The sequence below is a fragment of the Cricetulus griseus genome, chromosome 5, assembly GCF_003668045.3.
Source record: "Cricetulus griseus strain 17A/GY chromosome 5, alternate assembly CriGri-PICRH-1.0, whole genome shotgun sequence".
Lineage (NCBI taxonomy): Eukaryota > Metazoa > Chordata > Mammalia > Rodentia > Cricetidae > Cricetulus > Cricetulus griseus.
This window is the reverse complement of record NC_048598.1, coordinates 89,771,586-89,843,674: the sequence shown is the minus strand read 5'-3', so window position 1 is coordinate 89,843,674 and position 72,089 is coordinate 89,771,586. Positions and strand designations below refer to the sequence as shown.

At 44.5% G+C, this 72,089-nt stretch overlaps 2 long non-coding RNA genes across 8 annotated transcripts; one reads left to right on the top strand and one right to left on the bottom strand.

Annotated features, from left to right (window-relative positions):
• Positions 1–35,469: 35,469 nt before the first annotated feature.
• On the bottom strand, positions 35,470–62,382 carry LOC103162079. 7 transcript variants are annotated; one of them, XR_004770228.1, is made up of 9 exons: positions 57,924–62,382; positions 54,628–54,658; positions 49,315–53,845; positions 48,813–48,944; positions 47,725–47,910; positions 46,996–47,083; positions 46,654–46,780; positions 44,733–45,255; positions 35,470–36,334 (listed from the first exon to the last, which is right to left on the bottom strand). It is a non-coding gene; the product is annotated as an uncharacterized LOC103162079 (long non-coding RNA). The 7 variants fall into 7 exon arrangements; XR_004770224.1 differs by having other exon boundaries at positions 49,315–54,658; XR_004770227.1 differs by lacking the exon at positions 54,628–54,658.
• On the top strand, positions 49,036–69,717 carry LOC103162078. Its single transcript, XR_003485830.2, has 5 exons — positions 49,036–49,379; positions 50,306–50,469; positions 50,722–51,010; positions 56,324–56,497; positions 68,006–69,717. It is a non-coding gene; the product is annotated as an uncharacterized LOC103162078 (long non-coding RNA).
• The last annotated feature ends 2,372 nt before the right edge of the window (positions 69,718–72,089 follow it).

Genomic DNA, 72,089 nt, shown 5'->3' with positions numbered 1-72,089 from the left:
AGACACGTACAAACAGCTTGGTACCACGGAGATCCCTGGCCTAGAACGTTCGGGAGATCCGGGCTCTGATCCAAATCTCACTTAAATTGGCTGGGCTAGTCCCTCTGCGTTTGGCGTCTGTTTCCCCATCTAAAAACCAAGCAAGCGGGGCAGACTGAAGGCCCACCTGGAAACCTTGGTCTCACTGAGTAAAGCGGTTTTAAGCGATCACACATGAAACAGAGCGCACCCCAGGGCAGAGCGTGACTAAAGGCTGAGTTGTGCGGATTTGGCGGCACCCAGGGCACCGGCTCTGCAAGCCGCGTGCAAGCATCCTGAGTTTGGAAGGAAAGAAAAAGCCTCCTCCGGGTACTCCCGAAGCCCCCCTGTGGAGGGCGCGCAGGCTGGAGTTTCTCCCTTGGCCGTTAGGTGTCGCTGCCTTGATGTGAAATATAAGGTTGATAGGGACGCTTTCGGAGAAACCTTGGGAATCCCTGTGGGTAAATGGACTCTGCTGGTGTCCAGATCTAGACCCCCAACTGGAAAGCTCAGGAAGGGTCGCCTTGGATCTAAGCAGAAACCAGTGCATACACTCCCCCTGCTCAGGCTGGCACAAATGACGTAAAGGGCCAACAAGAATGTAAGCCCAGAGCACACGGGCAGCACTCCAGCACACACACACACACACACACACACACACACACACACACACACACACACACACACACACACACACAACACACACCACACACACACACACACACACACACACACACACACACACACACACACACACACACACACACACACACACACACACACACACACACACGGTCCCTAGCCCACGTTTTTATCTCCTCTGCTTCTCACTTACTCTAAGAATGGTCAGCAAGGAATTCGGACCCAAACCAGAAAGAAGCCTGCCTTACATGCTTCTCATCCTACTCCAAGGTGCTTTGCTCCCGCGGTGGAGACAGCAAGGCTGTGGCTGTTGCCTGGTCACTCTGACTAGGGGTTGGCAGTACATGTGGCTGACTCACCAGTGTCGCCCTTAACATTTCCATCCATGCCATTTACCTGTAACAAAGGAAAAGAGTATTATGAAGGCCCCGCCACGTGTTGGGTCCTGGACCCAGGCTCCAGGCATCCATCCACTGCAGCTTTGCTCCTGAGCAGACCTTCTCAACCTTTGGGTCCCAAACAACACTGTCACAGGGGTCACATATCACATAGCCTGCACATCAGATATTTATATTACAATTCGTAACAGTAACAAAATTACAGTTATGAAGGAACAACGAAACAATTTTATGGTTGGGGGTCACCACAACATGAGGAACTTTATTAAAGGGTCGTGGCATTGAGAGACTGCTCTTGAGAGACACATAGACAAACAGAAACCCTTGTGAATCTGCCTAACAAAACAGCCAGTTACTGGCAAGAGAATTGAAGCTCACACACACCCTGACTGTTCTCAGTTCTGTTTCTTGACAACCATGAGACAATGTGTTGTTTAATTTGGGGAGGGGGGCTCCATTTCCATACCCGTGGGACTGAGAGGTTGAGCGTAAATATTTCTAAGTCACTTGAGCATGCTTTATGAGTCATAGATTGCTAGACAAGAACAAGTTAGCATATAAATCTGATCCCATTTAAAAATTTCTCATAGTGTTAATGTCTCATAGTTTTATTTTATTTAACAGTTTTATTACCCCCAAGCTTTACTGAAGTATTGTTTACACCCTGAAAAGCACATGAGTCTGCACTATGTTGAGTTTTCACACTAAACAAAGTAGCAGGCAGGCAGAGGTGAGATCTCTGTTTCTTCCAGGCTCTTGCTATACCCTAGGTTTCACACCATCTTGACTGTAAGAGCACAATTAATTTAAACTTTTACACATGCTTTAAATGGAATCAGGTACTACATCCTCTTTTGTCCTTGGCTTCTGTCACTGAACAGTCATGTTTTACATATGGCTTACAGCGTTCCATCAAGTCCTTTCGCGAAAATTTTTATGTATGCTACAGTTGATGGACTCTTGGGAACTTGCCTGTTGAGAGACTGTAACAAATAGTGCCTCTCTTGTCATTTTTGTGTTCATCCTTCATTCATTTTCATGTGTGCTAGACTGAAGATAATGTTTACCATCTCCTTTTTTGTCCCTTTCTCGTAAATCCGGATTTGTACACATGCTTGTGCTTGAGTGGGGCAGTCACATTCCCTTCCGGGTTAGAGTGGGTGTGCTGGATGGTTTATGTCAACTTGATGCAAGCTAGAGCCATCAGAGAGGAAGGAGCCTCAGTTGAAGAATGTCTCCATGAGATCGAGCTGTAGGCAAGTCTGCAGGGCATTTTCTTATTTGGTTTTTAATGGGGGCAGTCCAAACACAGTGGGTGGGGCCATCCCTAGGCTTGTGGACCTGGGTTCTGTAAGAAAGCAGGCTAGACAAGCTATGAGGAGCAAGCCAGTAAGCAGCACTCCTCCACGGCCTCTGCATCAGCTCCTCCATTCAAGTTCCTACCCTGTTTGAGTTTCCGTCTTGATTTCCCATAAACTAAATAAACCCTTTCCTGGTATTATGGTCATGGTGTCTCATCACAGCAGTAGTAACCCCAGCTAAGACAGTGGATGTGAAGATACTTGGGAAAGTTAGGGTTATCAGAATTTTACCAGGCTCTGAATGGGTTTCCTCTAGCAGGTGTGTACCTATCTTTTGTTCCCGACCAGAAACGGGAACCTTGTTCACATGGATTAGTTCTACTTCCAAAATCAATCTGGCAAATCACTGAATTAAAATAAACGTGTCTTTTCTTTGCCTTGTTAGTGCCACATCTTGTGGCAATATATTTGAGAAAAGCAACTATAATTGGTTTATTTTGGTTTATGGTTTGAGAGGTTTCAGTCCATTGCTTTGGGCCTGAGGTGTGATACTATGACAGGGTGGGACAGTATGGTGCCACAATGCTCCTCACCACATCATCACATGCTGTCAGACAGTAGAGGCTGGGGCTGAGGAGAGGTGCATCCTTCCAAGAACAGCTTTGGAGTGAACAGGGTAGCTTAGAGACAAGCATTGCTGCAGTCCGACCTCCCCACACTTAAGAATGGAAATTGGTAGGAAGTAGCTTCCCAGAGAGGCAGGTAACGACAAACACTGAAGTTCACTATTGGATGGAGACCCCAGAAAACCCAGAAACTCTGGTTATCAGGCCTGATGGGGGCTCAGCTCACCATAGCATAGCAGTAGGGAGTTTAAACTAAAGGGAAGAGAGTCATGTATCGGGCAAAATCAAGACAGAGACAGATGCAGAACAGAAAGACCCTCTGGACTTGGGGGAACGTAGAAATTGGGGTCAGTGAGCTGGCTGAGATAGTTCAATGGATAAAGGTACTTGTAGCCGAGTATAGTTTGTGGACTCACCTTCTAGGTGGGTATCCCAGAAAATACAGGAAAAAAATGATTGAGTGAAGGAACACAGTACAGAGTAGGAGTAGGATGCTCAATAAAGAGATAGGGATTTTGAAAGAGAATCCAAAGAGAAATCTCAGAAATGAAAAAACAAAAAAAAAAACAAAACAGCTTCTCCAGCAACTGAGAGAATTTAGGGACTTGAAGACAAAGCTGATGAACTGGACCCTTCAGACGGTAACAAAGAATAAATAAATAAATATAAACAGAACATCAACATAGAGTTGTGACACTGGAGAGGTGGCTCAACCAGTGAAAGCATTGGCTGTTCTTGCAGAGGATCTGGGTTTGATCCCCAGTACCCACACGGTGGCTCAAACCATCCAGTTCCAGGGGGTCCAATGCCCTCTTCTGACCTCTGTGGGCACCAAACACACACATGGCTCACATACATACCCACAGGCAAAACACTCTGGCACATAGAAGAAAATAAATAATTACTTAGGCACACTTGGAGTATGTGTGTGTGTGTGTGTGTGTGTGTGTGCATGCATACTTACCATGGTGCAAATGAGGAGGTCAGAAAACAACCTGGGGGAGTCAGTTCCTTCCTTCCACCGTGCAGGGCCTGGGGATTGAACTTGGGTTGTCAGGCTTGGTGGTAAGCATATTCACACACTCACTGAGCCATCTTCCTGGCCCCAAACTTACTTTTTAAAAAAGTACAAGAACAAATCAAGGTACAGACTTAAGGCATTGAAAGCCAGTTTAATAAATAGCAGACAGAAATCCTCAAACCTTGGTGAAAATGCAGATATCCCAGTATATGTTTCTAGAACCCTGAACAAACATGGCAGAAAAGAATGTCTTCACAGTGCAGCATAGCTAAAACACCAAGAATAAGCCAGGCGATAGTGCAGGCCTTTAATCCCAGTACTCAGAAGGCAGAGGTAGGCAGATCTCTATGCGTTCATAACCAGCCGGGTCTACAAAGTCAGTTCTGGGACATCTGAGGCTACACAAAGAAACTCTGTCTTAAAACAAAAAGAACAACAACAACAAAACCCACCGGGAGTATAGAACAAATAATTTAACTGTGAGAGAAAACTGCCAACTCCTTCACAAGGACAGCCTCATTAGAATAACAGTTTCTTTCCCAACAGAAAGCCTAAATGTCAGGAGAATGTAGATGATGTGTTTCAAGGCTTGAAAGAAAAACATGCCAATCAACATTATTATACCCAGCAAAATTACTTTATCTTCTGAAATTAAAGAGGAAACAAAATCCTTCCAGGATAAGCATAAAAGAACTAGACAACATTGCAGAAGATACTTACAGGAATACACATACACATAGGAGAGGAAGATAAATACAATCCTGGAAGAACAGATGTATTTTAGAAGAGCAGATAAGTAAATGATAATTAGGGAAGAATCAAAGGTTAGAAAACAGCAGAATGACAAGAATTAGTTCCTACTTTTCAATGATAATACTTAATGTTCACCAATTAAAAGACACAAACTAGCTGATTTTACTTTTAAAATCAGAGTGCCACTATTTGCTGCCTACAAGCCACACATCTGTTGTGCTACAGAGATAACTCAGCAATTCAGAGCTTGTACTCTGCTTCTGAGTTCACACCCATCAAGGCAAACTTCAAGTAAAAGTGAGTCAGAAGAGACAAAGAAAGTTTGGATGTACTGAAAAGCAAAGCAATCAATCAAGAATATATAATGGTTGCTTGTTGTTTAGCCAGGCAGTGATTGTGCACACCTTTAATCCCAGCACTCAGGAGGCAGAGGCAGGCAGATCTCTGTAAATTCAAGGCCAACCTGACCTACAGAGTGATTTCCAAGACAGCCAGGGCTACACAGAGGAGAAGCCCTATTTCAAAAAATCATGTGTGTGTGTGTGTATATGTTGCAAATGTATATGCATCCAATTAGAAAAATTAAAAGCCTCAAAACAGTAGTGAACATAAAGGGACAAATAGATCCATTACAATAATGGAGAGTGACACTATTACCTCACTCTCACCAACAGACAAATCATTAGATACAAAAATTCAAGAGGAAATTTAGAGTTAAATTGCAGTGTAGATCAAAGTCAAGTGGATTGAACGTTACGTTTCACCCAACAACTGTAGAATAGATTTTTTTTTTAGCCGTTTGTGGAACTCTCTATAAAACAGATCATATTCTAGGTCTTAACAAATGCAAAAAAAAAAGACCTAAATATAATCTTGGCTTTATCAGATTATAATGAAGTGAAACTAGAAACTAATAGCCAGAAAAACTATACAAATAGAAACTGAATAATGAACATCTGAATGAGTTGTTGAAGGAATCAGTAGAGAAATCTAAAAATCCTAGAATCAGGGACTGGAGGTATAACATGGTACAGTGCTTACCTAGTGCATATGAAACCTTGGGTTCAGTCTCCAGCACCACAGAACCTGGGCCTGATAGTGCATGCCTGTAATCACAGCACTCAGGGAATGGAGTAGGATGATCAATATTCAAAGTCATCTATGGCTATCTAGAGAGCTGAAGGTCAGATGAGATACATGAACTGCTGTCTCAAAAAACAACCAGCCAAACAAACAAACAAACAAAAGCCAACTAGAATAAAATGAAAATGGAAAACAGCATATCAGAATCTGTGAGACACATCAAAGGCAGTTCTAGGGAAAATTAAAACTTTGAATGCCACCACTACAAGATTAGCAAGGTTTGTCAGCCCTTAGCCAAACTAACCAAATAATGAGAACAAACTTAGGGATTAAAAAAAAGGAGATGTTATAACAGGTACTAGGAAATTCAATGGGTCCATAAGAATTACTTTGAAAATATATACTCCAATAAGTTGAAAATCTAGAAGAAATGAATACATTTTTGGACTACATGCACTACTAAAATTGACCTAGGAGGATATAGAAAACCAAAACATAAATTACAAGGCCTAGTGAAACAGCTAAACTGATAGGGACCCTTGTCATCCAGCCTGATGACCTGAGTTTGATCCCCAGGACCCAAAATGTATGAGACAAATCCTACAAGTTGTCCTCTGACCTCCATATATTATGCATGTACACACACACACACACACACACACACACACAGAGAGAGAGAGAGAGAGAGAGAGAGAGAGAGAGAGAGAGAGAGAGAGAGAGAATATACACACATAAATGTGGAGTGAGGAACAAACAGCCTTAGCTGCATATTGAGTTCAAGGCCAGCCTAAGCTACAGAAAGAAAGGAAGGGAGGGGAGGGAGGAGAGGGAGGGAGGGGGAGGGAGGGGGAGGGAGGGAGGGAGGAAGGAAGGAACTAGATCTAGAAGTCTCCTACATCAATATAGGAAAGACTATATACAATAACAGGACAAATCCAGAGATAATGGCATACTGAATTGGGGAAAATGAAAAACTCTTCCTCTAAAATTAGAATGAGGCAAGGATGTCCACTCTCACTGCTTTTACTCAACATGGTACTTGAAATGTTAGCTAAGGTGAAGTAGTGGGGGGTAGAGCTAGGAATTAACAGAATAACAAATAAGAAAGGAAGACATTCTGATTTGCTGAGATCATAGTCCTATACTCAGAAAACGCTAAGACTCCACCAAAATACTGACGTCAAAACTTCAGCAAAGTAGCGGAATACAAAAGCAATACATCAGTATAACTGTGGACATGCTGAGAAAGGAACTCAGGGGGGAATCCTTTTTACAATAGTGTCTAAAAAATAGAACAGATAGGAAGAAACCTAACCAAGAAAGTGAAAAACTTCTAAGGTGAAAGCTATGACTCATAGAAGAGGTGCTTGATGGGACACTGGAAGATTATCCGTGTGTTCATGGATAATCAGCATCTAGACTATTGAGATGGCCATACTGCTCACTACTCTAGAGGGGTGGGACCTGGGAGAACGGGGCTGACAAATGCGGTGGAAGAGAGTCTCATGCAATAGACAACTTTATTCAGAGCATCAGCCAATTTATACTCTGAGGGTCAAGAAGAGTCATGAGCAAAGCGTACAATCACAAAGACAAGCTTTGTGTGACAGACAAACGCCACCTGGCAAAAACATGTTTTTCCACAGAGGTGCATGAATGACAGCCGTGTTTCAACACCAGACTACTGAAAAGGATTTCAGAACCAGTGCAGTTCCCATCACAACACCAATAACATTCTTTACAGAACTAGAAAAAAAAAAGTCTTATAACTCCTAAGGGAGCATAGGGACCTTAAAACAGGGCTGAAGGTACCACACAATTCCTGGCTTCAACCCACCACAAGCCATAGTCAAAAAAGTGCTGCTCAGTCACAGACAGACATGCAGACAAAAGAAACAGAGTAGCTGACCCAGACACAAGCCCACACAGCTACATCCATCTGATTCTTGATAAGGGCGCCAAAAACAAACCTTGAGGAAATTACAGCCTCTTACCAGTCAGGTGCCGGGAAAAGTGACTACTCAAAATATCGGAACCAGAACCCTCTGACCCGCACAAAAATCAACTCAAAATGGGTCGAGATGCAAAGCTCTGAAAATACTACAGGAAAACATGGGGAAGAGCTTCAAGATATAGCTATCAGCAATGATTCCTGCATGACTCTGATAACTCAGGAAATAATAGCAAGAATTGACTATTAAGATCAAATGAAACTGAAAAGCTTCAGGACACAAAGAAAACAAAACGAAAACACAAAACCAGAGTGAAGAGACACTATTCATCCAGCTGGAGACAAATACAAAACTAAACATAAAATAAAAATATAGAACTAAATTTAAAGTTCTTAAAAACATAGAACTAAAAAAAAATGTACCTAAAAATGACAATACTCTAATAAACAAATAGCAAATGAATGAACAGAAACATTTCAAATGAATCTCAGATTACCAATAATTTGTGAAAGAATGGTCAACACCTTCAGCTATTGAGAAACACAAATCCACACCATTTAGACTGGGAGACTCCATTTCACCGCATCAGAACAGGCAACATTAGGAAACTACAATGTGAGCTTGAGGGAGAGCTCAGCAGTTAAAAGCACCTGCTGGTCTTCTAGGGGAACTGAATTTAGTTCCCAGCACCCTTGTCAGTTGGTTCATAACCACCTGTAATTCCAGCTCCTGGAGATCTGACACCCTCTTCTGCACTCACATTTGCATACCCACTTGTAGACAAACAAAAATACATATAATTAAAAATAAAATCTTCAAAGCCAGTGGTGGCTCACGCCTTTAATCCCAGCACTCAGGAGGCACAGCCAAGCGGATCTCTGTGATTCAAGACCAGCCTACAAGTTCTAAGACAGCAAGGGAAGAAACCCAGTCTCAAAAAACAAAACAACAAAAAGTAAAATCTTGGTCACTGCTCAGAGTCATCTGACACCAGCGATCTGCACGCCAGATCCGAATTCGGCAGCGGGATCCGGGATCCGACACACCGAGGCTCAGTGGCAGTTCTGTCTACATCCTCCAGCCCAGCGGGACCCAACACACCTGAACACTGCCTACACCCCGGTAACAGTGACACCTCCATCCACGAGAAGAGGACAGACATCAGAGTATTGGATCTGTTTGCATCTACCAGAAGAGAACCTTGGTCCCATACCCACCAGGAGAGCAAGAAACTCTTGCTACACCCACCAGAAGAAAAGATGAGAAGAGGACAAGGTAAAGGCACATTCAACAACAGAAAACTCAATATGACACCACCGGAGACTAGGAACCATACAACAGCAAGACCTGAACATCACAATGCAGATGAACCAGAAGAGAATGACTTTAAAAACATCTTCAGAAAAATGATAGAGGACCTCAAAGAGGACATGAGAAAATCCCTTAAAGAAATGGAAGAAAAAACAAAAACTACAAGATATCAAAAAATCTCTCAAGGAAACAGTTCCAGACCTAAAATCTGAAATAGAGACAATAAAGAAAGCACAATCTGAGGCAATGCTGGAAATAGAAAAGCTGGGTAAACGATCAGGAACTACATATGTAAGCATAACCAACAGAATACAAGAGATGGAAGAGAGACTCTCAGGAGTTGAAGATACACTAGGAGAAATAGATTCATCAACCAAAGAAAATGTTAAGTCCAACAAATCCCTAACACAAAATATCCAGGAAATATGGGGTACCGTGAAAAGACCAAACCTAAGAATAATAGGTATAGAAGAAGGTGAAGAAATCCAACTCAAAGGCGCAGAAAACATTCAACAAAATCATAGAAGAAAACTTACCCAACCTAAAGAAAGACATGCCAATGAAAATACAAGAAGCCTACAGAACACCAAATAGACTGAACCAAAAAAAAGGTCTCCTTGCCACATAATAATCAAAACACCAAACATACAGAACAAAGAGAAAATATTAAGAGCAGCAAAGGAAAACGGTCAAGTAACCTATAAAGGCAAACCTATCAGAATCACTCCTGACTTTTCCATGGAAACTCTGAAAGCCAGAAGGTCCTGGATAGATATTCTACCTACACAAAGAGACCATGGATGCCAGCCCAGACTACTATACCCAGCAAGGCTTTCAATCATTATAGATGGAGAAAACAAGATATTCCATGACAAAACCATATCCACCAATCCAGCCCTACAGAAAGTTCTGGAAGGAAAACTGCAACCCAGGGAAGTTAACTACAACCAAAAAAATATAGGCAATAGATAACCCCACTTTACCAACAGTCAAAAGGAAAAAGGGATAGAATCCCACACATCTCACCACCATCACCAAATCAAAAACAAACAAGAATGAACAATCAATGGTCATTAATATCCATCAACATTAATGGTCTTACCTCCCCTATAAAAAGACACAGATTAGCAGAATGGATAAGAAGACAGAATCCTTCCTTCTGCTGCATACAAGAAACTCACCTCAACCTCAAAGACAGACGGTAACTAAGAATTAAAGGTTGGGGAAAGATCTTCCAATCAAATGGACCCAAGAAACAAGCGGGGGTAGCAATCCTAATATCCAACAAATTGGACTTTAAACTAAAATCAATCAAAAGAGATGAAGAAGGTCACTTCCTACTCATCAAAGGAGAAATAAATCCATCAGGATGAAGTCTCAATTCTGAACATTTATGCCCCAAATACAAAGGCATCCACATTTGTAAAAGAAACATTACTAAAACTCAAATCACACATAAAACTGCACACACATATAGTGGGAGACTTCAACACCCGACTCTCACCACTGGACAGAAACACCAGACAGAAACTTAACAAAGAAACAAAAGAACTAAAAGAAGTTATGGCGCAATTGGACTTAATAGATATCTATAGAACATTCCATCCAAATACAAAACAATTTACCTTCTTCTCAGCGCTACATGGAACCTTCTCTAAAATCGACCACATACTTGGCAACATAGCAAACCTCAACAGGTACAAAAAAATTGAAATAACCCCCTGTGTCTTATCAGACCACCATGCTTTAAAATTAGAATTCAACAACAACACGAACTACAGAAAAACTACAAACTCATGGAAATTAAGTAACACCCAATTACACAATTCATGGGTCCAGGAAGAAATAAAAAAAGAAATGAAAGATTTCCTAGAATTCAATGAGAATGTGGATACAACATATCCAAACCTATGGGATACTTTGAAAGCAGTGCTAAGAGGAAAGTTCATAGCGCTAAGTGCCCACATGAAGAAACAGGAGAATAATCACACTAGAGAATTAACAGCACAACTGAAAGCTTTAGAAAACAAAGAAGCCAATACACCCGGAAGGAGCAGATGCCAGGAAATAATCAAATTGAGGGCTGAAATCAGTAAAATGGAAACTAGGAGAACAATACAAAGAATCAATATAACAAAGAGTTGGTTCTTCGAGAAAATCAACAAGATAGACAAACCTTTATCCAAACTTACCAAACAACAAAGAGTGAACATGCAAATTAATAAAATCAGGAATGAAAAGGGGGACATACCAACAGACACAGAAGAAATCCAGAGAATCATCAGGTCATAACTTTGAAAACCTATATCCCTCAAAATTTGAAAATCTAAAGGAAATGGACAATTTTCTGGACAGATTTCACTTACTAGAATTAAATCAAGAACAGATAAGCAACTTAAATAGACCTATAACCCCTAATGAAATTGAAGCAGTCATCAGAAGTCTCCCAACCAAAAAAAAAGCCCAGGGTCAGATGGCTTCAGTGCAGTATTCTATCAGAAATTCAAAGTACAGTACAAATAACAATTCTCCTCAAAGTATTCCACACAATAGAAGCAGAAGGGTCATTACCAAACTCTGTTTTTGAGGCTTCAATAACCTTGATACCCAAGCCACACAAAGACACAACTAAGAAAGAGAACTACAGGCCAATATCCCTCATGAACATTGAGGCAAAAATTCTCAATAAAATACTGGCAAATTGAATCCAAGAACACATCAGAGAAATCATCCACCACGATCAAGTAGGCTTCATCCCAGGGATGCAAGGATGGTTCAACTTATGGAAATCCATCAATGTAATCCACCATATAAACAGGTTGAGGAAAAAAATACCACATGATCATCTCACTAGATGCCAAAAAAGCCTTTGACAAAATCTAACACCCCTTCATGATAAAGGTCTTGGAGAAATCAGGGATAACAGGAACATACCTCAACATAATAAAAGCAATATACAGCAAGCCAACAGCCAACATCAAATTAAATGGAGAGAAACTCAATGCAATTCCTCTAAAATCAGGAACAAGACAAGGCTGTCCACTCTCTCCATACCTCTTCAATATTGTCCTTGAAGTTCTAGCTAGAGCAATAAGACAACAAAAGGAGATCAAGGGAATACAAATCAGAAAGGAAGAAGTCAAACTCTCACTATTTGCAGATGATATGATACTCTACATAAGTGACCTGAAAAATTCTACCAGGGAACTCCTACAGCTGATAAACACCTTCAGCAAAGTGGCAGGATACAAGATTAACTCAAAAAAATCTGTATGCCTACTATATACCGATGACACATTGGTGGAGAAAGAAATCAGAGAAACATCACACTTTACAATTTCCACAAACAACATAAAATACCTTGGGGTAACACTAACCAAAAAAGTGAAAGACCTGTACTGTAAGAATTTTGAGTCTCTAAAGAAAGAAATAAAAGAAGATACCAGAAAATGGAAAGATCTCCCATGCTCTTGGATAGGCAGGATCAACGTAGTAAAAATGGCAATCTTGCCAAAAGCAATCTACAGATTCAATGCAATCCCCATCAAAATCCCAACACAATTCTTCACTGACCTTGAAAGAACAATTCTCAACTTTATATGGAGAAACAAAAGACTCAGAATAGCCAAAACAACCCTGTACAATAGAGGAACTTCTGGAGGCATCACAATCCCTGACTTCAAGCTCTATTACAGAGCTATAGTTCTGAAAACAGCTTGGTATTGGAACAAAAATAGACAGGTAGACCAATGGAATAGAGTTGAAAACGCTGATATTAACCCACACACCTACGAACACTTGATTTTTGACAAACAATCCAAATATATACGCTGGAACAAAGAGAACATCTTCAACAAATGGTGCTAGCATAACTGGATGCAAATATGAAGAAGACTACAGATAGACCCAAGCCTTTCGCCCAGCACAAAACTTAAGTCAAAATGGATCAAAGACCTCAACATAAACCCAGCCACACTGAACCTGTTAGAAAATAAAGTGGGAAATACCCTTGAATTAATTGGCACAGGAGACTGCTTCCTGAACATAACACCAGTAGCACAGACACTCAGATCAACAATTAATAAATGGGACCTCCTGAAACTGAGAAGCTTCTTTAAGGCAAAAGACACAGACAGCAAGACAAAACGCAGCCCACAGACTGGGAAAAGATATTCACCAACTCCACATCTGACAGAGGGCTGATCTCCAAAATATACAAAGAACTCAAGAAGCTAGTCTCCAAAACACCAAACAATCCAATTAAAAAGTGGGGTATAGAACTAAATAGACAATTCTCAATAGAGGAATCTAAAATGGCTGAAAGACCCATAAGAAAGTCTTCAACATCCTTAGCCATCAGGGAAATGCAAATCAAAACAACTCTGAGATACCATCTTACTCCTGTCAGAATGGCTAAAATCAAAAACACCAATGACGGTTTATGCTGGAGAGGATGTGGAGAAAGGGGAACACTCCTCCACTGCTGGTGGGAGTGCCAACTTGTACAGCCACTTTGGAAATCAGTATGGCGACTCCTCAAGAAAATGGAAATCAGTCTACCATAAGATCCAGCAATTCCACTCCTAGGCATATACCCAAAAAGAAGCACATTCATACAACAAAGACAACTGTCCAATGATGTTCACAGCAGCACTATTTGTAATAGCCAGAAACTGGAAGTAGCCTAGATGCCCCTTAACCGAAGAATGGTTAGAGAAAATGTGGTACATTTACATAATGGAGTACTACTCAGCAGAAAAAAAAACATGGAATCTTGAAATTTGTAGGCAAATAGATGCAACTCAAAGAAACCATTCTGAACGAGGTAACCCAATCACAAAAAAGACAAAGATGATATGTACTCACTCATATGTGGATTTTAGACATAGAGTAAGGGATTACCAGCCTAGAATCCACACTGCCAGAGAAACTAGTAAACAAGGAGGACCCTAAAAGAGACAAAGTTTGTCCCCTGGAGAAGGAGAAAGGGTCACCATCCTCTGAGCAAATTGAGAACATGGGAAGATGGGGGAGGGAGCTACGAGAATGAGTAGGGAAGAAAAGGAAGGATGCAGAGGTCATGAGGGAGCAGAAAGGTTGAGTCAGGTGTATATTAGAAGAAAGGATATGTGATAGGTAGGGTTTTAGTTGGGGGTGGTGGTGGGGAGGAAGGGAGGGAGAAGGGAACTGGGATTGTCATATAATTCAATCTTGTTTGTAATTCAAATAAAAAAGTAAAAAAAAATTATGAAATATCAACTAAAAAAAATAAGTAAAATCTTTAGGGGCTGGAGAGATTGCTCAGTGATTACGAGCACTGACTGCTCTTCCAGAGGACCTGGGTGGCTCACAATTGTCTGGAACTCCAGTTCCAGGGGATCTGACAACCTTACACAGACACACTTGTGGGCAAAACACCCATGCACATAAAATCTAAAAATAAATATAAATAAAACCTTAAATAAAAACTCCAACAGTGCCGGGCGTTGGTGGCACATGCCTTTAATCCCAGCACTCGGGAGGCAGAGGCAGGCAGATCTCTATGAGTTCAAGGCCAGCCTGGTCTCTAGAGCGAGTGCCAGGACAGGCACCAAAGCTACACAGAGAAACCCTGTCTCGAAAAAGCAAAAAAACAAAAAAACAAAAAAAAAAAAACTCCAACAGTGATGAGGGTGAAGGGACATAAGAACCCTGTAATGTCATCAGTGATGGTGCAAGATAATACAATCTCTCTCATTCTCTCGCATTCCATTTTTTCAGGAAGTTTCATCAGTTTTTTATTTTAAATGTCTTCAGGATAGATTCTCACCAATACTGCTTTAGATTGGACCCTACCATACCTACCCCCTGGAAACCTCCTGGGGGGTTATCTTTCTTCACTCCTAGTCCTCTTCTACCATTATTTTGTATGTGACTACATGGCTATATTGTTATTTTGGTTTCTGTTTTCAGTCACTCACTATATATCTGAAGATGGTAGTGGGGGGCATTTGAAGACAGTAGTTTCTGTCTCACCTGGTCCCACAGACACTTTGTCCCAAATAAACACACAAAGACTTACAATGAGTTTAAAATTGTTTGGCTGATGGCTCAGGCTTCTCATTTGCTAGTTCTGTCTTAATTATTAACCCATTTTTATTAATCTATGTACTGCCACGAGGCTGTGGCTTACCCATAACCAGCATGTTAACCCTTAGGCAGCATGGTGTCTCTTGGCAGCCTCTCTCTGCCTTCCTCTCCCCAGCCTTCTCCTTGTCTGGTAGCCCTGCCTGTGCTTCCTGCCTGGCTACTGGCAAATCAGTGTTTTATTCATCAACCATGAAGATATATATAGAAGGATATCCTCATCATGTATCCATGGCTGGCCTGGAACTCACTCACATAGATCTCTGCTTCCCGAGGTGTGTGCCACCACACACAGACTTCTTATCACAATGGAAAGGACGTCCATCCCTGTGACAGCAGGGTGCCATAGACAGAACTGATTCAAATCTTTTCGAGGCAGCTGCAGTGTCTGTTATACACAGCTGCTATGCTATAAATCTGATCTTAATCCCAAAAATGGAAGGAGAAAGACCACCAAATCAAATCATCATGAGCAAGTTAATTAAAGCAAGCAATTAGTTAAAGCAAGCTCTTTTTATTCACTTAACACATGCTGGCCTCCCCCTAAGGAGGTCAGTGGTGCCAGTGGTCAGCCTTGGATGTGAGGAACACAAGGCTTTTATAGCTCAGGGGTAGAAGTTTCCAAATGGGGGGGGGTTGATGGGTAAAGTAGGCGGGGTTACAGGAGCAGGACACAAGCATAACAAGTTAGTCCCTCCTGAAACAAAAAGATGATAACAAGGTGGGCATCACAAGGCATTCCTAACAGTAGGTATTCTTAATAGCAGGTGGTCATATAACCTTTTGAAACAAAGGTAGGGTTGCAAGATGGTTATAACACCTTTTCGAAACAAATGTTTCTCCCCCTCCCCCAATCCAGTAAGCCAGATCAAGCCACATTGAAAAAAATACTGTTATTCTTTTGCTTAAATTTAAAAAAAAAACGTGCAAGATGAAACATGAGAACAGGAGATACATTAACGATAGTTTATTACATCACAGGAGAGCGAGTGAGAGAGAAATAGAAGAACAGAGCAGGATAGAGAGTAAGAGAGAAGAGAGACAGAGTTAATGGCTGACTGCCATGGTTGGTCTCCAGAGAAAGAGAAAGTAAGAGAGACAGGTACTGAAGGACCCCGAGCTAAAATACCAGAACTTGTGACTTTTACCTGAATGCACGGTTGAGTCTTTACATCTCTATTGTCGGTAACTGTTCCACCCGCAAACAGGGAAGTCACCACCCTGAACATTCTGTGATCCCATGGGCCCCAAGATTATGGTCGGCCACCTGGAACGAGCTAATCAGAACTGTTTACCCTTGCATTCCCCCGGCCCCACTTGGTTGTGGTTTTTGCCTGTTAGAAGACCTTAGACCTTTGTTCGGGGGTCCGACTCTTTGACTCCTGCATGAGCTTGAGTCCGGACCCCAACCCGCTGGTTTAATAAAACCTCTTGCTGTTTGCATCAAGTCTTTACCTCCTCCTGGTGATTGGGGTAGCTGAGGTCCCAGTCAAAGATCCTGGGGACCTGAGCCTCTGGGGGTCTTTCATTTGGTTCCCTAACAGGGAATCGAGACCACCCCTCCCCAGAGTGGAGTTGATCTTGGAGGTAAGCGGGTACCCTGTCTTGTCTAGTCTCTCGTCTACTGCCTGCCGGCTCTGTTTGTTCTGTAAGAGCACTTTCGGGTTTTCGGTTTGCAGTTGTCCTGGTGGTCGTGAGACCACCTGGACTGCGATCAGTAGACATGCCCAGAGGATCACAGACTGCTGCTCTAAGGAGATGCCCTAAGAGAATCAGAGGCCCAGGGACTCTTGGGATCTCTTCTGATAGTGGTGATTACAGCCTCCTGTTTCTGCCACCTGTTCGCTTGGTACCGTTGCCATTTGGGATATTTTCGTCTTTGCGGCACAAATGAATTGGGTTGGCCTCTGTTCTTCTCTGTCTACTCTGTTTCTGTGTGTTCACATTGTTGACTTTCAATATGGGACAGACTGTGACCACCCCCCTTAGTTTGACTCTCGACCACTGAACCGACGTTTAGGGACAGAGCTCACAATCAGTCAGTTGAAATTAAGAAAAGTAAATGGCAGACTTTCTGCACTTCAGAATGGCCTACCTTTAATGTGGAATGGCGTCTGGAAGGGGCTTTTAACCTAACCTTGATCAAGGCCATTAAGGTTGTTTTCCAGAATCTGCCCACAGGACACCCAGATCAACAGCCCAACATCATTGTCTGGCAGGACCTGGTGCAGAATTCACCACCATGGATAAAACCTTGGGTGGTCCATGCATCAGATTCACCCACCACCCGGGTCCTGGCCTTACAGAACAAAGATTCCTCATCCGACAGAGTCGTCTCCCCCAAGAAGATCTACCTGATGTACCAAATGATCTCCTCCTGTTGGATCCCCCTCCACCTTACCCCCCTTCCTTAACCCCTCTCCAACCCCCCTTACTGGTTCCACAGGAACCTTTTGCCACACCCCCGCAGGAATTAGCCCCTGGGATAGCACAAGGAACTCGAAGCCATTGCAGGGGCCACTCCAAAAACCTCAGTTGCCCTTCCTTTGAGAGCCTATGGCCCTCCTCCTCCACCAGGGGAGGATGGGCAGGTTCCATTACAGCCCCTCCAATACTGGCCTTTTTCCTCTGCAGATTTGTATAACTGGAAAACTAAACACCCTCCCTTTTCAGAAGATCCCACCAAACTCTCCAACTTGGTTGAGTCTCTGATGTTTTCCTACCAAACAACTTGGGATGATTGTCAGCAGCTCCTCCAAACCCTTTTTACTACTGAGGAAAGTGAGAGAATTCTTCTAGAGGCCCGAAAGAACATCCCAGGAGCAGAACCCCCTCTAGACTGGACAATGTCATCAACCCGGGATTCCCCCTAGACCACCCAAACTGGGACTTCAACACGGCAGTAGGTAGGGAGCGACTGACAGTCTACCTCCGGGCTCTAGTAGCAGGTCTCCGTTGGCTGCTCGAAGCCCCACCAATTTGGCCAAAGTAAGAGAGGTAACTCAGGGGCCCACTGAAGCCCCCTCCCTCTTCCTAGAGAGACTTACGGAAGCCTATTGCCGCTATACCCCTTTCAATCCTACTTCCGAGGATCAAAGGGCATCCTTAGCCATCATCTTCATAGGACAAGCAGCCCCAGACATCAAACAAAAACTACAAAGGCTTGAGGGGTTACAGGACTTAACACTGCAGGACCTAGTAAAGGAGGCAGAAAACAGTATATTACAAAAGGGAAACAGAAGAAGAAAAGGAGGAGAGGAAACAGAGAGAGCAGGAAGAACGTGTAAATAAGAAAGAAAAAAGACAGGAGAAAAACCTAACTAGGATCTTGGCCGCAGTGGTAGGGAATAGCCAGGAATAAGGGAGAGCTAGATCAGGAAAGGTGAGACGGGCAGGAAACCTGGGCAACTGACCCCCACCAGAGAAAGACCAATGTGCATATTGCAAAGAAAAAGGACACTGGGCTCGAGAATGCCCCAAGAAAAAGGGATCTTCCAGAAAGGTCCTCGCCTTAGAGGAGGAAAACTAGGGCAGATGGGGCTCGGACCCCCTCCCCGAACCTAGGGTAACTCTCAAGGTAGAGGGGAACCCTGTTGAGTTCCTGGTAGACACCGGGGCTCAACATTCAGTATTGCTTAACACTAGTGGACCCCGGCCCGTAAAAAGTCATGGGTTATTGGGGCCACTGGACAGAAGCAGTACTCATGGTCTACCCGAAGAACGGTTGACTTGGGAACGGGCCAGGTAACCCACTCATTTCTAGTCATCCCCGAGTGCTCCACCCCATTACTGGGGAGGGACTTATTAACTAAACTAGGGGCCCAGATTGAGTTCAACCTATTCAAAGGGCATCACCACTCTGACACTCAGAATTGATGAACACAGAATATTTGAGACCGCCCCAGGATAGCCGCTGGATATCCAGCAGTGGTTACAAGAATTCCCTGAAGCCTGGGCAGAGACTGCAGGAAAGGAACTGGCCCTAAGCCAACCATCGGTTGTCATAGAACTTAAAGCCACCGCAACTCCTATACAGGTATGGCAATATCCCATGAGTCAGGAGGCACTACAAGGAATTAGGCCACATATCCAACACCTCCTCCAACAGGGCATCCTTTGCCAGTTGCCATGGAACACTACCTTATTACCTGTTAAGAAGCCAGGAATGGGAGATTATCGGCCAGTCCAGGACCTCCAAGAGGTCAATAAGAGGGTGCTGGACAACCATCCCACAGTGCCCAGCCCATATAACCTCTTAAGCTCTCTCCCTCCAAGCTGGATCTCGTATCCTGTCTTGGACCTGAAGGACGCCTTTTTCTGCCTAAAGCTACATCCATCCAGTCAGCCCCTTTTCGCCTTTGAATGGAAGGATCCAGACCACGGAATATATGGACAATTGACCTGGACTCAGGGTTTCAAAAATTCACCAACCTTATTTGATGAAGCCCTACACAGAGACTTGGCTCACTTCAGGACGAGTCACCCAGAGACTACCCTCCTTCAATATGTGGACAACCTCCTATTGACGGGAGGTTCCGAGGACAACTGTCTACACAGCACAGGAGAGCTAATCCAAGAATTGGCTCGCCTGGGTTACCGCACCTTGGCAAAAAAGGCTCAAATCCATCAACATCAGGTAACCTGCTTAGGATAGCTAATAAAAGGGGGCCAGAAGTGGCTAACGGAGGCTCGAAAGCAAGCAGCGACGCAGATTCCTCCTCCAAAAACTTCCAGGGAGGTGAGAGAGTTCCTGGGATCTGCCAGGTACTGCTGCCTCTGGTTCCCGGGTTTTGCCTCATTGGCCGCCCCCCATATCCCCTTACAAAAGAAGGCTCCCCTTTTCAATGGGGAGACAAACAGCAACGGGCATTCAATGAACTCAAGAAAGCCTTACTGACCGCTCCGGCCCTAGCCTTGCCAGATGTAAGTAAGCCATTTTACTTATATATGGACGAGAGAGGAGGGGTCGAGAAGGGGGTGCTGGCTCACGCACTAGGGCCCCTGGAAGAGACCAGTGGCTTACCTATCCAAAAAGTTGGACCCAGTGGCAGCTGGATAGCCAGGCTGCTTGAGGGCTGTTGCCGCAGTGGCCTTGTTAGTCAAGGACTCAGACAAACTGACTATGGGTCAAACGCTGACCATCATAGTGTCCTATGCTTTGGAAAGCATCATTAGACAGCCCCCGGACTGTTGGCTGTCCAGTGCAAGGATGACCCAATACCAAAGCCTTCTACTAAACCCAGACCACATCCAGTTTGGGCCCCGTGCTGTCCTCAACCCTGCCACCCTGATGCCTGACTCCGTAGAAACTGAAATAGTCAGGACATCCTGGCACAGGAAACGAACCAGACGTGATCTCCAAGACCTCCAGCTCCCAGATGCCCAATTGACCTGGTATACGGATGGCAGCAGTTACATGGTTGGAGGGAAGCGGATGGCAGGGGTGGCAGTGGTAGATGAAAACTTCACCATCTGGGCTGGCAGCCTACCTGAAGGGACATCCGCCCAAAAAGCCAAAATGATAGCATTGACCCAAGCCCTGAAGTTAGCGGAGGGGAAAACGGTCAACATCTACACAACAGCGGTACACTTTTGCCACATTCACGGGTCCATTTACCAACATCGTGAACTGTTGGCCTCTATGGGCAGAGAGATCAAAAACAAACAAGAAATCATACTATTAGATGCCCTCCACCTACCTTGAAAGGTGGCCATCATTCACTGCCCAGGACACCAAAAAGCCCTCACCAGGGAAGCAAGAGGTAACCAAAGGGCTGGCCAAGAATCGGAAAGAAGCAGCTCAAGATCTAAACATCCTGACCATCACAGACCCTGAGCCAGAGACTGACCAGGTTGATGAAATCTTTGAATACACAACTGAGGACCTTACACAGATGAGAAAACAGGGCTTCACCCAGACCACCATGATCTCACATGGAGGATGCCTGAGGGTAAATACATTCTACCCAGAAAGCTAGCTGTACCCTTCCTTAGGCAAATTCACCGGCTTACTCATCTTCGGAGCCAAGTACCTCAGGACACTTGTGCGCACCTCCCCTTACTACGTTATGGGACTATGGAGCTGGCTGAGGAGATCACAGAAGATTGCACCCCTTGCCAGGTGGTATATGCCTACCCTGCCAGGCAACCCCAGGGCTGCTGCCTGAGTGGCAACAAGTCTGGTAGCTACTGGGAAGTAGACTTCACTGAGATTAAGCCAGCCAAGTATGGGTACAAATATTTGCTTGTTTTTGTTGATACCTTCTCTGGGTGGGTAGAGGCCTACCCCACCAGGACCGAAATGGCTATGATCGTAGCTAAAAAGATTCTTGAAGTAATCTTCTCTAGGTTAAATTCCTCAGATAATCAGATCAGACAATGGTCCTGCGTTTGTTGCCCAGGTAAGTCAGGGACTGGCCAAGATCCTGGGGCTTGATTGGAAATTACATTGTGCTTATAGTCCCCAAAGCTCAGGACAGGTAGAAAGAATGAATAGGACCCTAAAAGAGACCTTGACTAAATTGGCCTTAGAAACTGGTGCTACAGCCTGGACAGTCCTCCTTCCCTATGCCCTCTTCTGAGTGTGCAACAACCCTGGCCCCCTTAAGGTTACCCGATATGAGGTTCTGTATGGCTTCCACCCTCCACTAACCCAGATGTCTGGTTTACCCACTAAAGAATCCTACTCCCCCCTACCCTATATGCTAGGTTAAAGGTGCTCAAGACGGTGCAAAGAGAGGTGTGGAGACCATTGATGGCCGCCTATGAGCCATGAGAACTTCAAGCCCCCCACCAGCTTCAAGTGGGAGACCTTGTCTACGTTAGATGTCACCGTGCGGGGAACCTTGAGCCCCACTGGAAGGGACCCTATTTGGTGTTGCTGACCACCCCAACTGCCATTAAAGTCGATGGCATCCCAACTTGGTTACATGCTTCACACGCTAATCCCGCAACTGCCTCATGGAAGTTGGAGAAAACTGAGAACCCCCCCAAGATATGCCTCAATTGCCATCCTGATTCTGATAACCCTGGGGCCCCAACAGATAAGTAGCTCCTCGAACCCCCATGCCCCCCAGAAGCTCACCTGGCAGATAATCTCCCAGACGGGGGACACGGTTTGTCAACTAGCAGAATCACTACTCCCGACATCACCCCAGATCTGTGCCAACTTGCTATAGGCTAGACACCTGGGACATTCCCGGAACTAACGCCGGGGAAACAACTCTCTGAGTTGTGGATCTGGACCCTGCAGTTGCCCAATCCCACGGGGAATAGAGTGGACAGGGATGCAGCCACCCCCAGCTCAGACACAAACTCAGAAAGATGGGCCTCTATGTTTGTCCAAGGGATGGGAGGAGTTGGAGCTATGGTGGAGCTAAGCAGTTCTTTTGCAAGGCCTGGGGATGTGAGACCACCGGAAACACCCATTGGAAACCCACATCAACTTGGGATGCGACCTCCGTGAATAGGGCTCCCCATGGCAGGAAGAAGAGCCTGGGCTTACACAGTCCAGATGCAAGAGCACAGTCTCATTTCTCCAATTTGGTGGGCTTGCTCCATCCGTAGGGACAGGATCCTGGATAGGACAAGGGTTATGTATAAGTTTCACATGTAACCCACTTAACATCACATTCACGGGCCCGGGAAAATGGTTAAGACAGGAATGGTTACGAGGACGACACTGGGGAATCTGCCTCTATCAGGAGGGAGGTGACCCTGGGCTACTAATGACAATCCGGTTAAAAATAGAGGTACCATCCCCAATATCCATAGCACCAAACCCGGTGATAGCAGAGCGAAAGAAACCTGAACTGAAAAGGGTCAAGGAACAAGTCACTGTCGCTTACCCAAATTCCCAGGCGCCATCCACCCTACAAAGACCCATCCCCGCAGGTTCAGAGCAAAGACTGATTACCCTTGTATGGGGGGCATTTGAGGCTCTTACCGCCACTAATCCTAACCGGACTGAGTCCTGCTGGCTATGCTTAAACTCAGTTCCCCCATACTACGAGGGAATAGTGAGGGAATAGCGTTTATAGGGAACTTCACTAGCACCACCTCCCCAGCTGAGATTTCAGGGGAAGTTAACCCTTACTGAAGTCTCAGGTACCGGGACCTGTGTGGGGCAGATACCATTACATAAGCAACAACTCTACACTCTGACGTCGGGCCTGCCAATTCCTGAAGGTGATCTGTACCTCCTGCCCCCTAATAATGGTTGGTGGATCTGTAACACCGGACTTACTCCCTGCATTTCCACTTCTGTTTTTAATGCCTCACGTGATTATTGCATACTAAGACGCCTCCTACCCCAGGTGATATATCATGATGCCAAGTCATCTGAAGATAAATTCGATCTCGTGCCCTATCGAATTAGGAGAGAACCCACCACTCTGACACTAGCCGTCCTCATGGGACTGGGAATGGTGGTAGGCATAGGAACAGGCACAGCAGCACTAATTAACAACCCATACCAAATAAATGGATTAAAACAGGCCATTACCAAGGACCTTAAGGCTATTGAGAACTCTATCACCAAGCTTGAAGAGTATTTAACATCCCTCTCTGAAGTAGTATTGCAGAACCGGAGAGGGCTAGACCTGCTCTTTCTCAAGGACGGGGGCCTCTGCATGGCTTTAAAAAAAAGAATGTTGTTTTTATGTGGACCACTCAGGGGTGATCAGAGACTCCATGACTAAATTGAGAAAAAGGCTAGAGGAAAGACAGAAAGGGAGAGAAGCCAACCAAAATTGGATTGAAAGCTGGTATAGCAAATCCCCCTGGTTCATTACCTTGGTTTCTTCACTATTGGGCCCTATTGTTCTCAACCCTTTAATGACTTTTACCCAAGAAAGGGTAAGCGTGGTCCAGGTACTAATGCTTCACCAACAGTACTAGATTCTCCCTGGAGACGAATCAGAAGAAACCAGAATTCCATGATTGAAATTTCCCAAAAGAAAATAGGGGGGTGAAGGACCCCGAGCTAAAGTACCAGAACTTGTGACTTTTACCGGAAAGAACCGTTGAGTCATTACATCTCTATTGTCCATAACTGTTCCGCCAGCAAATGGGGAAGTCACCACCCTGAGCATTCTGTGATCCCATGGGCCCCAAGATTATGGTCAGCCACCTGGAACGAGCTAATCAGAACTGTTTACCCTTGCATTCCCAGGCCACACCTGGTTGTGTTTTTTGTTTGTTTGTTTGTTTTTGCCTTTAAGAAGCCCTTAGACCTTTGTTCGGGGTCTGACTCTTTGACTCCTGTGTGAGCTTGAGTCTGGAACCCAATGCTCTGGTTTAATAAAACCTCTTTCTGTTTGCATCAAGTCTTCGCCTCCACCTGGTGATTGGGGTTGCCCCAGTCCCAGTCTAAGATCCTGGGGGCCTGAGCCTCCGAGGGTCTTTCAGTACAATCTTTAAAAGGAAAGCAGAGCATGTGCATTGAGGCTTCACACATACCCAGTGTCCTCATGCAGGTCCGTAATGTGTAACAGGTGACATGGCGATGATGGTCACATCACTGTGCGTATCCCACCTGTTGTCAGGGGGCGGTGTCTGTCTCTTAAAGAGGTAGAGTCAGCATTAATGCCTGAACCTTTCAAGTATAACAGCAGGTTTATTGACCAAAGCAACTCCCCAGAGAGTTCACCTCAGAGAAGGCCAGAGAAGTCGAGCAGGAAAGTTTTATAGATTATAGGGGAGGGGTGATGATGTGTCCACCACAAGCTGGGTTTGTGCCCAAGTATAATCAAAAGCTGAGCGCTTAGGTGGGTACTTGGGCAGTTGTTGACAACATGGGAGGAAGTTAGAATAGTTGCCAAGAAAGTGGAACTGGGCTTTGGTGCCTTTCCTTTGTTTGGACACTCTCTGAACAGACAGGGTTTGGAAGAGACAGGAATGGGGCTTTCAGGGCTGTGCAGGGGTGAGCCAGAGGCTCAAACTGAACAAAAGTAACCCTGCTGAAGTCGAGATCAGCAACAGGCTTGTAATCTATTCATCTGCACTACTTTTTAGATGTCTTCATTCATTTCTTTGCGCAGATCCAAATTTATCTCTGGCATTATACTCACCCCTGAAAAAAACTAAAGCATTCTCTCTCTCTCTCTCTCTCTCTCTCTCTCTCTCTCTCTCTCTCTCTCTCCCTCCCTCCCTCCCTCTCCCTTTCTTTGTGTGTGTGTGTGTGTGTGAGAGAGAGAGAGAGAGAGAGTGCCCAGTATATGAGGTACACATGCATGCATGAAGGGACCAGACCCCCCCTCACCCCCTACTTTAGCAGCTATAACAGGCTGCAGAAAAGACCTAGAAAGACAAAGGCCCCTGACTCTCTCTGTTTTCGAGACAGGGTTTCTCTGTGTAGCTTTGAAGCCTATCCTGTCACTCACTTTATATACCAGTCTGGCCTCAAACTCACAGAGAAATGCCTGCCTCTGCCTCCTGAGTGCTGTGATTAAACACCCAGCCTCCAACATATTCCTTGATGCAGGGTCTCTCACTGAACCTGGAGTTCACACATTTAACAAGCCCCAGGGCCATCCTGTGTCTCCTCTTTCCCAGTCTGTGGGGTCCCAGGCACACTGCTGTGCCCAGCATTTTTATATGAATGCTGGAGATCTGAACTCAGGTCATCATAGCTGTGTACTTAGCACTTAACCAACTGAGCCATCTCGCCAGTCCTGAAATTTTTCTTTTATTAACTCTTATATTAGGCCCGTTAAATAAATCATCTTAGATTTTGTATGCCTGGTCTTTCTTCCCATTGCTAGGGATTGAACCTATGGCCTTGAGCATGCTTGGCCAATATGTGTGTGAAACAGATTTCATTTTAGCTTCAGTTTTTATAAATATTTTCAAGTATGAAATTTGAAGTTCACAATTTTATTTTTCACTATTTTGAAAACAATGTTCCATTGTTTTCTTGCCTGAACTGTTTCTCACAAGAAATCTACTGTCAGTCTTTGTTCTTCCGTGTGTAATGTTTTACAGTTTCGGCTTGCTTTGATATTTTGCTTCTATAGTCCCTGGTTTCCTTCAAACTTCTTCACTGTGGGCTTTCAACAATTTAGTTTTTTTCCTGCACATTCCAGCCTCCATATCTCTGAGCCTCTTGGAGTTGTGGCTTTTCTCCAATCAAATTAGAAATTCTTAGCAGTTACCTCTTCAAATTTCTATTCTTGCTGACTTCACGTATGTAGCTGTTTGATATTCTTCTGTATCTCTTCATGCTGCATTTTTATTATTTTCCCTGGCTCCTCACATTGTATCAGTTGAGTTAATTGTGTTTATTCATCCTCTGTTGACAGTCTGTTGAAGGATTCTTTATGACAGCATGCTTTTTAAGTTCTAGCATTCCTTCTTGATTCTTTTAGAGTCTTCAACTATCATCTGACATTCTCCATGCATTCATCCTCCTATCGATGTAAGATCTCTTAATATAGAACTCATCGTTACTTCAAAGTCGACTGTCTGGAAATGCATACATGTGGGTCACTCCTTTGCTTTCATTTCCATTGAGTGTTTTGTCCTTTGTCTTTTAACAATGAGTCTTCCTTTTTTTTGCACATGTGCCTCTCTCTCTCTCTCTCTCTCTCTCTCTCTCTCTCTCTCTCTCTCCAATAGCAGAAACTGTTGTGAAGGATATTTCACCTATAAATGGACATGCCTCTTGGGCGTGTAGGCACATGCCTACAATCCCAGTCAGCACTTAGAGGCTGAGGCAGAAGTATCATGAGTTTCAGGCCAGCTTTGGATACATGGTGACACTTATTAAGTTCCTGGTCAATCTAGGCTACATTGCAAGACACTGCCTCAGAAAGGAGGGAAAAGGGAAGAAAGGGGATGGGGTATGAGGGAGGGGGAAGGGAAGAATCATACTTTACCTCTGTGAAACTACTGTGTAGGAGGTGTGGTCATTCTATCCAGAGTTATGCTTGGCTTGGGTCTTGCTGTTGCTAGTTATCTTCAGTGCATCAAAGAATTGAAATTACTCAGCTGCTGGTACCTCATCCTTGATCCTCATAGAAGGGATTTTCTCAGCATAGGGTGCTGGCTGTTAAACTCTTGAAGGACAGCCGTTGGTTACAGTAGTCCGTCTCAGTCTAAGTCAGGCTGTGTGTCTGGGCCTGTGGGACTTCCTCGGTGCTCCTGCTTCTCTGGTCCTCTAGTACCCGAATTAGTCTTGCAACTGTGGGTCCCTGGGCAAGAGGCAGTTTCCTGACTCATTGCCAATGGCAGCAGACTCCGTTTGGATCCAGGCAGGGTACTGGGGTCTACCAAGTTTTCAACCCTCTTGAAAAGGCAGAGCTTTGGCTGGATTCATTTTGTATGCTCAATTGTTTTTCTCCTTCCTCAAGGATGACTACTTACTGTTGCTGGAGGACTTAACTAAAAACTCAGGGAGAACGCACTCTGAAGCCAGCATTGCATGGTGTGCCCTGTGCCAGGAACCCCAGTGAAAACATTCCAGGTTGTCTAGCTGGGAGAACAGCAACATGTTTAGAGCAAGAAGATCATTATTACTCAATGTTAGAAGCCAGGGGTGGTGGTGTACCCTGGTAAGCCCAGCATTTTGAAGCCTGAGGCTGGAGAACGGAGAATCTGAGATCAGCCTGGACTACACAGTGTAAAATAATAGTATTAAACAATAAATAATGTTGTTCTTACTTCTTTTTGTTTGCTTGCTTGCTTGTTTTTTGGAGACCAGGTTTCTCTATGTAACAGCCCCAGCGTCCTGGAACTTGATTTGTAGAGCAGGCTGGACTCAAACTCACAAAGGTCCACCTGACTCTGCCTCCCCAGTGCTGGGATTAAAGATGTGAACCACCACCGCCCAACGGTCCTACTTCCTTTTCCCCTGACCTGTACATGTCACAGAGCATCCACAAATGGATATTATATCTCACTTTCTCCTACTGGTGATTAGCATTGAAAAACAATCACTAAATCTGAGAATGGGATATTTTGGAAATGAATCAGTTCAAGAGATTTGTATCTGGTCAATCTGATGAATTGAGGACTAAGCCCCGGGTCCATGATGACCCCCTCCCCCAAGGTCCCACCATGCTGTGGAGCCAAGTTGCAAACTGTGAAATGTGGAATTCACTGTATTTTCAGTGTTCTACGAGAGACAACCTGAGAAATTTTCATCGTGCCAACCTGGTGGTTTTAATTTAAGGTGAAAACCAGTAGGGTGAGGCACATAGGGGAAATGCACACATTGGATGGTGTGTATGTACACACACCCATGTGGAGAATTCATACACATGTTTATGTCTCCACGGTTACCCCAACACATTCCAGAGATTTTGTTGACTGTCTTACTGCCAGGTGGCTCTTGTTGAAGTAAATGCATTTTCGCTGGTCAGGTTAGACACAGCTCCATTGAGGACACCTCAGATCCTCCCTTCCTGAGGTCCCCCTTCCTGGCCCAAACCAGGCAGAAACCCATTTGCCAACTACAAAGTTGGCTCAAGGTCTGAGCCAGTCTGTGTGGGAATCCTCAATTAACACACACGGAACCCAAGGAGAAACAGGAAAAGATTCTTGCTGCTCAGCTGAATTCCAGAAGCCAGCTCCTTCCAGAACTAACAGATGAGGAGGCACACAGGAAAACCAGCGTCATGATCCCGCCCCTCCCATGTTCCCTGGCTCTGTGCGCTGATCATTTCCAGTTGCCTTACAGTCCAGTGCATACAACCGGAGACACTGTGGGCAAGTTACGCCCTTCTCTCCTTCAGTTTTATGGTCTTTGAGCCAATGGAGGCTCTACGAAAACCAAAAGATGCAGTAAAGAGCTTTAGAAAATCTCAGACCACTGTCTCAAGGAGACAGGCTGTTCCTTATAGAGCCAGGGCCTGCCATTGATCAGGGCTGACCAAAATTGGGGTGGGGGGTAGAGCTTCTAGAGACAGCTGGGCCAGTTCCCTCACAGCCTCTCCACGACACTTGGATAATTTTCATTTGTGTCTTTTCACTGTCTCTGTTACACTCCATAACGGGTTGGAACAGAATGACTTACATTCTGAGGTCTGGCTGGCCTCCGAACAAGCTGCCTGATCCTCCCTAGATTACCCCAGTCTCCGCTGGTTTTTCCAAGAAATCAACTCCTGTCAAATGCTGGTGAGTTTAGAAAAACTGACTTTGGCTTTGGTAGTTACAAGAGGGTCATATGAGTTCCATTACCCTCTCTGCTCCCCAGCCCACCCCTTTAAAAGCTCTTCTTCCCCTGCTATGGTATGAGCCTCTTTCTAGTTTCATCACCTGCATGTGCTCACACACCTGCATGAGCTCACTCACAAACCTGCATAATTTTAAATCTCGGCTCCACATAAGAAAGAAAGCATGTCCGGTGGTGGTGCCACGCGCCTTTAGTCCCAGCATTAGGGAGGCAGAGGCAGTTGGATCTCTACAAGCTCAAGGCCTACCTGGTCTACAGAGTGAGATCCAGTACAGCCAAAGCTGCACAATGAAACCCTGTCTCAAAACAAAACAAAACAAAACAAACAAAAAAATGAGAGAGAGAGAGAGAGAGAGAGAGAGAGAGAGAGAGAGAGAGAGAAGAAAGAATATGCAGCATCTGTCTTTCTCAATCTTATTTCCAACCATTTTCCTGCAAATCTCATGATTTCATTTTTCTTCACAGCTAAATGAGATTACACTGTGCATGGGTACCATTATTTGTATCTATTTGCTATTGAGGGGCATACTTTCCACTTTCTGGCTTTTGTGAATACAGCAGCAACACATACAGATCTGAAAGTATCCCTGTAGTGTGTTGACCTGGCACTGAATTTGCCTGATTTCAGTCCTATAGCCATATCCACAATACCAATTCTACCAATCCATGAGTGTGGAAAGCATTCCCGTCTTCCAGTGCCTTCTTAAAGTGCCTTCTTCATTGTCTTAAAGTTTTCATTTCGGAGATCTTTCACTTCTTTGGTTAAGCTTATAGGTTGTAGGTTTGGTTTCTTAAAGCAATTATTAATGGATTGTCTGCACTTCCTTCTTTGCAAATGCACAGCTACTCATTTCTGTGTGTTGAATTTGTTCCCTGCTAGTTTGTTGAGGGTGTTTGTAGAGTGTTCTAGTGGTCTCCATTGTCTAGATATAATATCGTGCCAGCAGTAAATAGTGATAAGCTGGCCCCTTCCTTCCCCAGTTTTACCCCTCTATCCTCTGCCCCTGCCCTTTTCTCTTGCCTCATTGCCCTGGCTAAAGCTTTGAGTTACTATAATGGATAAAAGTAGACAGTAAACATCCTTCTTTGGATTTAGATTTTAGAGAAAGTGCTCTCAATTATTGACTATGGATTTGTCATATATTGCCTTTACTATATTGAGGTGTGCTCCTTCTACTCCTTTCTTCAGGGTTTTCATCATAAAGGGGTGTTGAACTTTGTCAGGGGCCTTCTCTCTGTAGAGTGAGACGATCATGGAATTTTCCCTAAAGCCTATGTATGTTCTGTATTCTAAGTACTGCTCTGCAGATGTCAAGACAACCTTACATCCCTAGAGTAAAATCAACTTGATCATGGTGTGTGATATTCTTAATATGTGCTCGAATTGTCTCAGAAGGAATTTTATTGAAAATTTTTATGTGTTCACCAGGAACATTGGTCTATAGTTTTCTTTGCTGTTGTTGTTGGGATTTTATTCAATTTGGGTACCAGGGTAACATTGGCTCTATAGAATGGGTTTGGTGATGTGCTTTTACTCTATTTTATGCATAAGAGCATTGGTGTTAGCTCTTTTTCAAAGACTGTTTGATTTGCTAGCGAACCTGTCTGACCCTGGCTTTTCTTTGTTGGAAGATCTTTTTTTCCTGCTTCAATCTCATTGGCTGCTCTTGGCGGAGCATGCCTTTAATCCCAGCACTTGGAAGGCAGAGCCAAGTGGATCCCTGATTTCAAGGCCAGCCAGTATGGTGTACAGAGGGTGTTCTAAGACAGTCAGGGCTATACAGAGAAACACTGTCTCAAAAAAAATGTAGAGTTACCAATTTCTTAGGTTATTATAGATCTATTATTTACATCTTGATTTGATTTTGGTAGGTCATGTGTGTCTTGGTATTCACGCCTTTCTTCTAGATTTTTCCAGCTTTTTAGACTATAAGTTTTCAAAGTATTCTAATGATTTATTTCCTCTCTGCTTTATTTACTAAGGAAAGGTCTATCGCTGAGTATTTAGCCTACTGATTTGTCTAGTTTAGCTCCCAGGATCCTGTCTCTGACCTCTGAGGGCTCAGAATTTCTGGTGGGATGTCACCCCTGTCTGGCATTTCCATGGATGCTGGGCATACAAACTCTAGTCTGCATACTTACACAGCACTTCATCCCCCCGAGACATCTCTGCAACCCTCATCTTTAATTTCATTAATTTGACCTTTTTCTTTCTTGTGGTTAATTTAGTTTTTATGGAGCTTGTCAATTTTGTTTATGCTTTCAAAGAAACAACTCTTTATTTGACTAATTCTATAGCTTTTTTTTGTATGTTTCTATTTAAGTAATTTCTGCACCCCTCCACTCCCCACCTGTGCCAATTGGAGATAGGGTCTCATTATGCAGCTCTGACTGGCCTGCAGTTCTCTGTGTAGATCAAGACAACCTTGAATGCCCCTCTATTGTCACTGGCACCAGTGCCAGCAACCAAAAACCCAAACAAGGCAACAGTCTGAGGATTAAGAAGGACACATCTTGGGTCATTCGGTAGAAGCAAATGCCATCGGTTTATTGCAGCCAGCAGTTTATATATGAAGAGATGGAAAAACACCACCTGCTAGCAGAACACATTCCCATGCCCTGTCATAAACAAGGAAACCATAACAGCCGCCCACAGCCAACAAAGCAAGAACTGGATGGAGGCAAGGCATAATGTTTCAAAATAAGAAACGTTCATAATAGGATGCAGAAACTAGGCAAGACAAGGAAAACAGGAGGTACCTATGGTTATGCTGGAAAACAATGCACAGAGACCCTTGTGGGGGCTGGGTCCCAACATTCTATGTCCTGCAGTTTCCCCTTATCTTTGTTATTTCTTTTTTTTTAAATTTTATTAGTTCAAATTAAGAACAAGCTTGTTTCACATGTCAATCCCTTCTCCCTCTCCCTCCCCTCACCCCCATCCCTTCTCCCCAACCCCTGACCTACCCCCCACCCCATCCACCCTCCACTCCCCAGGCAGGGTAGGACCCTCAACGGGGGCTCCGCAAAGTCCACCACATCATCCTGGGCTGGGCCTGAGCCCTTCCCCATGTTATCTTTGTTATTTCTTACCACTACTTTTGAGTTTGGCTTGTTCTTGGTTCTCTAAACCTTTGAGGTACATCATTAGGTTATTTATTTGAGGTCTTTCTGATTCCATGATGTAAGCACTTACAGCTTGTCATTCAGGTTTTTGTTGCTGTGAAGAGACACCATGACCACGGCAACTCTTATAAAGAAAACATTTAATTGGAGTGGCTCGCTTAGAGTTTCAGAGGTTTGGTCTATTATAATCGTGGTGGGGAGCATGGCCAAGTGCAGGCAGACATGGTAGTGGAGGCATTTTCTCAACCAATGTTCCCTTTTCCCCAATGACCCTAGCCTGTGTCAGGCTGACACAAAAATGAAAGGATGGAAATTGAAAACATACTAAGCAATGATAACCCAAGCTTGGGGAGACAAATACTGTATGTTCTCCCTTATATAGAGCTCTTAGCTTCTAATTATTAAATATGTGTACCTAGGTGGAAGTAATGTGTATAAATGCCAGAAAACTAGAAAAGGGAAACATGAAATAGGGAAAAAAAGAATATTTTATGGAAAAAGCACTAAGAAGGGCAGTAGAACACATGGGTATGAAAGTAGAACAGAGAACACTGGGAGCAAGGGGTACAGCAGAGAATGGGGGTGGGGCGTCAACCAAAACAAAGCACTGTGACGATGCCTTCTAAATATTTATGCTGATGCCCATAAAGCATGCTACTCTCAGCCTTGATCATAGAAGCTTCTGCTTGCAGGGGATGGGGATTAACATAGAGACCCATGACTGATCAACGTGCTAAGGAAAGTGACTATCAAGGGTTTTGCCCTAGATGGAGACATCTGCACACTCCTTCTCAGCCTGAAGAGATATCATGGAAAAAGAAGCAGAAAGGATTTAAGAGCTGAAGGCTAGGAATATGAGCTGTAAATAATGTCTCACAGACATGATGTAGCAGTTGTTCCATGAACTCACAGCAGGACCTGAACAAGACTGAGCCCATCAACATCCCCTCTCAGGGGAACCCTAAACGGTCAATGGTTGCAGGGGAGAGGAGAACCATAGTCCTCCATGGTGTAATTACTGGCACACATATATATATATATATATATATATATATATATATATATATAGTGTGTGTGTGTGTGTGTGTGTGTGTGTAAGAGAAAGAAGAAGTAATTTTTCTAAAGAGAAAAGAACTGGGCACAGAACTAAAAAATAAATAAAATTTTAGCTAAAAAGTACTGCCATAGCTATGTCGGAACAATCTGGTAAACTGTGCTTTTATTTTCATTTCATCCTAGTAAGTTTTAAATTTCTTCCAAAATTTCTTCAATGGCCCACTGATCTTCTGAGTATATGTTTCAATCTCTAGGTCTTTCTGTAGTTTCTGCTTGCTGTTAATTTATAGTTATATTGCACCATGATCTGATAAAGATGCATAAATTATTTCAATTATTTTGCCTTTGGTAAGTCTTGATTTACGCACTAGAACCTGGTCTGTTTTTCAGATGGTCCCATGGACTGCTGGGATGGGCATATATTCTATATATTCTGTATCTCTGCCTTATTTATTTCTTCATTTACTTTGAGACACTATCTCATGTAGTCCAGGTTATAGGCAGGCTTCATGCCTTTTTGTTTGCTCCTTATCTCTCCAGTTAGATGAATACTCAGGACAATCTAGAATCTGGCTCTTTTTACTTGTTTTTCTTGCCATTTAGCACAAACATCACTGCGTTTTAAACATCTGCTTTAGCTGACCTTCTGGAATACACTCAGATAGACAAACACTCTAGATGTCTAATCTCATTGGATACAGAAGACGATCTTTTGATTCGGGACTTAATGATAGATTCACTAATTTGTTACCTTAGCAGCCAAGAAGCAGAAGAGTTCAAGGTCAACACAAATACAGCAAAGACCAAATAACTTAACAAACAAGCAAGCGAAGTCATCGTTTCATACATAGTCAATGTGCGGCTTGGAGGAGCCGGTTGGTTTTGCTTGGGGTCACATACAGCAGGCAACTACCCAAAATGCTAACTGTAAATGAGAACCATGGCTTCCAAGTCCATGGGTGCCACACAGGATGTGAACTTCCCTGTGTTGGAGACTAAATCCCCATGACTCCACGTGTTGAGAGAAGTCCTTTGAAAGATGACCAGGTCACCAGGGCTCTACCTTCCTTCATGAATGAATTAACAGTTAATGTGAGAGTGGACTGACATCGTCACAGACGCAATTTCTTAAAAGGATGAGCGTGGCTCCCTTTGCTCCGCCCCCACTTCTATCTGGATGCTCATCTCCTTGCCCTCTACCTTCTACTGTGGGATGATGATGATACAGCAGGAAGGGCCATGGAAGATGCAGGTCCCTCCACCTTGAACTTCCCACCCCCTAGACCTGTAAGAAAGAATCTGTGGTTTTAATAAATGGCTTAGTCTTAGGTAGCCTATTACAGCAACATAAAACAGATCAAGACATAGTCGAGTCGAGTCCGGTAGGCTAAGACTCAAGATCCTGCAGCACCCCCTCCAATCAGCGGTAAGCCAGCTGTTCTGTTTTGCTTAGCTTTTGCAATTATTGTTCCCCGGGAAATCCACAGGCATCGGCCCCACTATGTCCAAGAACAAGGATTTGGGAGCCGCTTTTTTAGTCAAGGCCACATTAAGGGCGACTCCCTGGATTGTCCTTGGAGCACGATCTCTAGGGGTAGGTAGAAGGGTCTCCTTGCCTGTTGCTTCCACCCTTGCTCTGTTCCCCTCTCCTCTGGCCCGAAAAGAGAAAGGCATACAAAAACCGTTTCATATCCGTGAATGAACTTCAGTACTAGTATCTCAGAGCAAACTCTTGTGGTTATTATTTTAAATCCAGAGATAACAGTGGAGACCTTTGAGTTACACACACCAGTCCACCCAGAATGCCCCACACCCACTAAAAGCAGCAATTATTGAAAACAGCAGCTACTGGGAGTGCTTAGAAAGGACTCTTCTCCAGTAAATAACTTGGAATGTTTTTATTTTAGAATATCAAAGGGAGTCTGGACCACATTATAGCTAATTGACTACATATTTCCATGAGCAGAAATGAAGCTATATTTTAGTTATGAGGATACCAACCACAATGTCTTTCATGCTGGTTACCAGCTTTTTAAAAAGAAGGGGGGTGGGGAGAGTCCAAAATGTAAGTGGCCTGTGAAATTTCAGCCTTACTCTGGACTCCACATCTTACCTCTAGCACTAGCAGAGAAAGGGGGGTGCGGTGGGGGGTTAACTCGAACATTTTGGCCTGATCGAGGGACAGCAGCCTTGGGGCTCTAGTCTCCTCTGAGTAGGTCTACAGATAGGCACATTCTCATGGACAGTAGTCTCCCTCTTCTCCTTCCCCCTCCATCTCCCTCCCTTCCTCCCTTCTGTTTCTCCTTCTTCCCCTCCTTGAATGGAGATGGTCATGGCAGGCTGGATAAGGAAACAATGAATTCTGCAAGTCTGAGTATCTGCATGGTGTCCTGCCATTCCTGAAGTTAAGAAGCAAGTAGATCTTTCTCTCCGTGGTTTTCATAATTGCTTTGTGTTCCACGGTAATTGGGCTTAATAAGCATTATTTATTTTATGACCTAACCAATCAGTTCTGTGCTTAGCTGGAGGAGGAGAGTTGTCAGGGCTGAGGCGTAGAGTTTCCAGGGGGAGCTCCCTGTTTTCGGCCTCCTCCTGGATCCCCAGTTCTCAGGGGAGGGGCTGCCAGTGAAGCAACATCTAGCTCCCCACCCCCAGGCTGGTGTCTTCCCTGTTTGCTTTGTGGGTGAGTAAATCGCTCAGCTGGGGACTTCTTCAACTCTAGGCTGTGGGTGGCCTTGATTAAATGTTCTAGGAAGAAAAGAAAAGAGAGAAAAATCTTAATTATCCCGAACCCTTGGACAGCAAGGAAGTCAGTGGAAATTTCCCACAAACCAAGAATTCCTTTTGATTCTGAGCCTTAAACTTTTAATTTTTACCACTTGAGATGGAAAGTTAAGTCAAATGAATCACACCCTTCCTGGAGTTCTTAAACAATGGACATAATTCAAAAACTTCTACCTAGTTTTTAAAAGGATAGTTTATCACACTGTCTTGTAATAGAAAGATGACCTCCGAGGTTAGAGACATGTAAGATGATTTATTTTTATATTAAGTGACCCAGATTGGTGTGTGTGTGTGTGTGTGTGTGTGTGTGTGTGTGTGTGTGTGTGTCCTTCGGTGATTTTTTTCTAATACTCTGTGAAAACCTCTCCCATGACCATTGAAAGACCCCCCGAGACTCAGGCCCCCAGGATCTCAGCCCAGGACCCCAGCCACCCCAATCACCATGCGGAGTCAAAAGCTTGATGCAAACTGCACAAGGCTTTATTGTAGTTGTTTAACTAGCTAACCTCATGTTAGCTCGGGCCTTTCACCCATCCACCATGGCGGGTGGCTAGGAAATATGCTTTGAAGCCACAGCATAGAGATCTTATAGGGCAGCATAAGGGGAGTGTCTAGGGATACGCACAGGCTCAGGATTGGTGTGCCTCCAGGCTTGGAGGGTTTTCCCTGTGTTGATTGGTCAACTGGTTGTTATGGCCCATAGCCCCTCCCAAGGTGGTTGCTATGCTCTGTGCATCATTGCTGTGCACTTGTCCATAAAGCACACCCAGAGCTGTAAAGCATAGCACCACCAGCTAACTTCTGATTGGTTCCTTGCCACGAGGCAGGCATCTGACCTCCTAGTGACCAAGGCAAGGTCAGACAAGCACGAGTTACTGTCATAGCTGCTGAAAGGGGCAGACATCTGACCTCCTAGTGACCAAGACAAGGTCAGGCAAGTACATGTTCGGCTGTTATGGCTGCCGAAATGGGGAGCTGGTCCCTTCACCATCAGCTAGTGTACCTGTCGCCAGCCCTCCCCTTCCCCTGCCCTCAAGCATGACTTCTGTGGGAATTAGAAGAACAGGGTGCTCCACACTGAGTGTAAAGGTTAGCTGGGTCTGAGGGGGAACACAGGGTCAGAAGGTCAGACATATATGTGGCATACCAAGCTTCTTAATGATTATCAACGTTCTATATAGGACTCTGTCAGAAAGCTGAATTTTAGAAAACCAAGATCATTGCAGCCTTTCCGGTAAGAGAGATTCTACAACTCAGACACAATGTGCCTGAATTTGTGACTTTTATGTGCTGTGATAAAACACCACAAAGGCAACTTACAGAAGCAAAAAAAAAAAAAAAAAAAAGTGGGGGGGGCTTATGTTCTAGAGAGATAAGAGTTCATTATGGCAGGGAATCGTCACAGTAGACACAGTAACAGGAACAGTTAAGAGCTCACATCTCAAACTGCAAACAGGAAGCAGAGAGTAAATTGGGAATGACACATGGCTTTTAAACCTCCAACCTGTACCCAGTGACATATTTCCTCCAGCAAGGCCACACCTCCTCAGCCTCCCAAATAGTACCACTAACTGGGGACCAAGTGTTCAAATGCCGAGACAGTAGGGGACACCTCATTCAAACCACAGGGGCTCAGCAGTAGAACAGTTACCTAGCACGCTCGAATCCCTGTGTTCAGTCTGCAACACCACACACACACACACACACACACACACACACACACACACACACACCACACTAAACAAAAAAGTAAAACCAGAAGTAAGAGAGTAAGGTGAGGTCTAATTTATAATATGAATTTTCTTTTTCTGATGATGAACATAGTATGTGCCATTTTTTTTTAAATAACTAAATTTTACAATTACATGCAATATTGCAGAGAAATCCCTTCATTTTCTCCTCTTTCTTTGCCATCCCAAATAACTACTCATGAAAAGGATACGGGTGTGTTAGCTACTCGCATACTAGCATGTTGTGACTTTTAAAAACATAAATTTGGATCTCCTCATGCCTCTCATATTTCAGTTTACTAATCTGTCTTCAATATGTTGTGAATAGGCCAAGTTTTAGTTACTTTGTTACTTTTACTACAGCTTAGTATTCCCTTAAAGAAGTGACAAAATGCCTATAAAATGGTGTCACCTACATGCTGAGCGGGGTGTCCCCTCTTGTCTTCTCTGAAGTCTCGTAGATTGTCTCAACTACTTCTCTGTCATTGTGACAAACTATATGGGCAAAAGCCACTGCCTTACGTAAAGACGGGTTTATTTGAGTTCTCAGTTCAATTGAGAAGTCAAGTCAGGAATTCGAAGTAGCCATTCGCATTGCATCTACAGTCAGCAAGAATAAAGCAAAAGGCTTTTTAGAGCTCATTCCCCATGGTAGGATACCTTGCTCAGCCTTAATGTAGCAGGGAGGGGCTTGGTCCTGCCTCAGCTTGGTAGGCCAGACTTTGTTGGCTCTCCAAGGAACACTTTGCTCCCTGTGAGGACTGGATGGGGGGATGAGGAGGGAGGGGACTGGGAAAAGGGATGGAGGGGGAACTGGGGTTGGTATGTAAAATTAAAAATAATTTTTTTAAAAAAAATTTAAAAAGGAAAAAAGAAAAAACAACAATAATAAATCTATTATTATTATTACTATTTATACCTTTTCCTTTTTATAGGGGTCAGGATCTCAGTCCAGGGAATAGTGTCACACTTAGTGGGCAGGTCTTCCCACCTCAACCTAATCAAGACAATCTCCCACAGGCGTGCCAGAAAGCCCATCCACAAATGACTAGACAATTGAGATAGCCACCATAACTTTTCATCCTGTTAAGGTTTGGATCTGAAGTGCTCGCCTCTACACTCTCTGAACTCTCACACTGTATCTGATGGATTTGTACTTGTTTCTCTCAGAGTTTCAAGTGTATCCTCACATTACATGCAGCTTGCCACCTCTCTTGCAACACTTGTAACTGATTGGTTCCTCTCCCTTCTACATTTTTGTTTCTTTGCTTGTTTTTCAAGACAGGGTTTCTCTGTGTAACATCCCTGGCTGTCCTGGAACCTGCTTTGTAGACCAGGCTGGCCTCTAACTCATAGAGATCCCCTCCCCCCTCTGCCTCCCATGTGCTGGGACTAAAGGTGTGTGCCACCACAATCCGGCTCTTGCACTTTTTTAAATCAGTGGCTCCCTGTTCTGCCCAGGCTAGCCATTAACTCCTGAGAGCAAGAGAAGCTTTTGCCTCACTCTCCTGAAGAGCTAATACTCTAGACACAGGTCACTACACACAAAATTCTATTGGTTGTCTTGTCTAATTGTATTAGCTTCATTTTTCTCCCCACAAAGAATGTTAAGCAACGACAGTAATAGTAAATAATCTTGTTTTGTTGATTTTAATGAAAACATTCCCACTACTTTTCTGTTGTGATGATGAGTCATAACATGACTTGAGATGCATGTATCTGTTATATTATGGATGTGTCCTAATATTCTTCATTTTTTCTTTCTTTCCTTCTTCTTCTTCTTCTTCTTCTTCTTCTTCTTCTTCTTCTTCTTCTTCTTCTTCTTCTTCTTCTTCTTCTTCTTCTTCTTCTTCGGCATCAAGAACATTAATGGCTATATGCAATCTGCTTCCTAGGTATGTGTGACCTGAGGCAAGATTCTTGACTTTGCTAGGCTTTAGCAACCTGGTCTATGAAATGAAGACAATAGATAGGTCATGATGTCATTCACTGAGTGAGAAGATGCATACAAACACATCAGGAGGGCCTACTGCATAAGTGCAAAATAAATGTTTTTGTCAGTGTTATTAGTTTACTGTGGTTGAATGTTCAAACTTCTTGCATTTTTTGTTTTGTTTTATTTTTCGAAGACAGGGTTTCTTTGTGTAGCTTTGGAGCCTATCCTGGCACTCACTCTGGAGACCAGGCTGGCCTCGAACTCACAGAGATCTGCTTGCCTCTTCCTTCTGAGTGCTGGGATTAAAGGCATGCGCCACTAACGCCTGGCCAACTTATTGCATTTTTAATATGTATCTTTTAAGGAGATCATGGCTTTTCCCCCTTGACTACTTAGACAATGAATTATACTAATAGATTTTCTAAAATTGAATCAGCCTGGAATGAGTCCCACTTTGTCACAGCGGGTTACTAGATTCTATTTATTAATGGTTTAACTAGATATTTTTACATTATGTTTAAAAACAAGATTACCCTGTTGTTTAGAGATGTAGGCTGTACAGTGTATGTTCAAATTTGTGCAGTGTATGAGGTATGTGTCAAAGTCAGTTTTCTTTTGCTGTGAAGAGACACCATGATCACAGCAACTCTTATAAAGGAAAGCATTTACTTGGGGCTGGCTTATAGTTTCAGAAGTTTAGGCCATTATCATCTTGGCAGGAGGCATGGTGGCATGCAGGCAGACATGGAGAAGGAACTGAGAGTTCTACATCCACATCCACAGGCAGTTGGCAGCAGGCAGAGCGAGTCATTGGGCCTGGCTTAGGCTTTTGAAACCTCAAAGCCCACCCCCAGTGACATACTTCCTCCAACAAGGCCACATCCTAATTGGTTCAAATAGTACCACTCCCTAATCTATGAGTCTATGGGGGCCATTCTTATTCAAACCACCATAGTTTATCTGGTGTCTATATGGTGAGTGTCTGTGGTATGGAGAAGTTTGTAGGCATTTAGGGTTACAGGCCCAAGGAAAACAAAATGTCTGTATATCCTGGCAGACCCCATAGTCAGCTCCCAAAGCATTGAGGTTTTATACTACACTACCCAATTGATGAGCTTGGGAACAGAACGTGGGCTGGTCCAGCCCTTTGTTCTTTTTATTTCCAGGATCTTCCTCTTTAGCTGGTCTTGCCTGTAATGGTGGCCCCATTCCTTTGGGCGTGGCTTCACGCAGATGGAAGTAGAAAGAGGGAAGCTTGAGTCATGACTTCTTTTTGTGTGGTTCTCTTGGGTCAGCGGATCCAGTAGGAAGGGCAGAGAACTGCTCCCGAGGTTCTTTGTATTTTTCTGTGTTAAGTGTTCCCCAGTAAACACCCATTTATCATTTATCTTGGGTCTAGTGAAATCATTACACCCTCACCTTCATTCCTCCCTTCAGAACTTCTCAGTGGGCTTTTCTTTTTCCTCCCTCAGCAGGCAAGCTACCCCAAGCCTGTGCCCTTTCACCCAACCTACCCAGCAACCAATCCATATTCCCCACACAGGTTCAAACTAACTAATAAGGTTCATCCCAAATAAGTGTCTTCTTTATATACAGTATGAGCCAGTCAGGCTCACTCTGAACACAGACGAGAGCCTTGGATTTCCCTATGGCTCAACAAACCTGGCTTACTTGCCCTCCTATTGTTCCTTTTCATCATTTTTCTTCTTCTTCTTCTTCTTCTTCTTCTTCTTCTTCTTCTTTTTTTTTTTGTTGTTATTTTGTTTTTTCGAGACAGGGTTTCTCTGTGTAGCTTTGGAGCCTATCCTGGCACTTGCTCTGGAGACCAGGCTGGCCTTGAAATCACAGAGATCCACCTGCCTCTGCCTCCTGAGTGCTGGGATTAAAGGTGGGTGCCACCAACGCCTGGCTCATCATTCTTTCATTCATTCATTCATTCATTCTTTCTTTCTTTCTTTATTATTTATTATGTATACAACATTCTGCTTCCATGTATATCTACACACCAGAAGAGGGCACCAGATCTCATAACAGATGGTTGTGAGCCACCATATGGTTGCTGGGATTTGAACTCAGGACCTCTGAAAGAACAGTCAGTGCTTTTAACCTCTGAGCCATCTCTCCAGCCCATGGCTCATCATCCTTAATGACCAATCACAAGCTGCCTGTTTAGAACAGCTTTGTGGCAACTGAGTTTTCTGACACCTAAACCCACTAAGAGTTGAAAAAGGCTCCATGGTGCTACAAAGAAACATTCTCAATGTCGTTCGAAACAAAGGTAACTCAACAAGGCAACTTCTTTTTGTGAAAATGGCTCCCCATGACCCCAACCAAGCTAGCAAAGCACTCAGGGTCAGGAAGTCACTTTGCTTTTGTTTTTCAACACAGGTGCCAACAGTGTCTTTCCCCCTATTGCCTGGGTGTAATGTCACAGTCCTTTGAGACAGACTAGTTTTTAAAGAATCGGAGCAAAGAAAATGATGGAAAGGAAAATGAACTAGGTTGCTCTAGGCCAGTGGTTCTCAACCTTCCTAATGCTGTGCTCTACCTGCTATGGAATAATCCTTCTGTACTCTGTGAAAATATGTTGCTTTCATTGTTAATAAAAAGCAGACTGGAAAATGGTTAGGCAGGGTTTGGGGGGCAGAGAGAATGATGGGCAGAAGGGTAGAATGAGAGGGGATGCCATGAGATGCAGAGCAAGCAGGATGGGAAGTATGTACATGAGATAAACAAGCCTTGGGGCAGTACATAGATGAATAGAAATGGGTTAATTTAAGTTGTAAGAGCTAGCTAAAAACAAGCCTAAGCTATTGGCTCAGCATTTAAACTTAATATTAAGTCTCTGTGTGGTTATTTGGGGAACGGCTGGTGGGACAGAAAAGTCTGCCTACAGTGACCCTTTAATACAGTTCTTCATGTTGTGGTGACCCCTAACCATAAGAGTATTTTCCTTACTACTTCATCACTGTAGTTTTGCTACTGTTATGAATCATAATGAAAATGTCTGTGTTTTCTGGTAGTCTTAGGGGACCCCCGTGAAAGGTCATTCTAACCCTAGAGGGGTCTTGATCACTGATCTAGGCCATCAAGTTCTAGGAATTCAGAAGGGTCTTTGTGTAAACAGAAGTTTTTCTGGGTGGTGGACGTTGTAAGATTTGAATTCCTTTGCATAAAAAGGTGGTTATACCTTTTCGAGATACAATAAACACAAACACACACACACACACACACACACACACACAGACAAAAATTCTCATTTTAGCGCTCAAAGAACCCCACAAAAGTATGGTTTTTGTGTGAATCATGTATGTGTGCAGAGATATTTATATTTATGTAGAGTGTGGAATGTGTGGTGTGTGTGACATGTTGTGTATATGTGGGGGGTGGATGATGCTTTCTTGTTGTGTGTGATGTGCATGATCTCTGTGAAGTTTGGGCACCAAGGGAGTGCTGGCTTCATGCACTAAATGGGGGGATTTTCCCCTTATGCTCTGGAGAAGTTAAGTCACCAAAAGAACATTTTTTCCTCAAAGGTTTAAATTTAGTAACTTGTTGAGTGATCTAAGACTAAGTAGTCCATGGCAGCCCTGTCAATTTCTTCCACAAATTGCATTTTTTTTAAAAAAAATCTGAGTCAATTTTAGTAAGAATGTCTTTGAAAATCATCCATTCATTCTTGTGTATTAGAAAATTAGAAACAGCTGTTTTGGATATAATATCAAATAATAGTGCAGTATATTAAAAAGCTGTCCTCGAGTCAGTATGAAGAGAAAGAGTTGAGAAGCAATTTTGGCACCGAAAACACCATAAAATGGCCGGCAGAGGAATAGGTCCCCCTGGGTAACTGCATCGTCTTTGACAAACAAAAGTGGTGAAATATGTGTTTGGCGTATTTACCATGGCGAGATAGACAGTAGATAAACACAAAGTGAATGTGATCCTGATCACGAGACTAAATTCTTCCAACATGGTGGCTCCTGGGAAATCATAGACGGCTTTCCTTGGCCCTGCTCCCTGTGCCCAGTGCACATGCGCAGATGGAAGCTATGGGCATGCGGCGAACTGGGCTTCATGGAATCGAAAAGACTTCATGGAGAGAGAGGCTAAGAGTGAGGTGAAAAAAGTGCTTGTATGGATTGGGGGGTGGGGCGAGGGCTGTGCCTGATCCTTGCTGGGTGGGAAGAATGGGGAACCCTGTGCCTCTGACCTGGCTGGATGCTTGTGAGGGATTCCCTCCTTACACCTTCGGCTTAAGAAGATGGTACCAGGTTATTGTGCACGGTAGGGTGTGCGCAAGCAGGTACCAGGTTATTGTGCACGGTAGGGTGTGCGCAAGCACTCCCTGGCCCCTCGTGAGCACTGACTTTCCCTTCAATTTGCTAAAGTCCTTGGCTTCGGTTTTCCCCAGAGAGAGCTCTATTATTGGGCTCCACATTGGGGACAGTTTCTCCCTGACAGGGTGGGCCACTTCTCCAGCATGGAGACTTTAAGACCAACCCTAAATTCTCAAGGAGCTTAGATGGGGACATGAAAGCCCCACTCTTGATAGTGACAGCCCAATTACTTTGTGTTGGCGTGATTTCCAGAGAACGCTTCTGTCCCCGGTCCTCCAGGGAACGTTAAAATAAAATGGGCTCCATTCGGTTGGCTTTGCAGCCAACTGGAGCCGATACAACTGCAAGGGATGTCATACCTGGAGAAATGGGTCCCTGGAGGCTGTTGAGAAGATACTTCGGGCACAGCAAGATGTGATGGTTGATTTTACGAAGACTTGACTGGGCCACCGGGAGTCCAATGCTAAGCTGTGGATCTTCTTCCTGGCTGCTCATTGCAGACTCACTGACTCTGCTATTCCTCAAACTGTACTCTAGGGGTGTTTCTGAAGGCTTTCTGGTTTTCCAGCAATCACACGTCGTAGTGGAAAGAGGTTTCAGAGCCAAACAGGCATTGGTTCAAAACTACAAACATGCCAATTTTTCTGTAACCTTGAACTGGTTCGGAAACCTTTGTGAGCTCATGCTCCCATCGTCTACAAAGTCAGGCTAGCAGATGGAGCCTGCACAGTTACCAGGGGCGTTAGAGACAGCATCCAGAATGCCAGCCAGGCTGTAGTGGGAGTTCTTATGTCAGTTCCATAGTTTTTTTAAAAGTATAGAATGAAAGAGCCAAGGACCCTCTGAAGAATGTCTCACAAGAATACAGCGATCTCTCTGCCTCTGCCATTAAAAGAGAAACATTGTTTGGGATCAAAATGAAAATCATCCAACACGCTAATACTGGCGATTGCACTAAAAATGATTAACTTCAGCCATGAGAACTGGAAGGTTCTGCAGATATTTGTGTAATATCTATTACCACAGGACCACTGCCCCATCCTATCAGGATAGTTGGGATTCTGAATCAGTAAGTCCAGATGCTTCCATGCCAGATACCTTTGGGAATATAAAGGGGTTACCCCTCAGCCCCTGCTTTCTGGCAGAGGGCATCCGAGTTGTGGATGCCTAATGGCCCTCTCTTGTGGGTGGAAGGGCTGCAAATTCTTTGACACTCCTCCAGTAGGGAAATGAGCTCCAGTTCCCTCCCCTTGATTCAGAGCCACCTAGCAGAGTATAATAGAAGGGAAGCTATGCTGGTTCTGGGACTAAACCCTAAGTGGCTGTTCTGCCAGAAAGATCACATGGACATTCCATGAAACTACATGGAGAAGAACAGGAAAACCAGCCAAGTCAGCCATCCAGGCATTCCAATCAAAGAGCCAGGAATGTGAGACAATCCATCGTGGACCCTCCAAACCAGACCAGCTGCAGCTGAGTGCCATGAACAGTCCAGGCCGACACCAGGTTAAAGGGGAGAATCATTTGACTGGGAGCAGAGGAATGCCTGACCCCAGAACAATCAAATAGAAAATGGCTACTATTTCAAGACACTAAATTTGGTAATTTTTTAATTAGCAAAATGTATGCTCCTGGTACCCCATTTGCTAGGAGCCCATATAGTCCTAGGAATTTGGAATGACTTGGATACTTTATTATACTGAGATTCTACATGTCTTGGGTTGGGTACTAGGGGTGGCACACAAAGGCAGTCTCTCTGATTCAAATAGAAACCGATTAGTCAATGGCAACACTTTCCCCTTGATCATCGTTTTAAAATCTGGAACAGCAAGATTATGAAAAGGAGAAAACATGAAGTGTGGAAACTTAAAGAAGAGGCAGGCTCAGATTGGTTGGAATCTAGAAAAAAGACGAAAGAATAAAATCAAAGCATCCTCGTCAAGAAGTGATCTAACCTTTAGCCACATTTTGGAAACACTGCTCATTGTTCAACCTTAGATAATAAGACAAGCAACTAGTGGGCCAACAGAGCTCCTTTCTTTCTAGTTTGTTTCTGACATTAGTTTCATTGATTCATTAGTTAGCACTGATTTCATTGATTCCTTCAGTTAGCAAGCATTACGTGTTATAATGTAGGAGAAACTAAGAAATATGCTCTTAGTGAAATAGCTACTTCACCCCCTTGGAGCACAAAAATATGTTTCCATAATCGGATCAGTAAAAGATCACGTCCCCATTCCAAGGACAACAAATGCATTCTCCTGATCTGGGATTTCCTACCTCCAAGTATCCAAGGAGCCTGCACATGGTTTCCCAGGTCACTTAAAGAAAGTCCATCCTTTGCTTAGCACTGTTGCCCATTTCTTCACAGTGGAGTGATAACAACTTGTGCTTGAGGTCCCTAGTACTGTAATGAGAGATGATGATGACAAGGAGGAGGAGGACAATGACAAAGATGAGGATGAGGAGGTGATGACGGTGCTGACTGATCTTGTATACTATAAGAATCACCACTGAATGTGAGGCTCACTGGCAATTTGACCATGGTCATTTAGGACAAGAAGGATAAAGATACCTTGTTCCACCCCTCCTTCCTATTCCCCACCCCCACTTATATCTTACCTTTGGGGCTTCAGATAGCTGTGTTAAAGATCCTCAGGGAAATAGTTTTATACTCCCAAATCCTCTCCACCTAAGATAGTCATAGAACCTGTGACAAGGCAGTAGAGACCTTTTCATGAGCAACCAATCAGATTCCAAGAGGAGAGGAAGCTCCTACCTCCAGCTTCACTTCACTTCTTGCCCCCATCATTTGTACCCCACCCCTGTTCCCTAACAAACATCAAGCATTTTTCCAGGCATGCATTGTCTTTGTCCATGGCCACTTCAGGACAATAAAACATGGTCTACCAGGCTTGGAGAGGGCATTCATGCACCAAACTAGGTGACAACAAAAGACAATCATGAATTGTAGGGTAGAATTGTAGGACCAGAACAGGCTCCAAGACCATGGAATCCAGCCTCCTCACCCTACAGACAAGGAAGCAGGCCTGGGGGTGTACCCATGCTCGCAGATACCACCCACAGCACCTGGTAGTTGAGGCCAAGCCCTCAACCCAAACTCCCTTCTCACGTGTTCACACACCTGCCTCTATCAGCCTCTAAACTAACTGAAACACACTTAAATAATTTAAGGGCTTCATTATTTTTTTTCTTTGGAGAAATAAAAAATAAACCAGAAACATTCCTCGTTAGCCAAGGCAGGCTCTGACAGAGCTTGGCAGCTGGGGAGTGTCTTTCTAAATCAAGAAACACCACATCTCTTTTGAAAGTGGGAGAAACAATTTGTACCTCTTAAATGTGAAGAGATGCATTTCTTTGCATGAACAAAATAACTGCCAAGAAATTGCTCAAGGTAAATGTTGGGCAAAATAGTCCACAAAGCAAGAGATATCATGCTTGTCAGAACCGTTTCCAATGAGAAGATAAGGCAGGGAAATTGTTTTTCCATTTGCAAATATGTTCTCCAAATTTCCCCTGGAAAATAAATACACATGAACTTGAGCATGGAAAAGCTGAATATCCAATTATTTGATAAAGAAAACAAGCTGAAATGGGCTTAAGAGAAAACAAATTATTTACCTGATGGCACAAGATTTCCACCATTACCCTCTGGGATTGTAACCAAGATCCCCAGTAGTGGAATGATGGCAACATTAACTGCACACTGTGTTTATCCACATACACAAATGGTGTGAAGATAATGAGGTCATGTGTGAAGAAACACCTATGGGGCCTCATTTAGTCTTGTTTATTTTTTAAATACCTATGACAGATCAAAATTATACTTATTCTGCGCATATATGATACAGAAATGTCAACTAGTTCTCACAGTCTCATAGGCGAAGTCACGCTGATGAGCAACTGAGAGCTGGAAGCCAGCACTGTGCTGGCAGAGATGCACCTTGGGTACCAGATGCACCTGGATGTGAACGTGTTTAATGTCCAAAGACCTTAGGCGTGGAAGTAAAGGTATTGCTGTGATAAACACCGTGACCAAGGGTGTTTAGCTGGCTTACACTGACTGCAGTCTGCCACTGAGGCAAGCCAAAGCAAGAACTCAAGGGGGGGGGGAGGGAGTCCAGAGCTAGGAACTGACGTAGAGACACAGAAGGACACAGCTTGCTTGTTGGCTTGATCCTAATAGCTTCCTGGCTTTTTTATAGAACCCATGACCCCCTGCCCATCAGTGTCGATACCCTCCCACAACAATTGTTAATCAAAAAAAAAAAAAAAGAAAGAAAGAAAGAAAGAAAGAAAGAAGAAGAAAAAAGAAAAACAACGCCCAACAGGCTTGCCTCCAGGACAACCTGATGGAGGCATTTTCTCAGTTGAGGTTCCTTCTTCCCAGATTGTAAGAGAAACTGAAGCCAGCCTACCCAAGCCACAGTCGCCCTGTCCCGGGAGCCTAGGCCAGCCTGCACACACATGCACAGATGACACTTCCTTCCCTGAGTCAAGCTGCCAAGCCTGCTTCAAGGCCCAGAGAAGCTGCTGGAGAGACACCTGACCTGGAGACACCAATGGGAAAAGGACATGGGGCAGAGTCAGCACCTGAGCCAATGGGACCTTGGGAGTGGGTATAAAGGCAGGCCTAACTTCCTTAATAAATGAGTCTGCAGCTGGGATACTCACTCCCAGTGCCTGAGTCATTGGTGCTGCATCATCTCACCCCCTCCCCCAAGGGGTGTCTGAGCAGGGTCACCCGAAACACCAGATGACCGACTCTAGCTTGTATCAAGCTGACAAAAACCTAACCAGCACAGACAGCAATAGAATGGCTTTCCAGGATCATATCCCAACTGCATGCTTAGGTCGTGCTCAAGCAGGGCAGGCCTGTGCCAATACCCCAAAAGGGAGTACTTCATACACATGACTCACCCTCTCTCTGGCCAGCCCCACATGAGAAGACCAGCACACCCGCCAACAAGCTGCTTTCAGAGATGGTGAGTACATGACAGGATGACCTGTCATCTGCTGGAACTTCATTTCTCAGAGCCTAGACTCTAGTTAGTTAAGACACCCCACTTGGCAACAGGATGTCTTCTTGCACAATCCATCTTTGGACTCCTGGCCTTCATTTTTTGCTTTAATACTGGATGTTTGGCCTGGATGGCTGCATCACACAAACAGACAGGGAAATGTGGAGAGAAGTTAATGAATTTCAGTTTGACCTGGTGTTTCAAGTGCCCATGGGGCCACAGTTCCTCCAACCAAGGCATGGGATTATTTTGTAGGTGTTTGAAAGAAAATGGCCACCAAAGGGAATGGCACTATTAGGAGGTGTGGCCTTATTGGAGTAGGTCTAGTCTTGTTAGAGGGAGTGTGTCTGTGTGGGGGTGAGCTTTGAGGTCTCCTATATGTTCAAGAGACCATCCGGTATCTAGGACCACTTCCTGTTGCCTGTGCAAGATGTAGAACTCTCAGCTACCTCTCTAGCACCATGTCAGTCCACACGCCCCTATATCGCACCATGATGATGGACTGAACCTCTGACATTGTATGCCATCCCAATTAAATGTTTTTCTTTTATAAGAGTTGCTGTGGCTATGGTGTCTCTTCACAGAAAAGAAACCCTAACTAAGATGGTAGAGGAGCTTGGAATTTAGTGTGAAGCTTGCCATCCCCTTGTTCTTCAGCCTGAGTACTTTGGCTGTCCTTCCTCTATTGTGTTTTGCCTTCCTGCCATATTGTGAGAAAGAAATGCTGTGTGAATGGATGGAGAGCTCTTCTGTAGAACATGGCGGCCTAGACCAGCATGGTACCCGTTGGTTTCTGTTCTAGTTTCACTTCTGTCACTGTGACAAATCAGCCTGATAAAAGCAACTTGGGGGTGAAAGGACTTGTTTGATTTACAATTCGAATTTTACAGGCCATCATTTCAGGGAAACCAAGGCAGCAGCTGGGGCAGCTGGTCACGGTGCATCCTTGGTCAAGAGCGAAGAGAGACAAACGCAGCCTTGCTTGCTTGCTGCATAGCTAGCTTCCTCCACTCTTCACAGCCTAGCTCGTGACATGGTGCTGTCCATGTCCAGGGTGAGTCTTCACACCTCAGTTAACAGTCATGACAATGCCTCACAGACATTCCCAGAAGCCAACCTTTGTTACGATAGCCCTTTCCCTCCAGCCTGGATCCACAGCCACTGTCAGCCCCAAATGAACACTCAGAGATTTATATTAATTATAATACTATTAGCCCATGCTAGGGCTTCTTACTGGTTAGCTCTATCTTGATTATTAATCCATAACTACTAATCTATGTATTTCTATGTGGTCTTATCTTACCAGAGAAAGGTCCAGGAACCTGCTACTCCTCTAGCATCCTACATGGCAACTGCTCTCTACCTACACATCAGAATCCTCCTCATCTCCGAGACCTGCCTATCTTGTTGCCCTATTGGCCACAGTGTTTCATTCATCAACAAATAAAATAAACATATTTACAGAATGACATCTCCCATCAAACCTTCATCAAGACTCTCCTCCTGGTGATTCTCCATTTTGTCAAGCTGACAGAACTAGTACACCTTCGTTCTTTGAATCCATTCGGCTGTCTTCAGCCCTGAACCACTCCATGGTACACTTGTATGCACACTGTCTCTCATTTATTTTCCCTTTCCCTTCTCCCTTGGGGCATGGGTATCAATTACTATGTTATTGAAATGGAGTAAGGGTGATTGTTAATACAGAAAGTTCTAGAACTAGGGTTGTGTCCACCAGAGGACTGGAAAAAGAAATGTAGGTATGTATACCTGATGAAGAAGTTGGAAGCTCCTCTTCCAGCCAAAACAACGTGATCACAAGCAGGGTTGGGCCTGCTTGTTTTGGGGTGGGTGGAGTCCACATCAAGAGTGGCATGGAAAGAGGATGGCTTTGATCCTGACAAGGAAAAGTCAGGGGTATTCCTGAAGATAACAGGCAACCTTGAAGGTATGCTGTGCTGAGACATTAAGAGGGGAGCCATGGCATCAGATGGGCTCAGCATCCAGGGAGAGCAGACCCCCCTGGAGCATCTTTCTCAGTGCTGCGTCCTATGGGTAGCAGTGGAGAGAGAGAGACCTGAGGGATGACGACCCTTGCCTTGCAGGAGGGGTCACCCATTATGCCTGGTATCTCCCAACCCCACTGCGTGCATCTCTTTGAGGGCAAGACCTTTCTGCCCTCCACCTTCAGTCACAGCATATGGACTATGTGCCACTTGACTTGGGGCTAGACTCCACTATGGCATATAACTCTGCGGGGTTAGTGTACTGTGGGGCTTAGGTGGGACTCAGGAAAAGGGAACGTGTCCACACAGTAAATGCCTGATTATTCAGATGATAGTCCAAAAAATGTCACAGCTGATGGTACAGATGGAGACTACTAGCCCTCAGAGGGGTTTCTGTGTGTGGCCCTCAGTGTCCAATCACAGCCTTGTTGCACAGGCTGACACTATCACTGGGCAGAGCAACCAGGCTTCTAAAGCCTCCTCCACTGTTCATATGGGATGGGAGACAGGATTGTCACTTAGCCATTTATTCTGTTCTGGGGCCTCTAACTTGGAACCTACTGGCCAGACAGAGACAAGGAACAGAAACCCAGCACGTTCTTAAGTCTACAACGAAAGTGAAGGAGAGGTCATTCTCCTAAGACCACTCTCCCAGGGATGTGGAACATCCCTTTACACTGTATGAATATATGTCACTGTGATTGGTTTAGTAAAGAAGCTGTCTGGCCAATAGCTGGACAGGATAAGGTTAGGTAGGAGAACCAGACTAATGACACTGGGAAGAAGAAGGACAGAGTCAGGGAAGTCATCAGAGAGATGGAGAGGAAGCAGGGCATGCAAGAGAAGGAAAAGCCATGAGCCTTGGGGTAGCACATAGATTAATAGAAATGGGTTGATTCAAGTGATAAGAGCTAGCTAGTAATAAGCCTGAGCTATTGGCTGAACATTTATAATTAATATTAAGTTTCTTGTGGTTGTTTGGGAGCAACTTCTGGGGCACAGAAAAACTCCAACTGCATAGGAACACCAGTTCTAGAAATTCTTGTGCTGGTTCAACATAGCGACCCTGTAGCCTACCTGGGCCACAGCACCCTTTAAAGGCAGGGTGTGATGTTGTTTTATTTCTATTCTAAGCATCAGGCTGCCCACTTCTACCAGAGCAGGGTACATTCCTGTGGACCTTGTGAGACAGATGCATTTTCTACTGAGTTAGGGACTAGCTCTAGACATGGTAATGGACTTCTGCATGAAAAGTTTTTGGGTTGTTTGTTTGTTTTTGTTTGGTTGGTTGATTTTTTGCATGAAAAGTTGAAGCAAAACTGAAACTGTGAATTCTGTGAAATTTGTTTTGGTTATCTATGGTGGCTGAATGAGATATCCCACCACAGTCTTAGACCTTCGAATGTTTGTTCCCCAGTTGGTGGTGCTGTTTGGAGAGGTTTGAGGCATGTGGACTTGGAGGAGGGCTCTGAGAGTATAAAAAGACCCTTGCCACTTCAGGTTCACTCTCTCTGCCTCCTGTTTGTGATCCAGAATGTGAGTTCTTGGCTTCCAGCTCCTACTATGCTCTGCCATCATGGGCTCTTCTCCCTAGGGAACCATAAGCCCAAATAAACCCTTCCTTCTACAAGCTGTCTTGGTCAAGGTGTATTACCACAGCAGCAGAAAAGCAATACAGTCTCTCTAGCCTTTTCTGTTTCCCATTCATGAGTCAAGCTCTCCCTTTACTCCTTCTAGCACCTTCCTGAACTCTAAAAATATGCTGGACAGTGGTGGCACATGCCTTTAATCCCAGCAATCGGGAGGCAGAGGCAGGCGGATCTCTGTGAGTTTGAGGCCAGCCTTGTCTACAAAGTGAGTTCCAGGACAGCTTCCAAAGCCACAGAGAAACCGTCTTGAACCCCAAAAATAAAAAAATAAAAATAACCAACATAGGACCTGATAAAACAACTCGCCTAAGCAGTTCCTTGCATTACCATGTGGCCCATCAGGTACTCACCTTGCTGTGGAATGAAATGGTTTCACAGGACCCCTCTGGAAGGGTTTTTTTAAGTTTTTAATTCTTTTAAAGATTTATTTATTTATTATGTATACAGTATTCTGCCCATAAGCCAGAAGAGGGCACCGGATCTCATAGATGGCTGTGAGCCACCATGTGGTTGCTGGGAATTGAACTCAGGACCTCTAGAAGAGCCGTCAGGGATCTTAAGCTCTGAGCCATCGCTCCAGCCCCTCTGGAAGACTCACTTATTTTTTTAAAGCTCACCAGAGTGTTCCCTGGTTTTGCAAGTTATACCATGCTGGCCCTGAATGCATAAGATGCTGGGGAGTGACCTTGGAAGAGACTTGGATGCAATAAGTGGTGGGACATTACTTCAGAGGGGTCGTCTTGACTCTTCTCCACCCCAGGCTTTACCTTAGGACCTGCCAAAGAGACCATACAAAATTGACAAACATCTATGAAATACCAAATAAATAAATAAATAAATAAATAAATATTTAAAAATTAAAAAAATGTGTGTTATCTCACTTAATCCTCCTGAGTCTTATGAAAGCAGATTTTAATTACCCTAATTAAAACAGTAATTCTATTTGCAGCTTCCTCTGCAATCAACATCCCTTTGACCTGGAGATATGGTGCTCTCTGGGTATCCCTTTCCCCTTTGACATGCTGTCTTTGCTGTCTAGGGTTCTCATCATCCAGAACTTGTTTTCTTTTTAAGATTTATTTATTTATTATTTATTTTCCTTCATTTATGCCTGTGTACCTTGTGTATGCCTGGTGTCCTCAGAGGCCAGAAGTTGTCAGTACACTGAAACTGGAGTTACAGATGGTTGTGAGCCCCCATATGGGTGCTGGAAACCGAACCCAGGTCCTCTGCAAGAGCAGCCAGTTGCTTGACCACTGAGTCGTCTCCAGGCCCATGACTTTTCTTTTCTTTTTTTTCCGACACAGGGTCTCACCATGTATTCCTGACATACCAGACTGGCTTTGTACTTAAAGAGATTTACCTGTGTCTTACCTGCCTGGTGCTGGCATTAAAGGAGTGTGCCACCACACCCACAGGCGGCTCCTCTTCCTTTTCCTCCCCTTCCTCCTCCTTTTGAAATCCGGGAACTTTGCCTGCCATATGTATGTCCCAACTCTCCCGGCAATGGCAATGCAGGTCCTTTGAGCTCTGTGCCTTCCCAACACCCATGCTTACCTACATCACAGGTCCTTGATATTCCACATACCTAAAGCAGAATGGAGAACTGAGCCCCACTCATCTGCTACCCACCATCGCCAGAAAAAAAAAAATCTGATTTTTAGACAGTGGTCCTTGGTTCTTATGTGGTCAACCTGTCTGTTTCCCCCCAAGTGGTCTCTCAACCTCCATTGCTGTCATCATCTCTGCATGGGCACAGACATCACTCCCCCAGGAGAATGCTCTGTCTGTCTCTTCTAAACCCACTGTCCACTGTTGAGCTTGAGCAATTTTATAAAATACAGATATCACTGAGCCACTCCTCTGCTTAAACAGTCAATAACTGGCCAAAGCCCCCCAAATATGGACCCCACCTTTTACATATGCAGTCTGAGGCTCAGCCAGCATCCATCCCTTGGACAGCTTCCCACTCTCATTTAACCTGGCTGTACCATTGCTATGAATATTCCTGCCTCCTTAGCTTTTTGTTGTTGTTGTTGTTGCCTTGGAAGTTCAAAGGCCCAGGTACCTTGGTACACTGGCAGGTCCAGAGGGGACCCGCATCTAAAGGGGCCACGTTTGGCTACTTCCAATTTTAAGCAGAAATGTAACTTGATGACATCTGCATTTTACTCTTAGGTAGTGTTGTTAATCTCTTATCATGGGGTCTAGTCTTCTTCCCTCTAATGTGGCTAAGAGCTTGTGGCTATTCCAAAAGGCTATAGAAGAGTTTGGTTCCTATCACCAGACACTACATTCCAAGATTGCCAGTGCATTCCACAACATGCATGCATGCATGCCTATCTTTAGAGTGTTCGTGCTCACTGAACCCTTGATTACTTAAGATCCTTGACCCCCTTCACCTGCCTGGAACTCTTTGCTGACTGAAATCCACGGAGTCTTAAGAAGTTAAAACTTAAAGATGTCGTAGAGATTATCCTTTACTCCTCATTTCATGGAAGCCAGAAGTGGAGTTCAGGGAGATGAAGTGATTTACCCTGAATCATAAACTCGTGAGAGGGGAGTAGGACTGAGCTCAGTTCAGACAACATCGATAGGAAAGGGATCCCACAGTGGGGTGGTGGCAGGGGACAGTGACTTGGGAATTGTGGGTGCTGGCTGCCTGGATGAAGAGGTTGCTTTGGGCAGGATCAGTGTAGCAGGAAGTCTGAGGTGTCTGAGAGGGACAGCTGGGTTAGCAGGCACCAAACCTGTACCTCTGCTCTACTGGCCCTGTCAGAATACAGTGTCCTCTGGAGAGCAATTTCCAATGACACCGGCAACACGGCCATCAGTAATACCAGCTCAGATTTATTTATTTCTTTTTTCTCTCTCTTTTAGTTTTTTTAAGTCATTTTTTCTTTGAATCAGAAACAAGATTGTTTTACATGACAATCCCAGTTCCCTTCTCCCTCCCGTCCTCCCCCCCCCCCCGAACTAAAACCCTACCTATCACATACCCTTTCTTCTATTCTTCATTGACTCAACCTTTCTGCTCCCTCATGACCTCTGCATCCTTCTCTTCCCTTCTCATTCTGGTAGCTCCCTCCCCCCTCTTCCCGTACTCTCAATATGCTCAGGAGATCTTGACCCTTTCCCCTTCTCCAGGGGACTATGTATGTCTCTCTTAGGGTCCTCCTTGTTTCCTAGCTTCTCTGGCAGTGTGGAGTGTAGGGCCCGCTAAGATTTATATTGTGTTTAAATCTTTCCATAGGCTCACTCCATAAGGAGCTGCTATTAGCATCAACAACAGCACAAAGAAGGGATGCTCAGAGACAAGGAGAACACATGGGAAAATGTGCAGATGTACCGTGGAAGTGTGCTACGCATCACTGCCTGTCATTCCATCACCACCTCACACCTCTATCTTGTCTGTGATGTATCGATGGTAAGATGGCTATACATCCAGGTTTTAGGGATGGCTTGGTAGATGTAAGGCTAGTTTTACTACCTTAGAAACTAGTTTGAGAATAGGCAAGTGGTTGCCCCTGGGCCACAGAACATGAGTCAGAAGCAGTGTGTGGAGTATGCTGTTGCCTGAAAGCCTTTCTTCACTCTTCTGGGATAACAAGGGGAACCATTTCCCCTCTTCTCTGGCTAACAGTGAAGAACCATGCAGTCCTGACCACTACAAGATTAGGATGCAAGCCAGCTCCAGAAGGAGACTGGCAGAAACCAGAAACGAGAGTAACAGAATCCGAGTCTTTGGGATTTGCTGAGCCATGGAGGCAGCCGGACTCTGGGACTTGTGCATAAGTGAGACGAGCTGGAGGGAAGTTCACACTGTAGCTGAGCTTCCCACAGCAGAGAGGCTGAACCTTGTGGTTATAAAGAATAAATATCACACACACACACACACACACACACACACACACACACACACACACACACACACGTAACCCTGGCTAAAACTTGCCATGTAGAACAGGCCAGCCTCAGACTCACAGAGGTTCACCTGTCTCTTGCTCTGTCTGTACTGTTTTCATATATTCACTAAACACACTGAGCAAGCTTTCCTGCATGGTCTTCAATGGATGTCACACTGTATTCAGACCCTGGCGCTCTCTTTTGGTGTTAGGCAAGTTTTACACTCACCCTTTCATAACTCACCTTTTTCATTTACAGCAGCAGGGTAACAATACTCATGAAGTTGTTGAGAGGATGAAGTGAACTAATATACAGAAAGATGTATTGTTATTACGTGAGTGTACACGAGATGTATGTATGTGGGCATGAGAGCTGCAGTGCACGTGTGGAGGTCAGAGGACATCTCTGTGTGCTGTTATCAGTGACATCAAGGCAGGATTTGAGAGACAGAAAGAACACTAGGAAGAAGAAAGGTGGCGTCTTGAGGAGACATGGAGGAAGCATGATACGTAGGAGATGAAGTAACAAGCCATGAACCATGTGGCAACATGTAAACTATAGAAATGGGTCAATTTAAGTTATAACAGCTAGTTTGAAACAAGCCTAAGCTATCGCTATTGGCCGAGCTTTCATAATTAATAAGTCTCCATGTGGTTATTTGGAAGCTGACTGGCAGGACAGAGAAAGACTTGCTACACATGCACACAACAAAACACAACAAAACAAAACAAACAGAAAGAAGCCCAAACTCGGGGTGGACTGGCAGATGCAGGGAGTGAGACAGGGAAACCAGAATGTTAAGCAGATCCGGGTTTGACAGAGTTGAGATTCTCACTGATAGTGCTGTGTACGTGGCTCTTGTGGATGTGAGTCAAAACCCAAGGGGACCTCTGAAAAGATCATGCCAACCTCCCAACTGCAAGGAGACAACTGCCCCTGGGTCAGACCTTGCTTTGCTTTTTCTTCCCTTCCTCATTTCAGCTGGGCCTCCAAAACACAAAGGCTAAAATCCAATAAGAAATCTGTTTCTGTTGTATTATCTTGGCTGCCTAGGAGACTTCTTTTGGCAGGCTCTCTGTCAATTTGTCCAAGTCTGGGGCCTCTTTTTCCTGGAGTTTCCATCACCTTGTTTGAAAAAAAAAAAGAATCTAAGCAACATTGTGCAAGGTCGGAGAGGTCGCTTGTCCTTTCAGTATGAGGGCCAAACCCAGGACCTGAGCATACCAAGAGAGCCCTTGGTCTCTGAGCTACGCCCCCTGCCCCACTTCGGTGACCTGAAGATCTTCAGTTTTTTTTTTTCTTTTGTTTCTTTGTCTCTCAGAGACACCAGAAAAACTGCACGCTATGACACCCAGAGCAATCATGATGACAATGACAAAGATAACTACAGAGGCTACTCTTTGTTGCTTGTATTGTCGGTCACGAAACCAAGTATTTTACATGTTAGCTCAATCGTTAACAGAAATGGCCAGAGTTAATGGCCATTTATCATAATATGGCATATGATAAAATTAAAAGGCATAAAATGGTTTCATTGTCGTAAAAGTTCAGCCTACCAAGAAGCTATACCAGTTGTGAACTTTTATGCACCTAACAATACACTTTCAAAAATGCATAAAGCAAAAATATTGCCAGTAATTTTTATGAGGATGGATCATCAGAGCTATTATCATAAAAGTTAACACACCTTTACTCTAAACTAGATCAAACTAACAAAATTAAGTATAGAGGGAATATATAATAATAAAATATTATACCTAACTCTATACTCAACAGGGATTATATCTACATTGCCCTGAAATACGGAAAGAGCTATTATAACTGATTATATATTAATCACAACGAACAATTTTGTTGTTGTGTTTTGTTTTCGAGACAGGGTTTCTCTGTGGCTTTTGGAGGCTGTCCTAGAACTAGCTCTTGTAGAGCAGGCTGGCCTCGAACTCATAGAGATCTGCCTGCTTTTGCCTCCTGAGTGCTGGGATTAAAGGCATGTGCCACCACCGTCCGGCTATAAGGAACAAACTTTAAAGATTGATTATATTTGTATTTGGGTATACACATGTGTGTTTACTTATACAAGTGCATGTGTGTATGTGTGTCTGTGTGTGGCCAGAAGAGGGCATCAGATTCCCTGGAGCTGGAGTTACAGGCATTTGTCAACCATCCAGCATGGGTGCTGGAAACCAGACTCTGGTCTTTGGGCAGAACAGTAAGTGCTCTCAATCGCTAAACTACCTCCAGTCCTCAAATAGAGTCATCGTTTATAAATTAAAAGGGAGCATCAGGGAGCATATTTATTAAAAATTATCAAACTAAGCCAGCAAATTGGCTCAGAAGGTAAAGGTCCTTGCTGCCAAGCCTGACAGCATAAACTCAATCCCCAGATCCCATAAGGTAGAAGTAGAAAGCCAACTGCTGCAAGTTGTTTTTTGACCTATACACATAGACACACATACACAATATATAAATGCAAAAAAATGAAATGTCAATCCAAATATATGTACATATGGTATATTTGAGAAATATATATGTAGCCCAGGATGGTCTCAAACTCTCTAACCTCCTGCCTCAGCATCCCAAGTGCTGGGAATATGGGCACCAGGCCCATATAACCTCCATCCTTGACTCCATCCCCAGCTATCTGCTCATTAGCCCATTGGGAAAGGATGGCTGCAATTCCACAGAATCCTTCATTTCATCTATCGATGTTGTGCACTGTCTGGACCTCCCTTTGCTAGTCTTTTACATGAGACACAAATACCACCACAATCTGAGGTCTGTGCAAATACTGCTTCCTCACAAACCAACTTTCCAACTGTGTGCCTGTCAAGTCCCTGAATGTCTAATCAAACCATTAACTATAGGCAATGAATTGATGTGGGCCCAAACATCTGGCCATCTAGCATTTCAGGAAAAAAGAATTACCACACACTCTGTTCAAAGTCTAGTCCAATGGAAAGCTTCCCTTCCCTAGCCTGGCCTGTTGCCTTCCCCAAGGTGGTCTGTAGCTATCCTCTTTCAGGTGACACCTACAAATCAGGAAGGATGACTGTAAATAGGCCTCAAGCATTTTCTTCCTCAGTCATAGGCTGAAGTCGTAGACTGACGCTAAGGGTAGCATGAGTGAGGGGTGTTCACACCCAAGCTGCTTCTGAGTCCTCATGCAACTTGGTCTTCAGGACCCAACCCTATCTAATCTCAAAGCTTTCACACGATTTGATAAAGCCACTGGCAACTTTCAGACTTGGTAGGTCCAACAATGCCCATACACCCGGGGCAGCGCTTTCACACAGTAATGTGGCAGCTTCCGGCCAAGTGTTCAGTCTCAGGCCTGGTAGCAGGCCATTGGTGGTTCCCTGAAGGGGAACTGTTATTCTCAGAGGGTAGCATCGCTTAACTAAAAATTTCCAAGGATCCGTGCTGTGATTCAGCAAAGCAGGCTGCCAAACGCTCCTAAAGTATCCTTAGAATTGCAAGACCATTGTATGTGATGAGTCACATGACCCAATTAGCAGAACAGTTTGCACAGCAGCTCTACCTGTTCTAGAGATGAAGCTCATTCTGAGAATTACTCAAAATAGGCACCTTCTAGCCAGTAAGCAACAGAGCCAAAGCAGCATATCCAAATGAGAAATATATCCCCACCAAAAACCCAAGAGCCCCAGGAGGCACTGTGGGAAGACCTTGATCCAACAACATAAGTGTCACCAGAGAAGAGAAATATCTTCATATCTCAGATAATTGGACCCCTAAATGACTTTCTCTTCAGTGGAGTTCATCTCCCACTCTCCACACACAAATAAACCGTGCCTAGAACTTACTGATTACCATGTCCACTAAGCACATTGTCAGACCAGTGCAATGTCCTATGGAAGGGAAAGGCAGTCAGGGGCCTGTGGACTTCATTAGTGCAGGGATGGACAGTTTATTTACTCCTGAGATAGCCTACTGAAGACAGATTGCTGCCTCATTAGGCAAGAGCCAACTTCTGAGAGCTTCATTAATAGGCAAAAAGAAAAGTGTGTGTACCAGATCACAAGCTACATACCAGATGTGTGATGATCTTGTCACAGTCACATCTGTAAACACCTACAATTGAAGTTACTGCCTGAATCAGTTTAAGACAGTCCACTGTCGCTCTTGGCATCATGGCCTCTGTGTCTTTCAAGGCTACCAGTCAGGCAATTCCTCCAAGAATGCAATATTGCTTTCAGGATGCATTTTTGTAAGAGAGGCTGGTCTATAACATCCACTGTGGTTTTTATCACAATAACCCTTGTTCCATGCACCAGGGAACCACTGTGGGAATGTTGCCAGTTGCTGAGTGTATATATTCTAATTATGCATTCTAGGCCTAGGAAAATAACCACAAGATGGGTTTGGGTACAGTGAGATGGGCCTGAACCAGCTATGACTTCTCCATTTCTCAATAACAAATTCTTCTGAGCTTAAAAAAAAAGTCAAACATGTATTATCTGGTAATTTCTGTCAATCAGGAATCTGGGAACCACTTCATTAGATGTCTGGCTCAAGGCCTCTTGGGAGATCACAGCCAAGCTATAGCCTGGAGCTACAGTTTTCTCATGACTTGATTGGAGAAGACAGACTACTCCTAAACTCACTCGCCTGGCTGTCAGCAGCCTGCAATCCCTCGCCGCAGCCTGCGCATGTTGCGTGGAGTTGCTCACAGTACAAAAGCATTCATCTCCAAGTACAGGGACTCGGAGAAAGGAGAATGAACCAAGCCAGAGGTTGCAATTACAATTTAATGTAAGAGATGCTGCACGGTGTTCACTTAGGCTTCACGTATACTAAAAAAAAGTGATGCTGTCTGTCATGTCCGCCACGTTCTATTTATCAGAAGTGAGCCACAGGGTCCAACCCACTCTCAAAAAGATTACATGGATCTATGGATGTGAGGCAACAGGGATCAAAAATAAGAATATCTATTCTGACTAACATAGAAATATACATTAAATCAGTAGTGGTAGCGCACATGTAATCCCAGAATTTGTGGGACAGAAATGGAAGAAGCTTAAGGCTACATAGGGTTACATAGCAAGACCCCATTTTAAAAACAAATGGGGCTGGGGGGATGTCTCAGCTGTCAGAAGCATTGGCTTCTATTCCAGAGAACCAGAGTTCAATTCCCAGTGCCCACGTGGCAGTTCATGACAGTCTGTTCTAGGAGGTCTGACACCCTCTTCTGACCTCTGAGGGCATGCAATTGGGACACAGACATGTGTGCAGGAAAAACACCCCTAAACAGAGAAAAAAGTAGTAATAATTAATAATAATAATAACATCCTGGGGCAGTGGTGCATGGCTTTAATCTTAGCTCTCAGGAGGCAGAGGCAGGCAGATCTCTGAGTTCTGGGCCAGCCTGGTCTACAGAGTGAGTTCTAGGACAGCCAGGGCTACATAGAAAAAAACCTGTCTCAAAAAAACAACAACAAAAACAAGCAAACAAACAAAAACCCAGAGGAGGAGAAGAGGAAAGGTAAGAATGAAATATCAAAATGAAACTCAAGGCACAGAGCAATGAGAAGCATTTGCCTAGAGTCTTTAGTTACTGTTCAAACCTCGTCTTAATTTCAAAGCTTCATTCTAACTCTGGCTTCTCCCCAGAAGTCCCTCAGTTGGGAAGTTTTGTCTGTTTGGAAGTAAGTTCTCATATACCCCAGACTGACCTAGAACTTGGTATGTACCTGAAGAGGAATTCTTCAGGTTGAGTTCTTTAACTTGAGTTCTTGATTCTCCCGGGTCTATATCCCAGGTGTTGGGATTACAGATGTGTGCCTCAGGCCTGGTTTACATGGTGCTGGAGGGGTTTGAACCCAAGGCCTTCTGCATGACAAGCAAACATGGTACCAGCTGAGCCACATCCCTGTTTGTTTGTTTCTTAACTCAATCTCACTATGTAGCCCTGGCTGGTCTTGCCCTATCAGCAATCCTGCCTCAGCCTCCCAAATACCAAGATTACAAACATGTGCCACCAGGTCACCATGGCTAGGTCATCTATGGAAGGTGGTCTTTCCTCTGGTTCTTACTTTCCTATCTACTTATTACCATTGAGAGAGACTCAGAAATGGGCACATTCACCATAATCAGTTCTAAGACATCCTCCAACAAAACACAGGAGCTGAGGTACAGTTCAAAAGCAAAGCACTTGCCTAACATGCACTAGGCCTCAGATTTCATTCCTAGTGTGCAAACACACACACACACACACACACACACACACACACACACACACACACACACACAACCATGTGTTCTCAGACAGACACAATTGTGTATCTGACTTAGTCACTATTCTGTTGCTTCGAAAAGACAGAATACTGAGTGTTACAGCTTGGATAGAAAGGAATTCTGGCAATCAGGAGCCAAAGAATACCACAGGTCACAGTAAGCACAGCAGCTTACAGCCCTGCTTCAGGGAAAGGCTTCCCGAGTGTATCAGCTCTGCTCCAGCAGGAGAGGGTTTCCCAGGCAAAATTATTACAGTTCGGCTTCAGTCCCCAGGAGAGGGGAGTGTAACAACTTCGCTTTGCCAGGGAAGGTTTCCCCAGGGAAAAGTGTTACAGCCCTGCTCTGCTCCATCCAGGGTCGTCTCTGCTCTCATGAAAGAAGGTCATTCAAGCCTCATTCAAGAGATTTATTGGGAGGGAAGAATTCAGGAGAGTGGCTGCCCTCTACCAGGATGGCAGAGGACAGCAGGGCAGCCTGAACAACCATAAGCTGAAGAGGCACAGGGTTTATATAGGGATTCTTAGGGGGGCAGAGTTTTTCCAGGGTAGGCAATGGTCAGATTTCAATCCCTGAGCTCAGAGTGGCTAGATGTCCTGCTCAGGGATTGGTTAGTTTTCTGCACAGGTTTAGGGTCAGATTTGGCTCTGGTTTCAGGGCCAAAATGTGTTTCTTTCACTGGTCCTTTTTAACCTTTTGGCTCTAGTTTTAAGACCAGAGTGTATTTCTTTCACTGGCTCTGATTCCAGGGACAAAGTGTGTTTCTTTGGCACTGGTTTCAGGGCCAGGGTGCATTTCTTTGGTTTTGGTTGCAGGGCTAAAGTGTGTTTCTTTGGCTGGACCCTTTTCCCTACAGAAGGAGCTCCAGTTGCACAATTGGATAATGCAGTACTTATCTGACAAAAATGGGAAGGAGCTCTGGCCCTCAGTTGTCATCTTTCTACATCTGCATCTATGAGATGTACTGTTCACCTGGTCCTCAGCCCCAGAGCCCCTCCAGATGTTGCCCTGGGCACTTCTGTGCCTTCTCAGAGGCTCCATAATCACTCAACTGAGTTTCCATGCCCTTGGACAGGAAATGCCTATGAGTCTCATGATGTCACCGGAAGCAAAGCACACGCTTCCTCTCTCCCTGGATCCTTGTTTGTGTCTACAGTCCTGTGAGTTGGCTCTGGGGGAGGGTACATCCTGCTCCATCTCAGATGCTTCCCTTGTTCTCTCAGTCTTCTGGAGACTTAGATAAGTCTCAGTTGGAAAAGAGGGAAGGAAAGCTAGCCGGAAGTGATCAGTGGCTATTCTGAGTCTTCCTCTCCTCTTCCTGGACTTAGGATTTTGAAACACAAAAGGTAAAATTCTCTTTCTCTACCTCCCCCCCTTCCCTCTATTTTTCTGTAGCAACCTTCCCAATGACAGACAATCCATGTCTTAAGAACAGTAAAATGAGCTGGGTGGTGGTAGGCACACCTTAAATCCCAGGACTTGGGAGGCAGAGGCAGGGAGATCTCTGAGTTTGAGACCAGCCTGGTCTGAGTGAGTTCTAGGACAGTCAGAACTACAAAGAGAAACTCTGTCTCAAGAATGAATGAATAAATAAATAAATAAATAAATAAAACAAAAGGAATGAATGAATGGGAAAGGGAGCTGAGTGGGGCAATATGCATTGTCTAGAATCCCAGCATTTTGGAAGCTTGAGGCAAGAGAATGACAAGTTTGAGGCCAGACTGGAGTAAATAGTATGTTCAGGCCAGCTTGATATACAGCAAGACTCCCCCTGAAGGGACCAGCCCCTCAACCAGCCCCCAGCTTTAGCAACCATAACACGCTACAGAAAAGACCCAGCAAGACAAAGGTCCCTGACTCAGCAACATATGCTTGCCTGACCTTGCCCGACCTCCTAGTCATGAGGAAGCCAGATACCCTCCATGTGGCAAGGAACCAATCAGAAGTTAGCTGGCAGCCTCTGGATGTGCTTTATGGTAACAGTGATGTGCAGAGCATAGCAACCAGTTGACCAACACAGGACAGGTGGCCCAAGCCCAGAAATGCACCAATCCTGAGACTGTTGTGGACCCTAGACATTCCCCTTGCTCTGCCCCAATAAAATACCTGCCCCTCAGTCCCTCTGGGTCCTTCTCACTCTACCTACTGGGTCAGACAGACGGAGCAACAGAGTTAATACAGTTAACTCGCTAAATAATAAGAATTTGCAAGCCAGGCATTAGTGGCGCACACCTTTATAATCCCAGCACTCGGGAGGCAGAGGGAGGAGGATCTCTGTGAGTTTGAGGACAGCCTGGTCTCCAGAGAGAGTGTCAAAGTTACACAGAGAAACCCTGTCTTGGAAATAATAATAATAATAATAATAATGACTTTGCTTTTGCATTGGAACGGGTCTCTTGGTGATTTGGGGGTTCAGAATTTGGGCACAACCCCACACACACACACACACACATATTCCAAAACAGGGGATAAGTAGGGGATGATCCTAGGGTAACTAGAAAGAACTATGGGGGAGACATAGCAATTCACAATGATGCCCTACCACAATGAAAGATGTGTCTCAGCCCTAGATAAAATATTTGCTTATAAATCACAGTCCTTAATTCTCTTTCACATCTTTCTTAATTTTACTTCACAGTCCTGTAACGATAAGTAGTTACGCCATCCACCTGAGCCCCGCCACCATGTGGGAGCCTGAAATAACACACAGAGTCTTATATTAATTACAATGTTGCTGGCCAATGACTAGGATATCCTATCTGCTAACCCAGTCTTAATTATCAACCATAACCATTAATCTGTATAGTTTATAAAGACTTATCTGATCGAGGAGGCTGGCGGCATGTGTCCTCTCTTCCTGGGCTCACATCGTGACTCCTCCTTACTACATTTCCCAGAATCCTCCTCAACTCCTAGTCCCACCTATCCTGCTTCCTCATTGGCCAACAGTGCTTTATTCATCAACCAATAAGACAAACACATACACAGAAGGACTTCCCCCATCACAGTCCTTAATTATTTTTTCACAAGGGAGAAAACTTGAATGGCCCGAGTCTCCACAGATTAAAGAGAATATGAGGCATATCCCCTTCCCATAAGAGTGATAATCCCAACACTCAGGAAGCAGAGGCAGGCAGATCTCTGTGAGTTCAAGGCCAGTCTGGTCTACAGAGTGAGTTCCAGGACAGCCAAGGCTACACTGTCTCCAGAAAAAAAAAAAAAAAAAAAAAAAAGAGTGATTGTTACAGGTTCAATTATGTCTCCCACAAAAAAACATGTGGAATTCCTAACTCTGAATACCTCACAATGTGAACTTATTTGGAAACAGGATCATTGAAGGTACAGTTAGCCCTGATGGAGTCACACTGGAGAAGAGCGAACCTGTAATACAACGTGGTCTCAGAGATGGCTTATTGTCAGCTTGGATTTAGAGTCACCTAAGAGACACATCTCTGGGTGTGTTTGTGAGGATGTCACCAGAGAGGTTTACCTGAGGACAGGCAGCATCAAGGCCTCAGACTGAAAAAGGAAAGGGAAGCCAGCCAAGCTTCGTCTTTCTCTGCTTCCAGACTATCATGTGACAAGCTGCCTCGGGTGCCTGTTGCCATTTTGTCCCCACCATGACTGACCATACCTTCTAACCATAAACCAAAGTTAACCCATCTTCCCTCTAGCCAATTTTATCCAGTATTGTCACAACGGTGATTATCTGTAGACAAAGAGAATAGACAGAGATATCAAAAAGATGGTGATATAGTTGAGATGTGGGATGTCCCTCCCAAAGGTCCATATATCAAAAGCTGTTCCCCAGAGTGACTCCACTGGAAGATGGCTTAACCTTTCTGTGGTCAATTGGACCATTGCTTCAGACCTGTGACTGCATATCAAGATGAGGGCAGAGGTGACAGAAAACAAACAAACTAAAACCATCTGGGTGTGGTGTGACATACCTTTGATCCTGTCTCTTGGAGTTCCAGGACAGTCTGGTGAACATAGTGAGTTTTAGGGTAGCCAGGGGTGTAGAGAGAGACCTGTCTCAAAAAATAAACAAACAAAACCCAAACCACTCCCTTTGTGGTCAAGAAGTGGTGACAGAGGAAGGGACCAGAATCCCTCCATCTCTTTTAAAGGTAAAGACTCATCCCTACCATGTAAAGGCTCAGCCATCTTCCAATGGAGTCCCCTTGGAGAATAGCTTTTACCATGATTTCAAGGGCTGAGCTATAGAATGTGTTCCAGTCTAGCCTGGGCTATAGAGTGAAACCATGTCACAAAAACACTGAAACACAAGTCACAAACTCAGAACGGAAGAGTGGCTGCAGAATAATGCAGAATAAGCTGCATGGCATTGAGCAGATCCATGAGAGCTGTCCAGACATGGCAGGCTCCACCCCAGGCTCTTGAGAGCTGTCCAGACATGGCAGGCTCCACCCCAGGCTCTTCCCTAGTCCTCGGCAGTGACAGCATCAGTACCAAGAGGGTTCTATCACTGTGACCTCTGGGGCCTCCTGCTCTAAGATCGTCTAAGAAACAGCTTCCAACCCCAGTGCAGTCTTTCCAGAAGTGGGATCCCAGGTCACTGTTGCTGTGATAAAACACTACGACCAAAAACAACTTGGGGAATTAAGAGCTGGTTTCATTTTGCAGCTTTCGGGTCACGATTGATCACTGAAAGAAGTGAGGGTAGGAACCTGGAGGCAGGAACCGAAGCAGGGGCCACTGAGGGTGTTACTTACTGGCTTATTCCTCATGGCTTGTTCAACCTGCTTTCTTATAGAACCCAGAACCACCAGCCCAAGGATGGAATTGTCTGCAGTGAACTGGGCCCTCCCGTATCAACCATCAATCAAGAAACTGCCCTGCAGACTTGTCCACAAGCCAATCCTATGGAGACATTTTCCCCATCAAGATGCTTTCTTCCCAAATGTATCTAGGTTTGTGTCATGGTGACAAAAACAACCGGCACATGTGGTGGGTGACTCTCATTTTCATCACAAACGCCTTAGATCACTGGAACAAGCAGGATACGCCCCCATATCTAGGAAGTTTGTGCTTGTGTTAATCCCAACTTCGAGAACAAGACAACTACCACAATTAGAGCCAAATTTGAAGCAAACTTGATTATTTTTATTGGGGTACACCCAAGAGCTGGCCATCAACTGCCCCCTAAGTCGGGTTAAAGAGAGCAGTTCCAAATCCATCTCTTGTGTCCCTTTAGGAGTAAAATCACAAGTACTTTTACAGAAGGGAGACAATGGGGCAATAAGGAAATAAAAAAAACATGATTAATGAGGGGTCAGGGATGGTAAGGGTATGCTCAAAAACAAATCAAGGTCTATGGGTTGGGGAAGGTCAGATTCCAGGGACCAGAGAGCAACTTAACTCTCATAGCAAATAGAAATGTATTTTTAAAAATACAGCATAATGGCTCCTGCCTTGAAAACGGAGTCAGGCGGGCTCCTCGATTGCTGTGTGGAATGAACCACAGGGCTCTGAGCTCCTCCCCAGAGAGCCTCAGCCAACATAACAGCACCACCGCTGTGGGATACAGTGAGACCTGCTCTAAGCCTCGACTGCCTGAGATCTTTGGGGTTAGATTGTGCTAATGATACCACTTCCCTCCCACCCCCACCGGCCATCTTCTGTTTTCTGTTTGAGCTCAAACTAGTCTCAAACTCACTAAGTAGCCAAGAGTGACCTTGAACTGTTGGGGTTGCAGGCATGACACCACACCCAGCTAATTTTGCAATCTTACTCCGATATAATTCATTCTCTACAAACCAACCACAGTAACCTTAAATCACGAGTAAAAATACTTCCATCTCCTAATTGAGTAATTCAGTTTTTACTTCTGGCCAAGATGGAGCAAGAGAGATTAGATTCTTTTCCTAAGCAATAAGGAAAAGAAAAACAAAGCAACAACAAATGTGTATTTCCAAACAGGTACTATGTAACTTGTCCCGACAGAAGGTATCTGGGAAGATGAGCCTGTGAATGCTTGAGTTCACTGCCTGAAGGCGGTTTCCGGTCCAAATTTCTAACACAGCTGGGAGGCAGAGTCCAGGTGAAGAGTAAATGGGCAAGGGCTGCGCAGGGCTGCAGAGGGATCCCAGAGAGCAAGGGCTACGAAGGGGCTGCAGAGGATCCTGTCAGGTCCCCAGCTAAGGTGTGAGCTGTCCACTTGGAGGAGAATCTTCTCCCCAAGATGGGTAAAATCTGCCTGTAAGTCACAGTCAGAACAACTCATGGGTCTGAGAGGAGCTCGCCTTCCTACTACCCAGACTAAAAGAGACCTCAGAATACACCAGGGCTTGGGAAGAGACCACGAAAGACAGCCACTTAATAGTGAAAAAGCCATAGCTGAAAGGCTGGACACACTTCAACAAAGCTTAAAGTGAGCCCCAGAATAAGCCAAAGGATCGCAAGTGTTGCTTTTAAATGTGCAGCGCAACGGAGTCTAACATTCATCGAAAAAAAAAAAAAAAAAAAGAACGAAATTCAGCCACGAAGACTGTAAATTCATAATGCCCGGAAACTAATTTAAAAATTTTTAAGTGTAATGATAAATTTAAAAGAAGAAAGGCGAAGTGGGTGCCTTTCGGTGGGCCCTGACAAGATAATGCCACTCAGCAAACACGGCACGGCAAACAGAGTTAGGGCCAGAGGTTTATGGGGGAGCAGGGGAGAGGCGGGAAGAGAATGGCCATGTCAGAGTGGGGACACGAGGGAGACAGGCAGAGCCATGTCAGAGACAGGCAGAGAGACCAGGAAGAAACAAGAGGAAGAAGAGAGGCAAGAGAGTGAGCTGTGCTCTGGCAAGCGCTTTTAAGGGGTGTGCATATAACATAGCTGAGGGCGCAAAGACAGGTGGTGATGTAACTGCTTTGGCCGCAGAGGCAAGCTGCTGCGGTGGCGGAAACTAACGATAAATTGTGCACGCCTTTAATCCCAGCGCTCAGGAGACAGAGGCAGATGAATCTCTTGAGTTGGAGGCCAGCCTGATCTACAGAGAGAGTTCCAGGGCAGCCAAAGCTACACAGAGAGACCCTGTCTCAAAAACAAAACAGACAAACAAATTGAAAAACATGTACACGGGACTGGTCTTCGTCGGACTTGGGACTAGTCATGAATCCTGTATTTGTTAAGCACATATAAGATTCACAAAAGAGTTACACGTCGTGCACAGCCATTCCAGACCCTGGAAGGCAAATGACAAACCGAGAAGCCGTTTATTACTGATCTTTTAATGGGTTTCCTAGAACCATTCAGCTAAGAATGGTAGGGGTGGGTCTTTGGGGCTGGGGCTAGACTCACCCCTACTCCCAGGTGTGACACTTTTCTAAAGGTGGCACCGGTGGTAAAACTAGTAGCTCACTGCCAGAGAAGGCATAAAGGGGCCAAAAATACATTTTCCCAAACAGTAATCACCTGGAAGAAGGAAGCCGGCAAAATGCAGGCTGTGGTTGCTTGAGCTTACCCCTGGGGACAACCTGCAGACCCTCTCACTGGAGGAAGTCAATCCCAGCTCTAGCCGGGAGTTATAGTTAGTGATCTGGCTAGGGGAGGCAGAGGTGGGAACAGTGCAGGGCTCTCTCTCTCTCTCTGACTCAGGCAGGAAGCAAAATATGTGGCCAACTGTTAGTCAGTGAAATCTTGTAGGAACTGAAAGGTTAAACGCAGAACTAGCCTGATGTTGTTTGTTTGCTTGTGTACAGGTAGCCCAAGCTGGCGGTAAACTCTATGAAGGGGATCGTGAACTCCAGATCTTCCTGCCATAGATTACAGGCATGTGCCACCACACCCAGTTTAGCCTGAGTGTCGTCACAGTTGAGACAAGTGACAACACCAGGCACAAATTTAGCAAGGAGATTCAGGAAATGACACACACATGCACAATTAAAAATAATGAAAAAATTATACAGTATATTTTTATCATATTTTCTCTTCCCTCCAACTCCTCCCTACCTGCCTACCAACTTCATTCGATTTTCTGTGCCTAAAAAAAAAAGAAAAAAAGAAAGAAAGAAAGAAAGGAGAAACAAAAAGCCCTCACACAGACAGACACACACACACACGCAACCATGGAGTCCATTTTGTGTTGGCCAGCTACTCCTGGGCATGAGGCCTGCCAAATAAATTTTTAAAAAGAACCAAATGAAAATCCTAGACTTAATAACTACAATGAAAGTTTCCCTAAAACGTCTCCACCACAGAATGGAGTTGGCAGAAGATCAAATCTGTAGTTGATGATAAATTAATAGAAATTTTCAAGAAGGAAAAATGAGGGATGAATAATGAACGGGACTTTCAAAGACCTGTGGGATAGTATGAAGTTATCCCTGTGTAGGAATGCCAGGAAGCAAGGAGACGGTTGGTGCACACTTTTAGTCCCAGCATCCAGGGAGCAGAGCCAACAGATCTCTGTGAGTTTGAGGACAGCAGTTTTTATCTTTTTTTTAATCGTTTTCTTTTTTCCTCCATTTTTAATTTAAATTAGAAACAAAATTGTTTTACATGTCAATCCCAGTTCCTTCTCCCTCCCCTGCTTCCCTGCCCCCCACTAACACCCTGCCTATCCCATACCATTTCTGCTCCCCAGGGAGAGTGAGGTCTTCCATGGTGGGTCTTCAGAGTCTGTCATAATCTTTGGGATAGGGCCTAGCCCCTCCCCTGTGTGTCTAGGCTGAGGGAGTATACCTGTATGTGAAATGGGCTCCCAAAGTCCATTCCTAAGCTAGAGATAAGTACTGATCTACTACAAGAGAGGCCCCATAGATTTCAGAGGACTCACATTCGTGGGGTCTGGATCAATCCCATGCTGGTTTCCCAGTGATCAGTCTGGGGGCCAAGAGCTCCCACTT